Raw genomic sequence first — 71,593 nt, 5'->3', positions numbered from 1 at the left:
CTGTGATTCTGTGATTCTGTGAAGACATCCCCATCCTAGAGGTCCTGGGACTGTGCGCACCCTGACCGGCACCGTTACAAGACACCTTTTGGATGCAGGTACCCCCTGGGTATCTGCCCACCCAGAGATGTCCCTCCTGTGTCCCCAGAGCAGGACATGACCCTCAGGCAGAGGATCTTCAGTAGGGGGAACGCGTGGGGCCGGCTGCGTGTTTGGCCCGTGTATCGCGTTGCCCTCCAGCGTTAGCAGACAAGAATATTTTGTTCTGTCTGAAGCTTCTCCCACTCACCAGCCCCGAGTGTTTTCTCTCCCTAACGAGATGTGAAGGCGGGCAGGCCCTTTGCTGGTGCACGGAGCTATTTTTGGCTGCAGAAGGACTGACTGTAGCTCCTTCTAATTGCATAAGCATTTGTATAATTCATTGGCCCTGGATTTCCTCACTGGGAGCACGGGCGTACGGAATAGAAGAGGACTTGTGCGTCTCCCCTCCATCCTTTCTCTTCTCTCCAGCGACTGTTCTGCGGGCGATGGGTTTAGTGCCAGGTCAAATCCTCTCCGTCGGCAGGAAACGCTCTGTTTTATCCCTTTCCTGGTTTCTTGAGGAGTTCAGGGCAAACCCGGGAGGATCTGAGAAAGCATTTCCTCCCGCAGATTGCAAAGCACATGCCTGGGAGCACCGTATCAGTAGATAAAAGCCAAACAGCCAGAAAGACTCCCAAGGAAGGGCTTATAAAATGACACGGGCGGGTTAGGCGCTGGGAATGACTCACACATCCGAAGCTTTGGGATCTCCAAACCTTTTGCAAACAACAGTGAAAAACAAACCTGTAGCCAGCCCTCCCCTTTCAGTGACCCAGGGGCTGGGGACACGTGGTACCTGCCAATGCAGAGGAAGGGTGGCTCCAGGGAGACCTTACTGTGGCCTTACAATACTTGAAGGGGCTTAGAAGAAAGATGGGGACAGACTTTTTAGTAGGGCCTGCAGGACAAGGGGCAATGGTTTTAAACTAAAAGAGGGTAGATTTAGACTAGACATAAGGAAGAAATTTTTTGCTATGAGGGTGGTGAGACACTGGCACAGGTTGCCCAGAGAGGTGGTAGATGCCCCATCCCTGGAAACATTCAAGGCCAGGTTGGACGGGGCTCTGAGCAACCTGATCGAGTTGAAGATGTCCCTGCTCATTGCAGGGGAAGTTGGACTAGATGGCCTTTAAGGTCCCTTCCCACCCAAACCATTCTGTGATTCTATGATTCTGTGAGTGCTAGGGAAGCTCTTGAGGAGGAAAATGTAAATCTGCCCCTGGGGAACGTGAGAAAGCATTAGGAAGACATTTCTTCTCAACAAGGGTCATTAGACATTGGAAGGGGCTGCCCAGGGAGGTGGTGGAGTCACCATCTCTGGAGGTGTTTAAGAAAAGACTGGACATGGCACTTAGTGCCATGGTCTAGTTGCCATGGTGGTGTCAGGGCAATGGTTGGACTCGATGATCCCAGAGGTCTCTTCCAACCTGGTTGAATCTGTGATTCTGTGATTCTGTGAAATATGAATGCTCTTTGCAAGCTGGAGTCTGGTTCCTGATGACCATCTCCTGTGAGTGGTGGTGCCTGGGAGGGCTCTGATCTCAAAGAGCATCCCTATGCTCCCAGCCAGGCTATTTTCACTCCTCTCCATTGAAACTGGCCAACAGCTTGTGAAGTTAAAAGCAGAGGAGTGGGGTGAGCAGGAGGGGAGCAGCAGGCACAGACACAGCCCTTGTTTCCTTAGGAACCTGGCAAAAAAAAAAATAAAAAAAAATAAAAAAAAGGATCAGTGATCACAGTGTGCTCCCAGCCCTGCTCTTAGCACCCAGGCTGACCCCCAATCGCTCTGCCTGCAGCCTCTGCCAGCAATATGGAGAGGCCACAGACCCACGTGGGCTGGAGGCACATCTGGAGCTAAAACGAGCACCACGGCTGCTGCCACTGGGATATTTTCAGTCGTGTGACAAGCCGAGACCTTCTCTGCAGCACCTGAGCACGGCAGGGTATTGTGCTTAATTAGCGAGGGGGCTCTGCTGCCTTCCCTTCCCCCCATCACCTGTGCCTGGGACGCGGCTGCGGCAAAGCAGACGTTAACAAAAGCCCAGATTTAACACCTCTGAAGTGATGGGAAGGCCTAAAACGATCTGCAACAGACTAAAATTAAACTGAAATAGGGCTTTGGGCAGGCTTTGGGACTGAACTGAGACAAAATCTGTGCAAGCTCTGACCTGCTTCATGCCGAAAAAGCCCTATTAGATCAAAGTGTTCGACTTGGTTTAAAAAATAAGTTTTCCAACTCCCAGAGCATTATATTTTTTAGGCATCTGAGGCAAATAATTGCTGTGGAAGAAGAGACTTGCTACCTTCATGAAGGGGAAGAAGCTACCTGCCTGTCTTCCCAGCTGCCTCCTTCCAGCAATGCACTGTTTTATGCTGGGGAGACCCCACCATCCTTAAAACCCCTTCACTAAACGTAGTAATTAGTGGCCTGATTAAACCTGGACCTTGGTCATTTGGGTCCCTGCTTTCTCCCATTTGAAACGTTAATGCTCTATTTTCTATTTTTTTTTTAAATGCACACACTGTTGCTGGAAACAGCCCCCAAAGCTTGTAATTAGCTTCCTGGATGATGGGTCCACATTCATGGACTGGAAGGAGGTTTATTAATTGCCTGCACCATAGTTGGAGATGAACAGGTCCCCTCCAAGCTGTGCCAGGCACTAGAAAACACCAACTTTGTAAATACCTAGGAAGGTATTAGAGGGCTTGCAGGGAATTGCAGCTTTAACCCTCTTTTTGCCATCCCTGGACTGATTTCATCCACCTTCTGGGAGATCTTGGCACATTTAGGGGCTACAGTCCATTTTTTGGCCAGCCAAGCTCATCCGTCCGTCTTGCAGCAGCGTCTGCAGTGCTGAGTCTCAACAACACGCCAAGGAGAGGGGTCATGCTCTGAAAAGCATCTCCCCTGCAGTGAAGGATTGCGTTGTGCTACCAAAGAGCTTACACCCAGCCCGCGAAGTGCCGGGGGGAGCAGGACAGAGATCTAATTATCCCTTCATGTGATGGCAGCGAGTTGGAGCCCTGCATCATTTCTGGTCCAGCTGTTACTCACCAGGAGTGACATCCCACTGCAGATGTGTGATTGCCAGGGCTGAGCCACGGTTCACCCGCGTTAGCACCCAAGCACAGCACCAAAGGCTAAAGGAACCGGTTGAGCGAAGAGCTGTTGTTTCGTCTGCTGAAGCTAACTGGGATTGAGGTGCTGAGAGAGGATTCACAGAAATGGTCCTGGCAGCAAATCTGGGGGCGATGCTGACCTCCAAGAGCTGGAGATGCTGCAGGCAGAGGCTGTGTACCCCAGTTGTTGTCTTCTCCCTCCACCTGCAGAGTCTCTGCTCTGCTCTATGGAGGGCAGTGGGGACAGCAAGGAGGATATGCCATCCCCTTGTCCAGAGGGGAAGGTGGGTATCTCTGGGAATGTCTCTTTTACTGGTATTTCTATCACCAATTTAACCCTGCCTCCACCCATCTCATGCCTTGCAGCTCATCCCAAAGCTCCCCACCTTCTCTTTCTTATCTGATACGAGTTAGATCTTCCTGGAATGTGTCTTAAGGAAACTCACCTCCCATCTCAGGCTGGTTCTTGCACTGTTATGGGAGGAAGGAAGAGCAGATGCTCAGATAGAGCAAAAGCCAGGAGCAGGGAATTGCAGAGATCTCTGCTGCCAGTTTTCCCGTGCTTGCAGCCAGGGTAAGTCCTGTCCCTGTGGCAGCTTGCTCCATTGGCATTGGTATAGCTGATGAGCAAGAGATGCTCCCCCAGAACACAGAATCATAGAATCATAGAATCATAGAATCGCAGAATGGTTTGGGTTGGAAGGGACCTTAAAGGTCATCTAGTCCAACCCCCCTACCACGGGCAGGGACACCTTCCACCAGACCAGGTTGCTCCAAGCCCCATCCAACCCGGCCTTGAACACTGCCAGGGAGGGGGCAGCCACAGCTTCTCTGGGCAACCTGGGCTGGTTGGGTGGTAGTGGGGGGATGTTGAGGCATAGCGGGTGTTGAACTCAGCTTAGCTGAGGGGGCTAAAACCAGAGCTGAATTTTTGGATGACCCAATAGGAAGTGGATGTAAACAGGCTGTCCTGGAACCTGAAGAAAGCATAGTTAAACCTATAGGTTTGTACAGGAAATTCCTGTATACGGGAAAATACAGGAAATCCCGGAGCAAAGACAATAAAACTCATGGGAGGAGCAAGCAAGGAGACAAATGAGCTGCCACTTTCTCCCTAGGCAGAAGGTTTATGCTCAGGTTTTTTCATTTACAATCTTGTGAGAGCGACACAATATTTCAAGGTCGCTCAGAGGAATTTGTGAGGAAGATGAGAAAATCCTGGAAAGCACAGGAACTGTTTTGCCATGTTTCTGCTTTGCCCTTACTCCAGCGAGTCCCACATATTTTGGGGACACTCGTGTTGGTAGGTGTGGTGGGAGCCTCAAATCGAGTGGAAGGCAATGCAAATTGAATTGACGCACTTTGTGCCCGTGGAGGACTTCTGAAACCAGTGAAACCTCTGTGGGGGAAAAGAAAGGCAAAGATGCAGCTGCTGATGCAGACGAGCTCAGTGAAGATGTCATTTTGATCTGTAGCAGCGCTTACCAAAGTTACAAGAATGTTTGGTGGCATGAGAGAGCAGAGAGGGAGCATAGGATGGGGAGCATGGTGTCCTCTACCCATCAAGAGACACCTTCACCTGGAATGATGCCTCTGCCCGTGGAAATTGGCTTTACAGGGCCTATATAGGACTGGAAAGGGCTCATTCTTGGGTGGGAGAGGTGTTACAGGAAAGGAGGCTGGAGATGGGGTTTTGCTGAGAACTGAGAGAGTGAGATCTGCATGGTTTGGTCCAGATGTTCAGGTAAGACTGAGCATATAACTGGGCTCCTGGATGGGACATCTTGCAGCAACACCCCTGTCATGTGTGTTCATACCGATCCTTGGCTTTGTTAAGGATGAAGAAATGACTTTGGAGGCCTGTTGACTACACACAAGGCAAAGGGCTTTGCTGGTCCACATCTATGGGCAGTTCTGCAAAAAGTGGTGGCCTCTGCTAACTGTGGCCCATCTCATCCCACTGTAGGTCCTGCTAGGGCTTTGAATGCTTTCCACGTCCTGTCCACAAGTATGGAGACAGGCAGACCTCTTCAGCAGCCAGGCAGCATGACAGATGACACAGACCGGGTGTCAACAGGAGACAGTCATCGTTCAGTCGTCTGTTTGGTCTCCCCGTAGAATGAGCAAATACGTGGAAATCCTCTGTGATGGATGGCAGTCATGAAGAGAAAAGAAAAGAGATGGTGAAAGACACTCTAACAAACTTTCTAGGTCTGAGCTGGAGAACAGTCAGCAATAATCCATCCAGGCATGTTCTGATCCGGTTGTCTTATTAATGTCTTAACCTTTGCTGATTAACTGCGGTTCATTTTCCTGCCTCGTCTGTGGACAGGTCTAACAGTACATTAGCAAACTCTCTGGCTTAATTAATCCCCTCCCTGTTTAAAGAGAGCAAAACAAGCAAGGCTTGGCTGTCTCACCAGTCTCAGGGGAAATGTGGTCAGAGCATCACGCAAGAGGACGGGAGGGAAATCCTTCCATGGAAAATCCCTCTTTCCACAAGGTGCAAAGACAATGGATGGAGGTGTGGTTGCATCCAAAAGACCACAGCATGATTCATGTCTAAACAGAGGCTTTATACATATTTCACACAGCAAGGATGTACCTGCAGAGAGGACAAGACTGTATCAGATGCTGAAGCCTTTTTTTTTTGGGAAGCCGAGTGGTCCTTGTTGTCAGAAGAAAAGCAGCGATCCCAGCTCTGGGTCCCCTCTCCCTCCTCCCATCCCTGCTCTCCCTTCCAATGTGCTGCGAATTACCATCTGCAGCCCGGGACAGCCTGGCCTCAGATGAACACCAGGGAAAGACTCTTACATAAACCTCTTCATCCATAATGGATGAACATCATCAAAATTCAACAGCAGCCTCCGGAGCCTTTCCAGTGCCTCGCCTACAAATTTCTCCAAGAGGTTAGAAAGCCCCGATTTAGCACTGCACGTTGATTAGAGAGAAACCCGGGAGTTTTGGCTCCCTCGTGCCTAGGGAGTCTCCATCCTCAAAGGGTCTTTTAATGTGATCAAATCCTTTTTAAATATGAAAATGATGCCCTGGCTTGGGCATGCAAAACTCCAGCTCAGGGCTCATTGAGCCCTGGAGATGCTGGGTGGGAGATCGCAGCTGGGAATGATGATGTAAATAAAACCACCAGTGACAGGAGTTACTGGCACTTTCCCCTGTGTGCCCAGCTGCTCTCTGGTCACATGGAGGTGGTTTCAGGCCTGAAATGTCCCTTTATGCTTTAGGCTGAGGTTTAGGGGTGGAGGAAGATGGGGATGTCAGCACTTCATCTTGAATTGCTCAACTTTGATTGAAATCCCTGATTTCTCCCATCTTCAAATCTCTCTCTGCTGGTCTAGGTTTGTAGGTAGAGGTACTGTCTTTTGTTAAACTAACTGTGAAAGAAATCAGACAGGCTTCTGGGTCTATGTTGGGGTTTGAAATAGAAACAGCAGATCTCCAAACTGAGACCGTTTGCCTGGCGAGAGGTTTGCATCTCTGTAGGAGCAGGTAATTGGTACCAATGGAAGAGGGCACAGGGGGAACAGGGAAAAGAAAAAGGGTAATAGATAAAAGAAAAAGGATAATAGATGGGAGGGATATTATAGTGAAGGATAAACAGATGAGTTTGTGGCTTTTGGGATCCAGAAGTTATGAATTTTAGCTCCTGAGTTCCTGGGCTTTGGAGGTGTGTTGGCTCATTGGTCCAAGCACTGGGAGGGCCAAATGTTTCCCTTTAAAACCCGTCAAGGGGAGACATGTCTCTGCTGGCTCTGCAAGAGGTGGAGCAGAGGTCCAAGTCCATGTTGTCCCCTCGGCACTGGGGGCTGAGTCCATATTATGGCTGGCTGTGGGATGGGACACCATGGGACATCCATGCAGCAGGAGGTGTTGCCTGGCCATGTGCAGAGTAGCCTGTTTCTCCATCCCTCTACAGACTGGGTACATGGCTGGGGTCTGGCAGGTCAGGAGAGCAAAAGGTGAAAAATCAACTGAAGATGCTGTAATGAGCATGCTGGTCATCTCCTGCAGGTGGATGGATACAACCTGCCCAGTTGTGAGTGGTGAACTTGGACTGAAGTAATGGAGACAAAAAGGGCCTCCTGGGCTGCATTCGGTGCTGTTCCTCAAGATTTTTGTATCCAAGGATCCCCTCTGTCTTCTCACATCAAAATCCACTGGCCATATCGTTCAGTACTATGTCAGCCATTTCCACTTCCCACCACATAGAAATAAGGCTGCACTTCTGCGGGTCCTTGATCTTTCTCCATGTTATTTGTTGGCCGATTGGCCCGAGTAGCAGTTATTTGTCCCTTATTCTAGTTGATTTTTACAGATCTGCAAACAACCCCAAGATGCTATATGGCAGTTCGGTGCCTGCTTAGAAATGCATGATAACGATAATTTCTGTGAATTATCCCACTTCAATATCTGCAGTGATACTGTTGACATTACGTGCCAACGGGGAGGAGAATACAAGTTTTAACACCTAATCTATATGAAAGCTTGTGCGTACCCAGACTCCAAAGACAAACATGGTTTTGCTTCCTGTGATGCTGAAATTAGTTGATTAGACGAAATGAGCCTGTTCTGCTGCACACTATCTTCTATACCAGGTTAAAATTGTCCATTTGTTGGTGTGTGTGGACCTGCTGCAGGTAGGTCTCTTGCTAATTCATGTGCCCAATGGTAGTGCTCAGGTCAGCACTGGGAGCCAGTAAATCCTTGCAGTGGGACCCATCTCACTTAATTTTAGCTGTCCCAATGTTAGATGCATCATCTTGACTTGGCAGTATTAGGTTAATGGTTGGCCTTGATGACCTTACAGGTCTTTTCCAACCTAAATGATTCTGTGATTATGTGATTTTGTCTCAGACAGCTTTCCATGCTCCTTCTGTAGACAGTGGAGAGACCTTGGTACCTTCAGGCGATTCAGCCCTTGCATTTTACCCGCCTGCTGTAGGATGGGATGAATTGCCCCCATCAAAGCCACCTCTCCCTAAAGGCCATAGAGGGAATCCAGGCAACACACTGAAACTCAGCCCTTGTCCTAAATGCTGGAGTTAAGTGTGGTGTCCCCATCAGCATGAACAGCCAGAGCTCAGGCTCTGGTTGCTATCAGCATCCACTGGGCTGGTTTTGACATTTTTCATCCTTTTCATCTGTGCCAGGCACAAAAACAGCTCCTTCAGGAGACGATGTTATTTGCACAGAGGTTTGTTGGTTGCAGACTCACTCTCCAGGACAGTTGACAAATAAATGCACAAGATGGCAAAAGTCCCAACTAGGAATGACATGAGTCAAGTTGTGTCTCGTCTCACTCAAAATGCGGCTGCAATTGCCAGAGTAGCAGCTCAGGTTTGTGGTGGTGCAGAGTCTGACCTGTTCCTTCTAGAGTCAGAGGCAATAGGAAATACTACCAAAAGAGCTAATCTGGTTGTCAGAAACGTTTCATGAATGCCTGTTAATTCACCCATCACTTCAGCTGGAAAGAGCCCTGCAAGAGCTGAAACATTTTGACAGCTGAAGCATTTTAACGCTCTTACATGAAAACGCTTCAATTTTCTCATTTAAAAGTTGCATTTAATTTTTTAAACTTCAGTTTTATTTTAAAAGATCCTCAAAATATCCTTTTGAAGAGACACAAAATAAACCAAAATGATTCTTTAGATCTCAGGTGCTTTTTAAGAGCCTCAGTATCACAAATAAACATTTTTTTTTCAAGTGTGGTTATAGGTACAGCTTTGATAAACACATTTATATCAGAAAATAGCATCCGATCTTGTAGCAGCGTGTTACCCACCTTGCACTGGTGTCTGTAAGACATCAGAAGGTGGTCCATGAACTGATTATAAATAACCCTTCCTCCCCATGTGTTCTCTCCCAGGCAGCTGGTTTGTACTTTGCCAGGCAGGATTGGAAGAAGGGGTCGGTGTCTATTTTAAAGCCAAGTTATAGCAATAAAATTACAGTTTTGCAAACCAATTAAACTGTGTTTACCTGAATGCAAAGTCCCTTTATTTCCCACTCATCCAGCCTCCCAACAAGTGAAATCCAAGCAATCTTTACTCCTTTTCCCAAAGAATAAAGACAAACCATGAACCCCTGAGCTAAGATACCAACACACACGGAAGTTACTATTGATAAGGGCAGAGTTAGACCTCAGGAGGTGTCAGCCATGGATGTGGCTACCCCAGTTTGTGGCCGGGGTTCCCGAGTTGCACACATGCACCATTACAACAAAACACAGTACAATAAATTCACATCCTCCCTTATTTCTTTCTATCCATAAACTTCATCAAAGCCCTTGTAGGTACTTGGTTATACTCAGCAAAGACTTAGTTTCTAATCAAGAGAAGAGATGGACACCAGGAGGGCTTGCTCACCACCCTGGCTTGGGGGCATGTGAAGAAAACTTGGCTTGAAAGACATTTGCCGTTGCTCTGCAAGACCCATGTATTGAACGTGGGCGTGGGCATGGGCAGAGCAGAGACTACCACACACTGGATATTAAAAATTCAGCATGCTGCACCGAGCTTGGGGCTTTTAAAGCCACTTAGATCTTCCTGTGACGCTTTGTCTTCATTTTCTGGGAGCGTGCTGGCCCTGTGGGACCAATGGCAGCTCAGTGTGTGGTGGTGAAGTTAAGCACTGAGGAGTTTGATGACTGCAGAGGCAAACTCTGACTATCTTTCCCGCAAGGATGTGTTTCTCATGGGGCCTCTGCTAAGTTCTGCCTCCTGTGACTGCAGAACTCCCCTCCAAGGGCAAGCCCTTTCTGCAGCTTCAGCTTGCAGCTTTTATTATTTTCTAACAGCTACTCCTGAGACCCGTTCATGATGAAACAAAGCTTGAGAATTGGGCTGAAGGCTGGCGTTCAAGAAAAGGTGCTTAAACAAGGCAGGAACACTTAAGATGCTGGTGGAGGGTAAGGAAGAGGGGCCCAGGGCTCCCGCAGAGGCAGGGATCTGGGTGAAAGATTGGGAGGAGGCTGCATTTGGCCAGGCTAGAGCTAAAATGCAGAAGCTGGTAGGATGCAAATGCAAAGAGAGCAATGCCCGTAAGGTGGTGCTGAATTTGACCATGTGGTCAGTGGTTATGATGGTGGGGATGTGGGTACAGTCCTCTGAGCCACCACAAAGCATGCATGTTACCAAGTCCAGGTGACAGAGAGACTAGGCTTGGGCAGTCAAACAGCCTCAGTAGATCTGGGAAAGAATTTCTGCATCTCAGGTCTCCATCTGTAAAGGATTAAATGCTTGTGCTATTGACACTTCTTAAGAGCCCAGGAGATGAATCCCAGCTGCACCACAAGCTTGAACTGGAAACAATGGTTTGGGCTACTAGAAAAAAAAAACAACAAAGCAGCAAAACCCATTATCACAGAATTACAGAATCAATCAGGTTGGAAGAGACGTCTGGGATCATCGAGTCCAACCATTGCCCTGACACCACCATGTCAACTAGACCATGGCACTAAGTGCCATGTCCAATCTTTTCTTAAACACCTCCAGAGATGGTGACTCCACCACCTCCCTGGGCAGCCCCTTCCAATGTCTAATAACCCTTTCTGAGAAGAAATTCTTCCTAATGTCCAACCTGAACCTCTGCCCAAAACCTGGATGAAGATGACAGTTTGTTAGATGAAAATCCACTGAAGTGCTGGGAAAGAAAAAAATAAATCAAAAAAAAAGTGCTCCAGGGCCTTTAAGATGCGTTTTTGCACAATAGCTGCCTTTTGAAATGTAAAAAGGAATAACCAGGTTCTCACCAGGAGTGTGTGTTATATTCACACGATGAGCTGTAGGATTCTCCCTTACCAGTTGTACTGAGATGAAAGCAAAAATGCTCGCAATCTTTTATTCAGGAAGGCAGCAGTAGTTAAGATGATTAACTGCTCCTTGTGAAATACTGTCCAAAGGGCTGTGCTCGTTTTATGTTCCACCCAGAAATGAGCTGGTGAGTTGTTTTCACAGACCTGGTGTGATAAGGATGTCCAAGCCAAGGGGGGGAACCTGAAAGATGTGCTTTGATATTATGTCAAGGGTTTTCATGAATAACGAAGACCCAAAGGGAAGGAGGTTTACATTTAAAATTATGCATCGCTTGTAATGAAGATGTTATATAGTGCAATGGATCATTGATCTGTACAAACAGAGCATCCATCACATCCAAACAGGGGCTGCTGAGTGCTTTGCATTGCTATATTTGGTCCCGTTTCACCTTCTCCCTTGCTTTCTGGCTAGATTCACCGTTGAAAATTGCACAAAATAGGCCAGTCTCAAAACTGCTGTCCCCACGGGTCTGTGGTTTTTAAATCTGTGCAGTGGGAGTCACTGAGGTAAACTCCTTTAGTGTAGAGTATCTGGAAATGTAGGAGAAGTAGGGCAATCCAAATCCTTGGGGGAAACAGCAATAATTAAGAATTTGTTCCAAACTTTGTCCTGAGTCCATCGTAAGGTGTGAAAAAGACCAAGAGTAAAACAATGAAGTAATTAAACCCTAAAATAGCGCTCAGCAACACCCATGGGTATCGGCCTTGTCTCTGAAGGAGGTTTTCATGAGCATGTTGTGTGCGTGTCTGCGTGTTTGTAGGACTCGCCTCGCTTAACACTAGATGCCTGGGGGGTAGATGCATCTGTTTGAGCTTCTGACCCTGAGCTCCCTTTTTGGTCAGTGGAGTGAAAAAGTCGCTGAAAGGACAGTTTGTTGGACTTACCCTAGACGTGTGTCTGGCTGTGCCCAGGAAATGTGGATTTGTCTTTGTTGGCTGTGGAGTGAGGCAGTGGTGGCCAGCTGAAATGGAGACACACGTGCAGAAAATGCTTGCAATGGGGCAGGGGGATCCTGCCCCTCAGCAGCAGCCTCTTTGCATGTGTTCCCAAACAGATCTTGAGCCTCACATTTGATGGAAGGGAAGTTGTCTCAAAGACATTTGTTTTGCACGTGCTTCATGAAAAATATGACCAAAGAGAAACCTCAGTCATGCTTCCACTGAGGAGAGGATGTAGACTGAGCTCAGCCATCCCAGACCTCCAGTTAATTCCCCTTGGGAGCACAGAAACACTTCACCCAGATTGCTCATCTATTTCAACAAGCAAAAGCAACCACCCATGAATGGAAATCTAGAGGAAAACCAGGGTTTTTTTCATGGTGCACACAGAATGATGTATTTTCAACCTAGGAACCAAGGAAGTATTTGCTATCATAGTTGCATTGTGGCTGAAGAGCCCAGCTGGTGTGAACTTGTCCAAGAGAAAAAAACGTTGAAGAAGTGGGAACCCTGGCTCCAGACTGAGGGAAGGACTGTGGTTTGGTTCCATCTCTGTAAAAGCAAAACAACAGTAGAGGGGTGAAAACACAGCCACAGTGGTATTTGGTTATCTGAATATAGGTGTTATCATGCTGTTTGAGATGACCTGGGCTACCTGAACCATCTGTCTGGGGCTGGCAGCTTCAACAGAGGATTTGTGGAAAACTCTCACCCTTATCGAGCAGTTGCTGGAGGTCAGCTGGGATAACCTAGAGTGTTTCCCACGACTCTGCTTTTAGAGAGCTGAACCCACTCTCAGTGACTACTTATCATTGAAGTTAACTTTCATGCTTATTTTCATGATTAGGGAGTGTAAGGCTTTGTAGGAACTTGAGATAGCACGATGTGATTGGCAGGGCGTGGGAGATGTGAATCTATAAATCTGTGCCTAGACATAATTGCTCAAGAGTTTTTTTCCTTAGTTCCATCTCAATGAACATATTTAAGCATTTCTGGGTGGGCCCCTTGAGGACTTGAGAAGATCACTTGCTGTGTGCTGTGGGAAACCAGCACACAGAGACCAGGGGTAGTGCTGGAAATACAGATTCTTATCTGGGGAAAAGTGTTGTGGTTTAACCTCAGCCAGCAACTCAGCCCCACCCAGACGCTCGCTCCTCCCTGGTGGGATGGGGGAGAGAATCGGAAGGGTAAAAGTGAGAAAACTCATGGGCTGAGTTAAAGGCAGTTTAATAGGTGAAGCAAAAGCCGCGCACACAAGCAAAGCAAAACAAGGAATCCATTCACTGCTTCCCATGGGCAGGCAGGTGTTCAGCCATCCCCAGGAGATCAGGGCTCCATCACACATTAATGGTTACTTGGGAAGACAAATGCCATCACTTCGAATGTCCTTCCCTTCCTTCTTCTTCCCCCAGCTTTGTATGCTGAGCATGATTCCATATGGTGTGGGATATCCCTTTGGTCAGTTGGGGTCAGCTGTCCCAGCTGTGTCCCCTCCAACTTCTCGTGCACCCCCAGCCTCCTCGCTGGTGGGGTGGGGTGAGGAGCAGAAAAGTCCTTGACTCTGAGTAAGCACTGCTCAGCAGTAACTAAAACAACTCTCTATTATCAACACTGTTTCAGCACAAATCCAAAGCACAGCCCCATACCAGCTACTGTGAAGAAAATTGACTCCACCCCAGCCAAAACCAGCACAGACAGAAACAAAGTCCTGCAGCAGAATGAGCCGTACTGGGGCATAATAGGTATGGCTGCATCTTTTGAAGGGAGCCTAAATGGAGGTGTTTGAGGTGAAGGACACCCAGGTCAAAGGAGACAAACCCCTCTGGAGGGTTACTCTTCCCCTTCCTTCTCAGGGTTTATCTGTGGATGGTGTGAACATCCCCTGGAGCTGTCCACTGCTGCTGTGCTGGAGATGATGGACAGCTCCCTCTGGGACCCATAGAATCACAGGATCACAGAATCAATCAGGTTGGAAGAGCCCTCTGGGACCATCGAGTCCAACCATTGCCCTGACACCACCATGTCAACTAGACCATGGCACTAAGTGCCATGTCCAGGCTTTTTTTAAACACCTCCAGAAATGGTGACTCTACCACCTCCCTGGGCAGCCCCTTCCAATGGCTAACGACCCCTTCTGAGAAGAAATGCTTCCTCATGTCCAACCTGAACCTCCCCTGACGAAGCTTGAGGCTATGTGCTCTTTTCCTATCACTAGTATGCACCGTGCTTGCAGCCTGTCCCTGGGTACCAGCTGGTTCCCTGTACCAGCTCATGCCCTTGGCAGTGACATGCCAACATTTACATGGGTCAAACTCCTCTGTGAACACAGCACCTCACCATCACCAGCCCCTACCAAATTGTTCTTCACGAGGGAGCTCTATCTGTAAAACAAATACCTGGGGAGAAGCAGGCAGGTCTCGGCTCAGTCCCTCTTTGGGGAACACTGCAGACCCTGCAAACTTATGAAACCTCTTGATCTCATGTGGCAGATGCAAAAAGAATTCTTGAAGATGTGCAAAATTGTAAAGTAAAACCATGCTAATGCCAAATTGGGCCATGCTGATGGTCAGAGCTGTCCACGATCTGGCAGTGACCAGCAGCAGATGACTGAGGAAGAACATCAACATGTGGTATGAATAGTGGAGTTGTTCCTCAAAAGCCCTTCAAGCTTTGGCTAATTAAGTTAAGGGTGTCCTAAGGAAGGCAAACTGGAGCAAAGTTAAGGAAACAAAAATGCTTTTGTCCGTGTATGAATCCCACCTGCCCCACCCCATCCTCATCCTGTCCCCAGCACATGGCAGTGCAAGACCCAACAAGTAGTACTGCCAAAATGCAGCAACAGGGGACTCTCAAGAGGCTTCTTCCATAAGCAGGAAGCTGTCATGAAGATGTCCCTCCTCACTGGATTGTAGGTTGGTTTTCAGTGTCCAAGGATGTGTTTGAACACTGAGGTTGATACCAGATGGTTTAGTAAAAGTAGGCCTCAGAGCAGGCCCTAAAAGGCCTACTCTGTGTAAACTTTAGTCAGAATCAACTTTCCTTTCAGTAATTTTCCTTTCAGCTAAAATAACTGCACTTTCTGAAACTAACGGCATGTTTTGCAGACAGTGTCTACTTCTGGGACTGATAACACTTAAAGTTATAGCTATCACTGACTCTTGCTTGCGCTTATTCTTAGAGGATCCAAGGTCTCTGTTAAATTCCTCACTAATTACAAAGAAGGGCCAACGATAAACAAGACTGTGAACAACATTTTCGTAGTGTCTAAAATGACTTGATTCATAGCTGTGACACCAGGAGTAGAGATAAATCCTGTAAGAACCAGAACAGTATCTTCTCCTTGGAGCCACCTGCATGTGTCCACAAAAAGGTCTCAACCACGCTTGCGTGGAAGCAGGGTCATACAGCAGACAGTATAACTATGGGGGGATTACATCCCCCAGAGCCCACCCAAGACCCCTTCCCCAATTTAGTACACATGCGCAAAGACATTACATGATGTATTAGCATATGCATAAGGTTTCTTGGAATAGGTGGGCTTGTCTCGGCACTTATATGAATATTCATTTTTCTATAATGTATATAATAAGTGTGCTTTTGTGCCTCGATGGACACGTTAGGTGGAGCGATCCCTTACGTCCCTTGGCTGAATAAGGTAATGCCTGCTTGGTAATGCTAAAACCCGGCCTTAAGGAGTTTTATTCCCAATTTCAGTGACAGGGTGAAGACATGACCTGTGGAACAAGCCACTGTTCTTGAGCTCTCGCTGTTGGATAGAGACTTTGAATATTTGGCAAAGCTGACGTGGTTAGTCCCAAAAACATGAAGAAATATCTTACCATCTGTTTTCAGCTTCCTTATCTGGGCTGGGGACATAGCCTCGTCCCTGCACAGCCATGGCAGAGCTGTAAATAAATCTTTCTAGACAAACAAAAAAAGGTTCCCTCCCCTATTTTTGCCTTCCTCCCTGTAGCATTAGTTGTCTGAGACGTGGATTGCTGCGTTGCTGCTGCTGTTGTTTCTGTTGTATTTTTGTTTGCAGACCCCACCCCTCAGAGGCCAACTTTGCACTGTAACAAGCAAAATCCAGCTGACAGGTAAAGACAGGCCTGCAGAGGCGAGCTGGGTCATACGGGCTCATATGACTCTGATTTTGAGAGGCAAAAAAATCTCCCTCTTCCACTCCTTTCCCATCTCAGTCTTGCAACAAAACACACTCCACGACATCAAAACAGTCCCAAAAAGTCTCTTGTCAGAGCCACTCACGGTAATAACGGATGTATTTCCCATTGGGGGGGCCAAGCCTGTCTCAGCAGAGATACTCTGAAAGGGCAGAGCTCTACGGGCAGCGCCGCAAAGTGCCAGGAGATGTCTGAAGTGGCAGGAAGCGTCTGCTGCTGGAGATTTGTCTGGGTGCCTGGTGATTAACGATGAAATGGGAGGAGAGATGAGGTCTCTGGAAAAACATCAGGCAGCCTCGTAAATGCAGAGAGGGGACAAAGGTGTGGCATGGTAAAACTGTGTGTATAGCTAACAGGGTAGCCCTCTGTGTCCATATTTTGGATGCCTACCTCTCTGGGTCTGAGAGCTGAGTGACCCTGATTTCCAGGTTTTTCCAGGTAAGGATTGAACTGAACACCCAACTTCCTCCCCCTCCTCTTCTCTCCCTGCAGATAATTTCAAACATTTTGGATCCTGAGTGCCAGCTATGGCTGAAATATGAAAGTCCAGTTCAAACAGTAGTCCTTTAGCCAAGCCCTGTTGTCCCTGGTGAAGATTGCTAGCCACTAAAGAGATGCAATCATGCTAGCACCAGAGAAACATCTCATATACCATCACAGTGATCTTTTCTAGCCTAAACTTCATCTGTCTTCCCACAAACTCCAAGTTTATGGCATTTCACCCAGCAGTTTTAACACATGCTGTTATTATTTTAATGCAAACCATGCATCTCACGTGTTTGTGATTTCCACAAGAAACAGGGACATTTCTTGGGCATTGGTTGAGTTGGATGAGCAATTGCGAACATTGTGCCTACAAAGAAAAGCAAGTCTGTGGCAGAAATAAGGCTGTGATGGATGTGGTGTGAATGCTCATGTCTCAGAGAATGGAGGTACCGTTTGGGGTAAGACAGCTGAAGGAACAGGGACCACCAAGCAGAGAGCAGCAATTGGAGAGGAGAGAGATCAGGGAGGGTGGTGGAGCTGGGCTGGGTATGGCTGTGAAGGGAGCTGTGCATGCAGAAGAGAGCTCCGGGTTGGAAACCAGAGGCCAGGAGGAGAGTCAGCTTCAGCAGGACCCAGAAGATAGAGAGGAGGGAAAAATGGGGGGAAAATGGAGGCTTGGAGCATCGATAGCAAAACCTGACTTTGTCCCAGCTCCGTCACAAACAAGGAAACTATTTCATCCATGTTTTGCTTGTGTGCAAATTTCTGAAAGACCTCTTTTAATAGCTAATTTATCCCACTCCAGAAGACACAGCAAGATCCTGAATATTGGCTACGTGCTTGATCAAGAGGGGCTACCACCCGTGGCCAAGCTTGCAAGAGGGCTTGCAAAACTTTTCTTCGCAATATGCTTTGAGATCCCTGGATGGAAAAGGCCAGGCTGAGGGAGATGCTAAATGTACCTGGCCAGCCGCTGATGTGGAGTATGAACTCAACTCCTGCTGTTGTGGCTGATTTGTTAGCTGAGATTTCAACCCCAAAGCTTGGCTTTTTGCAGTCCAGTAAAGAGAAGAGTTCACTTTTGGCCACAACTTGTGGCCACGCTCTGTAAAGCAGCAGAAGCTTAAACTAAGAATTTGGGCTTAAAAATTTTATAAATAGCTGCTCTCAGATGCAGAGAAGTAGCTGAAATCTTGCTCAAGCAGCTCCAAAAATACATGTCGTCTTGCTCCTTCAGCTCAAGACAAAATCAACAACGGGTATGGGTGAGTAAATTAATTTTTACCACTCACAAAGCCCATGTGAGGGATGATTATGCATACAAGAGCAGAACCACTAGCAAGATAAAGAAAGGGTCTTGCCAGGCTTTTGGCCAGGCTTCCCATGCTGCCAATGTTTTCCTTGGCTTTTCTGCTGGAGTTAAACTGCTCCAGGGAAAGGCTTTGCTGGCAGCTTTCCCAAACCAGTCCCACTGGGACAGTTGCGTGCTGTTGCCCATCACTGCCACATGCAATGCCCATCTCTTGGGTTCAGGGAGGCAGTGGTTGGGTGATCCTCAGGTCACCTTCTTCCAGGTGCTGGTCCATCGCTGAGCCCTGAAGTCACCACGACTTCTCATCTCAGCAACAGAAAGGTTCAAATCAGCCTGCAGCCGTGGGTGAAAGCCTTCACAGACCCTAACATGTGGCTCTGTCTGCCGCTCTTCAAAAGCCCATGAAGGCATGGTTATCCCAGGCAGACCCTACTGATCTCTCTCTAAGCCTCCTCTCTTCACCATTGGCAGCACTCTCCTCTTTCAAAAAGGGAAGGAAATGAGAAAATGCAGAAAGTTAACAGCTTTCGGAGCAGCAAGCCAGCTGGATGTGGGTTGGCATGGCTCTGCACCATGATCAGAGCAGTAAGGACCCTCTTCTGCATCCTCATAGGGTCTATACTACCCAGATCACCCCAGACCTGGACCCTGACCCAATGCTCCTACATACACTGCTTTTCATCTGCCAAAGCACAGGCATCTGTCCTGCACTGCAGTTTCTCCAAGCTGGCAGGGCTGTGGGACATCTCTAGTGGCTGATGGATATTCACGCCTGACACGATGGAGGTGCCCATGAGGCCACAGCAGCCTTGTCCCAACATGACGAGGGGGACCATCCCTGCCCAGCCATGCTGCAGAACCCTTTAGCAAAGCAATGACTTGCTGAATTGTGCAGTGTCTTCCCAGTGCCATCAACAGCTCAGCAGGATGCAGTAATTTTCCCTTTCTGCCCAGCATCACACATCGGAGCCCAGGTTTCCAAAGCACTGAGCATCTGCTGAGCCTATTAGCATCAGTGGGAGCTGCTGGCACTTGGCCCCATCAAAAATTGTGCCCATTTAACATGACTCAGCTGAAATACAAAATTAGCCAGAAAGGTAGGGCTGAGTTGGATGATTTGAGCTGTTCTGCCTTGATATTAATTCTGGCCATGCATGTCCTTGCAACTTCACAAATGCTATTTTACAGATTGCGGCAGGCAGAGACACATACGCATCTCATTTTCACAGTAGTACAACAGGCAAAGGGAAAAGCTGGGTCATACTGTCCCCCAAAAGAAAAGGTTGGCTTCCAGATGACTCAGGAATGTCCTAGAGATCAGCTTTATCTATTTATATATTTATTCCGGCTGAATCACTGCTAATAGCAAAGGGTTGCATAATTGCAAGGAGGATGCTTTTGTGATGTCTCTGGCCAGAGAAAATATATCTATTTTGGCTTGTGTCTATGAATAGGTACCCTGCGCTTACTCTCTGCATTTGCAAACCACAGATACTACTGAAAATAAGATATGATTGGCAGGTACAACCTGATTAGCATATACCAATTGCTGTGGCCTTTCTCCAAGCAATCATTTGTACAAATTGTTTCCTCCGTCTCCTATCTGAAAAGAAACAGAGCTATTAGGTAAGCTGAGACTCTAAAAGAGTCAGTGCAAGGCTAATGCTCACGCCATCTCATTTCACACCCTTATGAATGTTCAGCTTTTTCTGAACCGTGTCTTTTTTCCCTTCCTTAAGAAAAAGGCCAAAAACCATGGGCTTTGGGGGGAGGTGTTTTTTCCCTGAAGAAAATCCTTGCTTTCTAATTTTTTTCACAGCTTTTTTTTTTTTTCTTACAGCAACTGTTCCTAAAATATTTTTTTATTGTAGTTTTCAAACAGATGAAAAATTTCTGTAACAGTTTAGATTATATATTTTTGTTTAAATCACATCAGAATGGAAAAAGAGTCTTGCAAGAGAAAGAAAACCTCGCCTGATGAAAAGTGCTTCAAAGTAGGCTGGGATTATATCCCTCCCTCCATATTTAAGGCAGAAATAGGTCTCATGGCATTTTTGGACTGAGTATATTACTGCGTACTCCTCTTAAGATGTTTGATGGCACCAATCATGGAGGTTCAAGCCATGAGTCAAATACGCCAAACAGCTGGGACTGGCTCCAAAGACATGCAGCTCCTCCCAGACACAGGAATAATTTGGCTTTTTTACTTTGCTTTGTGCACATTGGAGCTGGAGATGGTGTTGCACCCTTTGCTGTGATCAGGAACACTCAGCTGTTGTTATTTTCATGGTAGTGAAGGTTCCCATGACTCCAGGAGCCAGAGACTTAAGACCTTCAAGACCTTCCAGGTCTCTGTAGGCAATAGGAGGGCAGCTGGAGAGTCAATGGGTCACTCAATCCTTTTGAGTGAGGACATCACTCCAGAAATTTTATTCTACCCAATTTAATTACAATAACAGTAGCACTTTGCAGAACAGCCCATCCAAATTTCATAGGCTTTTGAATCGGTAATTAGGCATCTTAACGCCTGTTATGAATACCAGGCTGAGTTCTGGCTGCAACCTGAATTAAAAACATCTCCCAGCAGGATAAATAAATAATTCCCTTTTAAGTTTGAGGCCATTTTGTGCTTCAGACCCTGCTGGGCTGCAGGAGGGCTGGTGTGTGGGAGAGGTGTGATAGCTCTGCCTCGATGAGATAAGTGGTGGAGAGGCAGTATGCATCCTCCCATGCAGTCTTAACCACCACCCTTTCTGGCCAGAATTGCTTTGCTTTTTCTATGCTGCCTCAGAGATATTTTTTTCTCTCCTGGTTTATTCTCTGGGGGCTGAAATAAATACAGTGTGAGTGGGTGAGTGGGTGAGAGGAGGAGGCAATGTTGGGAAGCCAAGCTGAGCATGTCACTTGGTACAGGAACGTTGCGTGGTGCTGCCTGCCCAAAAATCATGGGTCATTCTCTAACCCCAACACTATGTGGGAAGGGGTGGGTCATGGATCTGCTCCTTGGCTTCCTGGCCAAAATCAGTGCAGAGCTGATGCCGAAATTGCACATGGACATTGTGGGTCCTGCTGACCATGACATTTTTGCCAATAACCCAGCCAACAATACAAAACCATTGACAGCGGTGTTTCCAGCTGAGAAAAAGATTACTGGTGTAATGTGTAATGAGGCAGGGAACATAATATCAGTGAGTCACAGAGGTGAAGGTATTTCAGACTTTGATTTGGAAAGAAAAGAAGAGGTTTTAGAGTCCGTGATTGAAAATAAGCTTGGAACCAATGTACAAATGTCATTTCAGGTCAAGCTGGGTGATGGGGGCAAAGCAGGACCCCAAACTGAGGTTGAAGGAGCAGCGCTGAGAAATTCAAGTTAGTAAGACCATGAACAGGTTTTCAAAATGCTTTACTGCATGTTGGAAAATCTCTGAAAATGGGTACCTGGATGACAGTTCCAGACTTCACTGGACAAATCAGAGCTTTGGAAAGGTAATTGTGAATATAGGAATATGGGGATAGGTAAAATAAGTGGCAGAGCCCACGTGGAGATGAAGGGATGTATGGTCCCAATAAACACTCAGTTTTGTCTGTGTTTCTGAAACCTGGGGAAAATGTGGGTAAAGAAATGGGAATTAGTAATCTGAGGGTGAAAAGTCAGCTCTGCTTGGGATAGATAACCCTGTTCTTCACTACTGAAACACCAAAAATCTGAGGCAGCGTGTGAAACTGAATTAAATTCAAACACAGGGATGGAGTATGACAGGAGAACAGCAAGTAGCATCTCTGTCTAAGGGATGGAAAAATATGATCCATGCAGCTACAGGCCTGCTGGTCTCACCTTAGTCTGTCATGGAGAGCAGTGTCCAGACTGGAAGAGGTGATGGTGTTGGGAAGAGGACTGGAGAATTGACCTCAGATGAAGAAGAAACTCAGCCCCAGCTTTGCTCCAGCACAAGATGGGTTGAATGTGAGGAGGAAGATTTCCATCACACATTGCTGACAGTGCTGGGACACCTTTTAGAGACAACATCCAGTTATCCTAGTCCGTCCCTCCCTGTCTTCCACCAGGAAACACAAGGGTCCTCCTGATGCCTATGGAAAGCTCATTCCCAATCATAAAATGGTGACTGATTAATGCTGGAACTCTTGAGCAAGGCACACAAAACAGGAATGTAAATCAGTTTTTTCACAGCTGCTAGGTGCACCCTTCCCAACAACCCCTCTTCATTAAAGTCATAATCAGTGGGCAAAAATGCACCTTTTCCTGCAGCCAAGTGGTGCAGTGAAAAATTAGTACAGGTCCAACGTAACAAACACAATCCACAAGTTGTGACTGGGTTCCCTTTTAATCTCTGCTGGTGGGACCCACAGATCAAACAGTCAAATCTTCGAACCATACACATTTCAGCTCCTGGCTCCATCAGTGTCAGACTCCAGGACAAGGATGGTTGAGAAGTGCTGAGACACGAGCTTCCCAGTGTCCTGGAAGCATGAGCAAAGCATGAACCCTTGCTCACCCAACCCATCCCTTCAACACCTTGCCTGTGTGCAGACCATCCATTGCCACCTAGCTATAAAGCTGAGCAAATCTCTGAAGGAAGGCATTGCCCATCCTTGACATGCTGATTAATCATGGAGCACGGTATCTGTGACCTTATTGCAGTCTACAACTACCTGAAGGGAGGTTGTAGTGAAGTGGGAGTCGGCCTCTTCTCCCAGGCAACCAGCGATAGGACAAGAGGACACAGCCTCAGGCTTCGCCAGGGGAGGTTCAGATTGGACATTAGGAAGCATTTCTTCTCAGCAAGGGTCATTAGACACTGGAAGGGGCCGCCCAGGGAGGTGGTGGAGTCACTATTTCTGGATGTGTTTAAGAAAAGACTGGACATGACACTTAGTGCCATGGTCTAGTTGCCATGGTGGTGTCAGGGCAACGGTTGGACTCAATGATCCCAGAGGTCTCTTCCAACCTGGTTGATTCTGTGATTCTGTGATTCTGTGTGTGTTTTGCTGGCTATGGGATCGGTGGGAGCAGGACTTTTCCTCCCCAGCAGCCAGAGGGATTGGCAAAGGCTGGGAGCATGCACATCAATGCTGTGTGCCAGGACCTAAAGGGACCACTATCATGTTAAGCCTTTCTTGTAGGCTGAAAGTGCACGCTTATTCCCCTGCAATATTTAATACCTTGCTGTGGATCCTGAGGAGTATCTGCCCGCTTGATTGTTATAATTAATAATAACACCATGCTGCAGAGAAAAAGACTTGTCAATGCTTTCAATTGTTAATGACTCAGACCTTAAGGTTTAATTCATCTGATTCCCTCCTTGTTAATTAAAGACACTTGGTCTCTCATTGTGTCAGCCAGATTAAGGAGTTGCAGAACAGCTGTTAATGCCATGGCAGGGAAATTGCATAAAAGTTCTCTCAGCCCTGGACACCCTGGGAATAGGGATCGCTGCGGACAGTAGTTTGCTTCACCTGACAGCAAAGATGGAAAATGTGCAACGTGGTGATAAACTCATTTCCCGAGCTTCTTAAGTCCTTTTCTTTACAACCCAGAGATTATGGCTATAGCTTGATTTCTGCTCTGATTCCTTGATAGCCAGGAATTATTCATTTTGCAGCTGTCAGACTGTATTTGCCACATGCGGCGCTTTTCTATTTCGTCTGTCTCAGATATCCTGGGGTTTTATACCTGGGTTTATATTGTTTGTGGCTGTCTTAGAAATACAACGGAGCCAAAAATAATTGTGTTTGTTACAACTCATGTTGAAGTTTTTCTGCCAGGAGGTAGCAGAGTTCAGGACCTTGTGGGATTCTTTTCAGGAAGAAAAAGGGTCAAGCGACAAAAATCTATACATTTTGAAGCATGGGTCATTTATTTGCAGCAGTGAGGGATCAGATCATAACTTCCCAGATCTAGGAACAATCATTCCTGGGATCCACCCAAACAGCAAAATTAATTTTCATTAATTTATTTTGCAAGATTAGGGTGGAAAACAAGGTCACCTTGAGTTGACTGCAACTTCTCTGCCCCAATTCAGTATAACCTTATATATTTTCAGTTGTCCCAACTTTATAGTGACTTCGTGGAGGAGCCAAGATGCTGTTGAGTAATGGGAAGTTTAGTCAATCCCCTCCGGGGAATACATGTAAATAAGGAAGGTTTCACATAGGGATGAAATGACAGCACGTTCCTTGGGCAGCGAACAGAAAAGAAAAAAAATCCCAATCAAATAATTTTTCTCTGCTTGAAAAAAAATGGTACTTTTATGTTAGGCTGAAAATATCCTCCTGGTGCCTTCATATCTCCAAAGTAGCTTGGAAATTAAAGCAGCTTTGCAGAAAGGGCTTCTGAGGAGAATTTGTAGCGGTCTGAATTATCTCCCTCAGACCTGCCTGGATTCAGGCAAAATTTGGATTTTTTTTGCTGAAGAAGTTAAATTCTGCTCAGGGGTTTGAACCTGCCTCCCTCTCCTGAGACCCCTGCTGCTGTGGGAGAACCACATGCCCTTTCCTCTTTAAAAGCAAAAAAAAACACAGAGACAAAAATCGATTCATCCTTTGATACTTGGAGGATAAAGAGAAATTTAAAAATCTCTGCATGTTTCACAAGATGCCACTTCTCCAGTGTCACCTCCCTCCCTGCAGCAACTGCTGCTTATGACGAACTCAAAAGAGCAAGAACCAGGTTTTATCAGTGGTTAATCCTGTTAGAGCGGGCACAAGCTGGGGGATAAACTGGGTTTCTCTCCTCTGCCAGCCACTGTGCCTGCCAAGTCCCAGCACACTGTCACCTCTAAGGCCCTTTTCCTTGTCAATGGTCAATGTTTGCACTGGTTTGACCTGGTCTGAGCGCACACATCTGGAGTGTTGCTTATACCTACAACCAGACGGTGCCTACGAGTCCACAGTTTGCTTTGCTTTGGGTTCATTATTCCACATAAATGGCTTTGGCTCGGAGAAGAACTTTCTTACCAAGAGCTCAGCCATGATTTGATGCTATATACCACATTTTGAGTTCATGCCAGCCTTCAAAAATGTATGTTTTGAGTGAAATCTCACGAGTACAATAGTCCTATTCAAGGTGTCTTTCAGTCCAGCATTTTGCAAGTCATGTGCAAGGCAAATAAGGAGATCCTTGAATCGAAATGGTGGTGAACATACCCCAGGGTGAGATCTGGAGAGAGCATGGAGTTCAACAGAGCTGCTGTGGGGGAACAGTAGGTAATTGGGAAAGTCAGGGTCCTGTTGAAGAGCTTTTTAAATTGACCATAAGTCACAAAGAAGCCCTTTCTCTGGAGGCATAGAAATCCAGGAAGAAAATGAGAAGGATTTTATTTTCTTTAAGCTGCCTTTCCAGGATGATGACCTACTTGACCTCAACATGCCAAAAGAGGAGAAAAACCTGAGAAAGCCTCCTCAGGCTAAACCTCCTCCAGACTTAAGGGTTGGTGTTTTTTTAAGATGAAGGTAGAGATGTGTTATCCTGTACTGAGTGTTTGGGACACTCGTGTGCAAGGGAGGGCTTTGATGCCTGCTCATGTATGAGCTGTCTGCAGCTAAATGGGGGCTCCAGCCCTTTGAACCCCCAGTCCCACCACATCCCCACATCCACCACATGCCAACAGATGATGCTTCTCAGGGAGGCTATTACAACGTACCCACATGTGGCATGGGACAACAGATGGAAACCCACCTACAACCCCAGACCCAACGGTGAGCTCAAGCAGCTTCTCTCTTCAAACTCATCAGTGCCTGCACCTGAAATGTGCTGCTTGTCAATTCGTGCCCCAACCGGCATCGCCCTACGCACACGGTTCGTTGCTAGCACTCCTGTGTTTTTAGTGTGCCATGAAAGGCAGATGTTACAATCAAACAGCCCCACTAAAGCCCCCAAGACTTGAGTATCTGCAGTCATTATAGCACTGGGAATGCATTTTGCACAGCTGTTTTAGTTTGTTATAGGGTGGAAAAGAGATTGAGGAGAAAGGAGGATTTCTTTAAGGGTTTTTGAGTGCAAGGGAAAGGTGTGCAGAATTAAAGAGACGAGCAAGGTACATTCGCGTGTGTGAGACAGGGCTTCAGGAGGGAGCTGCAGTCATCACTCGGGCATTGTAATGTGATGGGGGTGTTGATCCCATCAGCTCTTCTGATGGAAAAAAAGCCACCATACCTGCCCTTAAACACCGTAGCTTCTTTCTCCATTGCTCTGGGAATGCCCATGACAGGACATGAGTCGCCTTGCAAAATGGCCATGCTGTCCAGCATGGACATCTGGGAGGGGGAAGGAGGTTGTGAAGCCTCTGTGAGAACTGCATGGACTCAGGCCAGTGAGAAGAGGAACTGGGACATGACAATTTGGTGCTGAGCTGGTCCACCTGCCTTGGACCAAGGACAGGTGAGCAGGGATGCAGCCTTGGGAGTGATTCAGGTCCCATGTGGGGATGCTAAAGGTACAGAGCAGGACAGTTCAGATCCCGTGTCAGGTTGCCAGAGGAGGCAATGCTAATGAGAAAAGGGAAAAGATTCAGTTTCTTAAATGAGTTCAGTAAGATCTAGCTTGCTTTGCCACCACGGTCCCGGGCTCCCAGCGATGAGGGAATCCCCAGGGCACGAGATGCTGATGGAAAAAGGCCAGGAGAAGTCTCACCAGTGTTATGCAATTCTCCCCAGGCCTCTTCTGCATTTGGCTTGATCCCTCTGCTGTAAATATTCCCAGGGAAGGGAAGAGCATCATTCTTTAGGACAAACTCTCCCCTTGCAAGACAGCAAAGCGCTGCAGGGCAGGGAATCTGTCGGAGGAGCCGGGTGCTGTTGTGCCTGCAAAGAGCTCACAGTGCCTCGGGCATGCAAAGGAGAGACAACTCTTCTACCATCGGTTTTGGGAACTGCTGAGCATCCCTTCCCCTTCGCTGCTCTTGGGAGGGTCAGCAGCAGCACAGGGTGGAGATGGCAATTTTTCTCTGCAAGTTCAGAGCAAGGTTTTGCTGTGGAAGGATGAAAAGCAAAAATTTCCGTTGTGGAATGAATGTCCCAGGGAGAGGCCAGCTTGGAAATGCCTTTGAACTATTTCATTTGGATAGTGTCGAGCTACCACTAGCAGATGTACTCTAATATAATAATACTGGCATCAAATGAGCGTGATAAAACCCAGAAGCAAGTAACTTCCAAGCAGGGGTTGTCTTTCATTTCATTTTATAGAGCTGAACATTTCCAGGGGAAAGCCATCCTTTTTGATTACCCTCCCCACAGCATTTCCTCTGAAACAAACCCAAACCATTTCCAAAGGGAAGCCACTTCAGGAAAAAATATTTTCAAGCAGCTTTAGCTAGGAAGCCTGATGAGCCAACTCAGCTCCATCATGTGCAGTCCCCGGCCCTCAAACACATCACGAGGTCCCAGCGCTGGGTAATTAGGAGGACATATGCTGGAATCAAGCCCAGTGAAAGCAAACATGTGCTCCTTAAGTGTATTGACATCCATTATGGTAAGACTCTCTTTTCTTGACTCTCGGTCCTTTTTTTCCACATTTCTGCTCCCCAGCTTTATGGCCTGGAGGCAGGAAGGGGTTGCTGAGGCAGCTGTAGTTTTTTCACCAAGTTGAAAGAAGGTGAGCTGTTATTTTACACATGAAGATGCACATACTTGCTCTGTGGTCCAGGAAAAGAAGAGAGTTGTATGAAGATAAAAGGGGAAATAAACCCTGCCAGCAATGCAGCCACCGTGACAGGAGAAGATTGTCTCAACCATTGAACAGAAGCAACCAAAGGCAAGACCTAGAGAAAATGGGATCATTGGGCATTTCAGCAATTCCTGGACCGCTAGATCAGGTAGCTGGTAGAGTGGCCCTCTGGTTCACCATTCCTCTCCTAAGTTACCAGCAGTGCTGATGTACGTTTTAAATTCCCTAGACATCTGCTGGTAACACAATCCAGAAGGACTGTTACAAAATCCTCCTTCGCAATCTCCAGGCCAAATGGCGGAGACATTTGGGCTGGCGTCTGTTGACTGCTTGTCCTGCAGGGTGGAGGCGAGTGACCCATTCTCTGCTATGAGATACAGAGGGCTGCCACGGGCTTCACACTGGACCAGTTTTGGACACAGTTTGGTATTCAGACTTGTGTCCTTTCCATTGAAATGGACCTCAAGAAATTGGACCATGTGTCCAAACAGGAAGAAGACTAATACATCTAGAGACCACAAAGCACGAGGAAGGTTACAATGAACTGGGCTAACTTATTTAGAAAGGACAGGACTAGGAGGTAAGGAAAAGATCAGCTTCCCTGTAGCTGAAGCGTTGTGACACGTAGGACTGACTGAATGCTCTTGACATCCACTAAGAAAGGGCAGGACAGGACAAAAAAGAAAGGAAAAAAAAGAAGAAAAGAAAAAGAAGATTTTAGTTTGGTAGGTAGGAAGCACTAAAAGCTGGGGAAATGCTTGGAACTTGATGTGAATATTTGGGGCCCTCTCTGGGAGCAGGGATCAGAAATGTTTGGAAAAAACCTACAAAGGAGGGTCTAAGAATTGGTCCTGCTTCTGAGCAGATGCTACAGACCTTTCTTGCAGCTCTACATATCTCTTGTGGTGGAGACTATTATCTTACAAGCTTCTCTTATGGTCACCTGTCTTCAGTAAAGTAGGTGCCTTTCTTTCTTCTGCCCCATTTCAATCCCAGCCATATGCAGTTCATATAAGCCCATGGGATCATCTTGCTGGGACATCCTGTAGACCCACGACAGTGGTTCTGCTCTCAGGATGGTGTTGATCTCCCCAGTCTTTTACCACTTGCTGGGAAAGCATTTACTCATATGTCTGCCCCTGCCCATCCGTTTAACTTCAGGAGGAGACTTCAAACTTTTCCATGGCACTTTCAACAGGTGCATCCTGTTAGTGACCAAACCTTTCTCATGATGCTATTTTTGAGTGATCACGCTGTGGAGTCAAAATTACAGGACAAACTCCACTGACTCTCTGCTCACAGAGGAGCAGCTCCATCCCAGAAAGAAACCAGAGTGAACAGATGCCTCTTTTGGGCTGTCCAGATGGCTTAGTAGCTGCAAAAAGCATAAGAAGAATCACAGCCTACAGCAGCTTTCAAGTGGCCAAACTGATCTGGAGTGAACAACGACCTTCATAAACCCACTTAATGAAAAATACATCCTTGCAGCAGCGTGAAGAGGAGGAGGAATCTCTGAATCTCTTCTGCCACAGATATTTCAGCTGTGCAAACATTTAAAAGTGACACCAGTGTGCAGTTACCTCTCACCACTGGAAAATCCACTTTTCCACCTCAATTTTTTGCCTTCTAGGCAGCTTGCCAATGGGCACCTGGCAGCCAGCTTGCAGGGTGCTGTTCCTAATCACATTAGAGGAAAAGCACTTGCCTGGGACAGAGGCAGACTTTGCAAATAAAGGAGAATGTGGGCTGATCTCGCTAAAGGAGGTGAGTAAAAGTCCTACCAGAAGTTAGACGAGTGAAACTTATTACTGCAGAAGTGGCATTGGTGTCCAAATGCTTATTAGATGGAGTAAAAAGAGGGTCTGGAGACATTCAAAGAGACAATGGATGAATGGGACCTCTGGAAGCCTTGAATCCAACCTCCTGCTCAAAGCAGGACCATCCCCAATACTGGATCAGGTTGATAAGGGCTTTGCCTGTCTCAGTATTAAAAACCTCCAAGGATGGAGATCCCACCATCTTTCTTTTCCAAGTCTGCTCCACAACCATTGCTCTGTCTCACTGTTTCTCCCATTAGGTGAGAAGTTCTTGGAGCCTGGATTTTTTTCTGTCTTTGCAGCATTGCTGCAGAGGAGCTCTGGTCTTCGCTGGCTTGTTCGGGGTCTGGTGCTAGCACACAGCATAGCACGGTGTGGTCATTATCAGTGCATTTGGAGGTTTTGATTCAGAGGCGTGATGTGTCATAAAATAATCCAAAAGGCATTTAAAAATACACATAAACAGAGATTTGGGATCTCCTAGTTTGTGTGGTTAAATGTCTTCCACATAAAATATTCCTCATTAAAAAATAATTTCAAGTTGTTTTCTCTGGAAGCTTTTGAGTATGAGCTTTCTTTGATGTAAACCAGCATTTTCCATGGGAAAAATCCAAGCATTTCAGTGAAAGTTATCCAGCCTGTGTTGAATCTCATCTGAATGGTTCATGTGCAATAAAGTGCACGCTCATCTGCAGTGAAATGCATGTAACTGAATTAACTTTTGCAGAAGAGGAAGGACTGGTTAACTACACTGAAATTAAGTTAACTTCTGTGAAGGACTCTTGTCCATCAGAGTGGAGGTGCAGAGTAAAGTTGCTCCCTGGAAAATATCCAATGTTTTTTTGTTGGGCTCCTAATCCAGACAAGGACAGGGCTCCTGATGGTGAGTTAGGATTCTTATGACTGAAATGAATGAAGAGGTGCATGAAATGGAAAAGAGAAGATGACTGTCTTTTTCAGAGAGGAGGGAAGAAACTCTGAAGGTTTGGGCTTGCATGGCTTGCCCATTGGAGGTGAAGACACTGGATGAGTCTTATCTGATGTGAGCAGATTCGTCCTACTGCCACACTTGACAGGCAGATGGAAAAACCTTAGTCTGGTCACTCCTGTTTTAAATTATTCATCCTCCATCTGCTGACTGGAGCACAGACATGCTTACAGTAACTGCTGAGCTTCTTAAAATAACCTCCCTCCTGCAATGGCTACTTATGGAGAGGTTTTACACGTCCCTGACTTGCCTAGTCCAAGCTCTCTCAGCTTCTGTCTCTTGCTGATGTCACTGCAGGTGAAGGTTTGATGTCACCTGGAGGAAATTGAGTGGTACAGGTTTGGCCAGCTCCAGGCACAGGCCAGGAAGGCCAAGATGCCATCATGCCAATGAAAACTGCTCCCTCTTTCAATCCTCTTTCAACCCATTGTTAGGAATTTTGCATCCTTTGCTTTGTCTGCTCCAGGAGACCTCATCTGCATGGAGAGTGTCTACACACGACACCTGAAAACCTCCCTGAGGGACCAGAACCCAAGCTTGAGCCCTGGATTGACTTTAATTTTGGCAAGGTCTAACCCCTGGACCACAGCACTCCTTACGACAGGTCTTGGCACCCTCAGGAGACCACTGCAGCCAAGCCTGGCTTCCCAACAGTTCAGAGCAGTCACAGATGAAGGTGCAAGCGTGTTGGCCCAGCATCTCCCTGGAGCAGAGCCAGGGGCTGGTTAGATGGGGAGTCACGCTGCCATGCTCAGGTCACTTTCAGACAGCACTTGCATCCCTGCCAGACGTGCTCCACCACGCTGAACATGTTGAATTCTTTGCCTCTTCCCTTGGACTCTAAATCAATTCTGTCAGCTCCTTAATTATTTTAATTTTTCTTCATTCTCCAAATCCCTCAAATATATTTTATATATAGGGTACAGGCTTAAAAAAGAAAGCTACCGCTGTGCCCTTGCCTCTGAAATATTACCAGAGGAATGTATGTATTTCATCTCTGCCTTTCATTTTTCCAGACATTTTTTTTGCTTTGAAGAAGCTTGAAACAGTAAGAGGCTGATGGCTACACTCCAACTCTATTGATTAACAGTGAGTGGTCAAACTCTTCAGTGCCTGAGAATATATCCAGAAATGGGAGCAGGTGAATTATTGCATTTTCCTGCAGAGGGAAGGAAGAGGGGGAGGATAAGACCTGCAATAGGGAGTTCAAAAGACCAGCCTACTCCATGTCCAAATCCCCATTGTCATGAAGTCCTAATCTGGGGGAGAACCAATGATTATTTTAGTGCACCAGCACAACATAGGGCTAAATCATTTACAAATACTGTGACTCAAAATTGTTTCTACTTTAAGAAGAGGAGAGCAGAGAAGGCAAGCAAGTGGGAACACTTCCACAGTTTTATGCAAGAGGTCAGTGCTGAGTATAGAAGTCTCTTCACAGCCATTACGCTCCTCACCAATGGTCCCATTATCAGGGCATTTTAGGAGAAAAGGCAAAGAGTTCTCAAGACAAAGGAGGCATTGCAGGCTGCAAGATTTGAAGAAGCACAAGGGCTGCAAAGAGGTTGTCCTGCCAGACAACAGGACAGAGGCCCGGTGTCTTTGACTTTCTCACAGGAGGATTCCTCCTTACAATCCTGGAAGCTCCTGGAACTGCTGGGCTACTCCCTAATAAGACCACAGGGTCATAGGATCATAGGATTGTAGGGTATTTCAGGTTGGAAGGGACCTCAGGAGGTCTCCAGTCCAACCTCCTGCTCGAGGTAGGGTCAGCTGTGTGGTTGCACCAGGTTGCTCAGGGCTTTATCCAGTCTGGTTTTGAAAATGTCCAGGGTTGGAGATGGCACAAGTTCTCTGGGCAACATGTTCCACTTCTTGACTGGCCTCATGTAGGAAAGGTTTCTGCTCCGATATCAAGTTTTAACCTTTCTTTTTTTGGCTCAAAGGAATCACTGATGCGTATGAATACAAAGGAGAAGTCATCAAAGTTGGACTTTTCAGAGTAGGGCAAACTGGGTAATGTTGTACTCTGTCCAAAAAAGAGACAGGGTTGGAATGGGATCACAGTCTGTGGATTCCTCCAAACTTGAGGCAAGGAAGGGATGTAAACAGAGTGGAGACCTCACTCTCAAGTTTCACCACCATGTCCCCCTCCAATCCCTCCATCTCATTCATCATCTGGGAGAGGTTCAAGTTTGCATCAAACATCAGAGAATCCATTTTGCCTTCAAAAAGACGGGGAATATTTTTGAAATCTTGACTTCTTCTGGGGTGGGAAAGCATTTTCTTCTTCTTACTTGAATTCAAGACCTGTTCCGACCCTGAAAAACAGGTGAAGGCAGATGCCATGGGTGTTGACGAGCAATAGATCACTCCAGCCTGCAAGATGAGGCTGTGAGAAGTCAGAAGAGTTTGCAGCTTCTCTGCTGTACCCGATGCAATGGTTGGTGCTGGGTAGCATTTCTGAACTGTCTTTCAACTGGATGTCCAAGTGAAGTTTTCGTTTGTCTGGTAGGTGCTGAAACATCGGCCTCCAAGGCCATCCAGCATGTTACAAAACTGCCATTTCCAATCCTCCTGCAGTTAATAGTGAGTGATGCTTGCTTTTTTGATATATATCATGAAACTCAGATCCTGACAGGATTAATGCACTGTAAAAAGACTCAAGACCTTCAGTGAGGCAGGGTGCTCTTTGAAGACATCAACTTTATGAGCCCATGTGTGGCCAGTTTTGGAAGAATCAGAAATCATTCAAGGAAAAGATGTTTAGTGACGAAAAATACTAACAGCAACAAAAATAATAAGAAACTGTAGAAAGTAAGCTACGAAGACATTTTTTTCAGCTGCAGATATGCTTAAGTCAATGGCTGGATGAGAGGTACTGGTATTAACACATATTTGAAAGCCAAGAAGTCCAAGGGAAAACAAATCTTTGGGAACAATAAACTAATTTATCTTTTTATAAGATGAGATTTAAATTATATTAACCCCATTAAATTCAAGAGAATTTTCCGAGGGGGTTTCATTTGTTCTACAGAGATCTAAACTACCATTTCAAGGTATGACATTTCCCAAAGCCTTTTTGCAGTAGGAACAATGCACCTTCTTGGAGAGTGGGGATCTGAGCATCATTCTGACCCCTATCTCACCTTCTTCCTCCTCAACTCTGTATTTGCACATCTTCTCTCTTTTTTTTTTCTGCACATTTGAATTTAATAACTATTATTTTAAGAATTGTCAGAGGACTGTCTATTGAATAACTGTAGTTTAAGTAGCTTTCCTAGTAGCAAAACAGTTTAATTTTGTTAATATTGATAGCTATAGAAATCAATATCTGCCATAGCTCTACATCATGTGACTCCACTCCTCAGGAGAGCCTCTGCTTGTTTCCCACATGCACCAGTATTGCAGTGAGATGAGGAACTTTTAAATACTCCCCCGGGTGTGGGGTAACTCTCTTCACTTCTTTCCATCGATTTCAACATGAGCTGCTCAAGCCCCCATGAAGCCTTTGGGAATTCCTCATGATAGACCTAGGACTCAGTTCATATTAAAACAGATTAAGGGTGAGCAATAAGTAGCAATAAACTATAGCCATGCAGCTTTAACATCAGCAGTTGAGAAGCAGCCCAGAGTACAATTTCATTGATTTTAGTGGAATTATGTCATGCATTAATTTGAGCCAAAAACACGATATATATTTCAGTGCTCCTGAAAACCCTTTTGGAATTTATTCTCCAGTGGAGGTTCCATTAAAATGAAAGGATGACAATTTTAACCATTGATCAGAATATATTGTAACACATCTGAGCAGAGATTATAGAATACCTCACAGGAGACTGACCTTTTGATATGTGGCAGAAAGATTGCTGGGAACAAGGGAACAATTCAAGAGTTATTTGCTGAGAGCACCCAGAGGCATTAAAATCACGGCATTATCGCAGGCTTGGGCTGTTGCCGTGCCCTTTATATACAGCTGAGAAAGACTTGCAAAAGAAGCTCCTCTCAAGAAACAGATACAATATTTTTGCAGCTGGTGACAAGAGAGCTTTGACAAATTTTAGATCAGTTCACATGGAGGGAACAAAGGCTGCCGAAGTGAGTCAAGTTCACTCTTCAGTAGTCATGACAACACTTTCAGGAACTCACAGTTTAGGGAAGAAGTAAGGGAAATAAATACCAATTGGCAACACAAAGCGATCCATTATTGCTCGTACATTATCTCTAACCATCTGGACAGCTCTGAAATTAAGAAACCAATGCTTTGTGGCATCCTGGAGGCCAGGCAGGATGTGGTATATCACAACTGGTATCAAAGCTGAGGCAAAGGTAACATCGTTGTGCTGCAGGCGGTCCAGAGGGTCCCATGGTCAGAGCCCAGGATGCTACAGACTCATCATGCATGCTCTTGGAAAGCAGTGGAAGAAGTTAGGACCAGCTTCCTCCAGCTCTTCACTTGGGCCTTTCTGGGACATATTGTGACTCCCTGGACTGCATCAGAGGAACAAAGTGGCCTCAGGGCAAAGTTCAGGGGGTAAGTTTGAGCTGCTGCAGGATGTGGCTTAAACAGGGCAGTCAAGCCTTCATCCTGAAGAGGATGGCAGGATATCCAGCATGCTCCATCCTGCTGGCCCTTGTCCAGCCACGGCATGGTTACAAACAGCCAGAGGACAGGAATATCATAAATGGCTGCAACTACTTGCTAAATGGAAGTGTATCTTTGCAAGTGCTTGCCTTGCAAGTCACATCTGCTCTTTGAAAGTCTATTTCCCTTCTTTCCATTCCCCCAGGAAGTCTGCTATCGCTTTATTAGTTTTTTCTTTCTTTTTTTTTTCGTTCTTAATCTTTTTGGATGTAATAGCTGCCCTCCAGCTATATCTCTTCTTTGCTTCTCATCCAGGCAGCTTCTGCCACTGCTAATACCCATCTGGACTATGGGAAACAGAACCCTCACTGGACAGTAATGGGCCAGTGGAAGCTTGAGTCTCCATGGCAGGGGAAAAGGGATTAGGAACGATAGTTGCTGTGCCCAGGCTCCCTTTGCAACCCCCAAATGGGCTCAACAGGGCAGGAGACAGGCTAGTGTCCCCTGTGCTCTCCTGGAAATGTGTTTTATCCCAGCCAAAGGGGCAGGCACAGTAAAGCCATTATTCTCTTCTGGCCAGTTTCATTAAAGAAAAAAAGAGCGTGACAAGTGTGGGATTGCTGTGGACTGCAGTGCAGCACTGACCTGCTCCTTAGGAGTGGAGCTGAAGGCATCCATATCTGTTCCCAGAGCCTCCAGAGAGCCTCCTCAGATGGCAAGGTTCAAGGAGAGCTGGAGGCTGGGCCCTGTTCCACAGAGGTAAGAGATTTCAACCCTCACGAACAAGATTCATCTGTTAGATGAAAATACAGACATCCAGTAAGTGATTTAGCACATCCTGAGAGAGTTTCAGGTGTGTAGGGTACCACCACATCTGCAATGGGTTTGCAGATATGATACTACCTCTGGGAGGAAGGTAAAGCAGGCGTTAGCCTAGAGCATCTCAAATGCTTCTTCTTCCTACACATTTGCACAGTCCCAGGACTGGCTGCTCAGCCTGCAAGCATGGGTACCCACACCTTCTGTCCCTGGTCTCCTGCCAGGCCAACACTGCACATTTCTCCATGCCAATCCACTGTCATAAGCCTTTGCATTTACTCCAAAAAGCCATACTGGGGTCCTGGCTTTTGGGAGTAGAATGGACTGTCAACTCATGTAGGTAAATGTCTCCTTTACTGCTAGCCTCCTTCTCATCACCACATCAAGAACTGAGGGAAGGATTATTGCCTTCAGCTGTGCAGGAATCCGTGCTTTCAACAAGGAGTTTTGTTCCAGATAGGGTCAACTTTCCAAACTTACCCATGAACAAAAATGCACGTTTTCCATCAGACCAATGAAAAATTCTTCCACTTCACTCAAATTAAAGGTTTCACTTCAATTTCAGTCTTTTTATAATTTAGTCTTTATCATTTAGAATGAAAACACCATAAGAGCGCTGGTTTGCGGTTCTGTTGGGTTTAATATAATAATATGCAGCAATAAGAAAATAGCCTATTAAAGGAAAGGCATAGTTATAGGCATTATAATGTCTCTATTGACATCATAAAGGTCCAACACCTTCAGACCCACACTGTTTTCCAAGAAGTGGTGATTAATAGCTATTATGAGCACCACCAGAGAGTACGGCCATATCATACAGGGAAATAAGGAGGGGGAGAGCATGTGAGTTTCAGGGCTGGTGCAGTCACAAGCACTCTCTGGGTAGCCTTCGGGTTCATTATCCCATCCACCAGCATTTGGAAGGTCTTCTAATGAGTCAAGCTCAGATCAACCTGAGTTATTGGAGCTGCAAATGCTTAAAGTTGAGTCACTTTGACATTATAAAAAGCTTTCACCATGTGCCCTGGAGTACTGAGAGGCTGGTGCGATAGCCTGACCCTCTCTCCAGCTCCACTGGTGGCACAGCCCTGACCTGCAGTGACCATCAGAGGCACCTCAGCAGCTAGCTCACAAGTAGGCGTCAACATGTAGACCCCCCCTAAATGGAGGTTTTTCATCTTGAGGTATCTGTCACTCACTCACATCTTGGCAAGCCTGAGAAAGAGAGGGGCTTAAGTCCTGTGGAGCAATTACCCAGAGTCCAGCTTCACCAGGCTGTGCTTAAGGACTTCAGGCACTGGGGCTACAGGAGAGATTTTGCACCCAGAGAACCCTGAGGTTGTTTTACCCGGAAAGCAGCATAACTGGCATTAGCTCAGGGCTGCCTGAGGTAACCCAGCTGTCCTCTAGCTCAACTCCACCATCCCTGGGAACAATCCTAGTCCTGTATGTTAAACAACAGGGGGGAAAAAAGCACATTCTCTTTTCCTATCAGTACCATTGCCATTTGGCTGCTTGCTTGGAGCTGCACAGCACATGGAGGTGGAGATAGACTGGGTCAGCTTCATGGGACTGCTTGTTTATTAAGCACCATCTAATGAAGAGAAGCCTTAATTTCTTTGAAACTGACTTTTCAAGGCAATGAACCATTTCCCACATTAGACCTTTTCACACCTTTCCTTGACTTCCCACGTGCTTAGACCACTGACAAAACTTGTTGAGGTAAGCATTCACCCATATGCTGGTTTGGAAGAGGGGGCATTTGTGGAGCCTTGACCTTTCTGATGCTTTTATTTAGGGCAAAACATTTAGAAGTGGGGCTAGCAGCCTAAAACCTGCCAAACTTCTCTGACAATCTAAATAGAATAAGGAAAGAACTGCTTTTCTCTACTTGGAGGAACAGCAATAATAAAGACTAGACCAAAGGAGAAGTTAGCTCTGGTTATGCCTTTGCTGTAGGAAGATGAGGTGGTGAGTCCACAGGTTTGATTTGCACCATGTCAGAAACCTGCAGAACGGAGTCGCACAAAGCCAAGCCCCACGCATGTGACTTCCATGCGTGGGTCTCACTCAGCATGTTTGACAGTACATAAAACATTTCCACCTAGAGCAAGTGGTGGACAGGAAGACTTTTAGCCACAACTACTCATTATTTCATCTGCCTTCATCAAATCCCCTTGCCCAGCAGTTGTGGCTTTCAGCCTCAGATGTCTCCGATGCTTTTGGGTAACTTTTTTTTTGCTAGAAAAATAACACAACAGTGAGGCTCTGGGAACATATTGCAGGGCACTTCTTGGCTTCAGAAACTGTGACCCATCTACAGACTGCAGATAGGAAACCAGCTCTTTAAAGAAAATACTCCCAGTCCCTGAAATCCCTCCCTGCGCCCAGGGCTTTGCAAACCTTGACTTGCTTTTGGCATCTCTCTCCAGATTGTGTCGCTCGCCAGCTTAGTTAAGACGCTGATTTGAATATTGTTTTATCACACTGTGCTTCACAGACAGCATTGAGTCAGCTTAAAACCAGTGCAGTGTGTACTGACTCCCAGTTAATTATAGTCATAAAACATAATTTACTCCAGTGAAAGGAAATACTTTGAATCCGGAGGGCTCTTCGCTGCAGACGCCAGTTCCTGCGAAGGGTTTTGTTTTCCTCCGTTATCACATGGGGCAAGGTGCTAAAGAGCAAGTTTTCTGACTGTGGGATTACAAATCATTGAAGACCGTGGCCAGACTACACCCGGTGCATGGGTGGTCACAGCGAGGATGTTTTGCAGACAATTTTTTCCAAAAAGCATTACTACAACCCTCAGGAAAGAAAGAAGGAAAGAAGGAAAGAAGGAAAGAAAGGAAGGAAGGAAGGAAGGAAGGAAGGAAGGAAGGAAGGAAGGAAGGAAGGAAGGAAGAGAAAGGAAGGAAGGAAGGAAGGAAGGAAGGAAGGAAGGAAGGAAGGAAGGAAGGAAGGAAGGAAGGAAACTGCACCCTTAGTATATAACAGCCTGTCTCTTGCTTGGGATTTCTTTGGGGAGCACCAAGCTCCCCAGGTACTCGTCCTCCCTTCAGCGGGGTCTGGCTTGGTCCCTAGAGGAATCCATTCACTGGGCTGGTGTTTCCTCACATTTCAGCTCTCCAGGCAGCAGACTAGTTGTGGTGTTAGTGCCCTAATCAAGAACTCATTTTCCCAAAGGCCAGGCGCTTGCAGTGTGCCCCCCTCTCAAACAATGCACAGTGCAAGGAGCTGCATCCTGGTCATTGTCCCTGCCTCGATGTCGCAGGAAAAGTTATCTCCATCGTAGGGACTGGATTGCCTCTTAAACCCATCTACTAAATCTATCTCATTAAATAAATCAATCTCATTAAAACACCTGATGGTCCAATAGGTGAAGGTAGAGACAAGGGGAGGTCGGGGCCCTCCTCACTGTAGATGTAGCTCTTGGACACATCCCAAGTACAGGACTCAGAGTTATTCTGGGAGCATTTGCATGTATGAGAGTATTCCTCCCATTGTCCAGGAGAGGATTTCTGGCCAGAAACCAGGTCTGAGGTTTACACAAGAGGTTCAGGGTTGCACAGCTCAGTGTTTTCTTACCAAGAGGTTGCCTTGAACGAGTGCCCAGATACAGAGAGGCAGCCAGGGGAGGAGCATGGCTGAGGACATATGGTGGAGCTGCAGCAGCAGCAACCCACCCTCTTCTTCAAGCTGTCATGAGGGTTTAAAATAGGTGGGAGAAGAGTGGGCACAAGCTGGAATATCTAAGGAAGGTCCGATGGGAAGAGCTATTGCTGATGAGCACTGGTAGGGCTAATCTTGGAAGGGGGCAATTTGTTCCCAGCAGTGTTTGAGACATCTGGGAAGGGCAAGAGCAATGTGGAAATGCTTTGCTGATAGAATAGCACATAACCAAATCCCCTGCCCTCACCTCTTTCCTTGCTCCTCAATTCTGAATGAAAAAGCATCTTGTCCACCTGTTTTTTAGCAGATCTGGCATGAAATTTAGGTGCTTTCAGGTTTCTTCCCACCAGGGTACCCCCAAAGCAGTGGGGAGGGAGGCAAGTGGAGGATATGCTTTAATTTGTTTGGCCCCATGCTCTCCTTGACATTGTGACAGTGAACTTGATCCTATCTAAACATTTCTCTGGGTTCCCTCCCCAGTTTTGGTCCAGCACTGATGAAGGGGCAGTGAACAGAAAAGCAGCTCTCCTGGGTCTGTCTGGTAGATGGATACTGGGTAGAAATGAAAGGCTGGTCTGAACTCCCAGCCTCCTCGTTGCCTCCCTTCAAAGCACTGTCTGTGCTGAAGAGTGGAGGTGACACGCCTTGGCTAGACCCGAAGGAAGGCATGGAAGGTGCTTGGTGAGTCTCTGATGTCCTGATGCAGCTGTGCATGCCTTGCTCCTGCCTCCAGATACCCTCCTCCCCTCTACTCCTCATGATTAGATTATTAATCACATGGAAAGGAAATAGTCAGGTATATATATATCATCAGAGAGTGTGCAATATAACTGCCCAAATCTGACTTCTCTCAAGAGTCAGGCTACCTGGGGAAACTGAGGCACTGGGTGCATTAGGGACATGACCCCAAATCCCAGCAAACCCTCAAGAGGTCCCAAAGAGAAACCAGCACTTGCTCCAGCAAGCACTGCCAGCCAGACACGCTCCTTTAGGTTTTAGTTAAGTGCTAAATAACCAGATGCATGGTCCTCTTCTTCCTCACCGACATATGCCCGAGTCCCACAGCATCTCTCAGAGGAGACACCCTGTGTCAGCACTGCTTGGCATGTCCCCTGGCTGTCTTCGGTCAGCCTCGCTGGGGACATGAGGAGCAGGAGCAGCAGGGCAATAAAAGCACTTAGAAGAGCAATGCCCATCACATTTGGTATTTTATCAGGCTTCCACTTCTCTTTTTTAATGTACTGTTAGGAGGTGGGAAGCATTGTCCACGTTTGGACCCCAAAGTGAAAGAAAAGTCACCCACAAGCCTTGGAGGCACAGGCAGATACATGCAGAGACAAACCAGGAAAAAAACAAAAATGCCCTTAAAATGTTATTTGTTTCTCTTGCAGTTGCTTATTTACTGCAGAGGAGTTTGAAGTTCTCCATTTCCTGGGTGCGTTACAGGAGCAATAGAGTTGAGATACAAGCTTTTAATGAAGTTTATGTAAATTTGGGTATGTTTATATTTAGCAAAACAGATTTGGGAGTTCTAATAAAGCAGCAGATAAGGTGTAGAAAAGAGCTGGTGCAGTTTTCCAGCAGTTATTTTTTAGCTTCCTCCCACCATTCCCAACAAAAAGAATCTGTTTCTGTTGCCAGTTTCCCTTCAAAACAAGTGCTTTTGAAAACCCTTTTGTCCCTAAACGCTGCTGAAGCATCTCACCAAGTTGCAGTTCAGTTGTGCCCCATCTCCTTTCTTCTGTGAGCAACCAGGGGCGATTCAGCCCATATTTGCTTTCTCTTAAAACAAGTTAAATTTTCCCAACTCCACCGACCGATCTTTGTTCACTAACATGGGAGCATTGAGACAGGCCAAAGCAAGGCCAGGCTTTTCGTTATTTATAGTCAGACTGAAGCTGAAGCAGCCTTTTCCTTCAGAAGAAAGGTGAGGCTTGGCGCACCCACCCAGACGTGCTGGGCTCTGATGCAGAGGTCTGCACCGTGGATGCTGAGGATGCAGGATGAGCCTCAGCCCTGGGGATGTGGGTGGAGGAGGAGGCAGAGCTGGCACTGCCCGGTGATGGATGGTGACTGATCCTGTGCTTGTGGCTAAGAGGAGAAGAGCAGGGGCCACCAACAGAGACCTGTGACCATCATCCCTTCTGATGCACTGCCTGTCCCCTGAGAAAGCAGCAAGTGCGTCTTCAAAGACCATGGTGGAAGGGTACATAGAGAAGGGGGAAATTCATGACTGCCAAGTGAGCACAAGGAGTGTGATGGGTCTCCAGGTCCTCATCTATTGCGTGGGGAGGCTGGCTAATGAACCATGACTATCAACCTAGGAGCAGACATGCAGTGCATTGCCCCCTGCCCAGATACACATCGCTGTGACCCAGCTGTAGGGTACTGACAAGTGCTTTGATTTTGCAAAGTGAGTGTGCTTGAAAGGGGAGGGAAGAAGGAGGAGCAAAGTGAGACCCCACGACCTGCAATCACCTGAAGGCTGAGCCTAGAGCTGTCCATCTGCATCCCAGAAACACCACTGAGGGGTCAGAGGGATGTCGCAGGGATAATGGGTTTTGTCCTGCCTCTTATCTCAGCCAGCCAAGGTCTCCACAGCCACACTTGGGTCTACCTGGACACCCCCTTACAGATGGGAAAAGCCAAGGAGTAGAGACAAGTGACTCAACAAGTCCTTGGAAGAAGGTGCTTGGGACCCCCACCTCTCCTGACACCCTGCTGTAGCCTCTTTAAAACATGTTCTGCTCAACCCAGGATTGTTTATACTAATAAATGAACCGTATTTGTTCACGTTGAACAGAGCTGCCAGTCACACACATGAACCCAATGAGATTTACAGGCTCATGCCTGTATTGGCTGGATGACTGATGCTCTCTGGGCTGCATCCAGCCCATCTGAGCTGTTTATCCAGCCCTGTTGGTTCCCTCCCTGCCATTGAGGTCCCTCACTGTGACCATAAAACTGCTCTATTTGGTGAAGAAGAGCAGTCTTTGATATCAGAGATTTCTATATTTGTCAGAGCTCAACATGAAACGGAAGGTAATGCAAATTATTACAAGCTATTAGGCAAAAGGTGCTACAGGAATACCAAGAAATTTTCCTATTTGTGCCACCTTCACAGAATCACAGAATCAACCAGGTTGGAAGACCCCTCTGGGATCATCGAGTCCAACCATTGCCCTGACACCACCATGGCAACTAGACCATGGCACTAAGTGCCATGTCCAGGCTTTTCTTAAACACCTCCAGAGATGGTGACTCCACCACCTCCCTGGGCAGCCCCTTCCAATGGCTAATGACCCTTGCTGAGAAGAAATGCTTCCTAATGTCCAACCTGAACCTCCCCTGGCAAAGCTTGAGGCTGTGTCCTCTTGTCCTATCGCTGGTTGCCCGGGAGAAGAGGCCGACTCCCACTTCACTACAACCTCCCTTCAGGTAGTTGTAGACTCCAATAAGGTCACCTCTAAGCCTCCTCTTCTCCAGGCTTCACGCTTTGCATTTCATTACCAAAAGGGATAAGGTCCAAATTTAGGACTGGCGTGGTCAAAGCTTAGGTTTGAGATGGGGCTTCTCCACAACCCCAAACAAAAAAAAGCAACGTAGTTCAGGTGGTGATAACAAAACAGCAAACCCCCACTGTTCCCTGGCTGCCTCTTACATCATAGCAAGGCCAAATTCCTGCCAGATGAGTAGGTAGCCAACAGATGGGGGTCTCACTTGTCTGTGTGATTTAATGGGCAGCAGACACACTGCATGAGAAAACCACAGCTACTCTTCAACTCAGTCTGGGTCTCAAGTTTTCCTCAGGGACCCCATTCCTACAATACAGAGTCCTGAAAAACATGAAAAACCCCATATATTGGGAAGCACTCATCATATTTATTTTTTTTGTAGGAACCAGCCATCTGTTTTACCAACATCCACCAGTGCTTTAACGCTCACCAGGGAGAAATCTTGCAGAAGCTGTGCGTTAGTAAATCAACACTGCCGAGCTGAGCGTTGTATCCAGATTTTGGCTGCAAGGCTCTGATGGGAAGAGCAAGGAAATGTGATCCACCAAGGTCCATTAATTAGGCAGGCATGCTGACCAGGGAGTTTTGCTTCTGGCAGGACTTTGGGTCATGCCATAGCTGTTGGGGGCATCTGAGACCATCTCCTCCCAGGGAGGACTTCATAGACCAAGTTCAGTGCTGCAGAAGTGGCCCATTAATGTTTTTTACATGGTCACCTCCTCTTTGCCTCTGTTTTCCTCCAGCTCATCTGGGGTGAACCAACGGTCCAGCTGGATCGGTCACTCTGATGGGGTCTCTGACATCCAGGAGCATCTTCAGGGCATCTTCCTTGCCAGGGACATGGACTCATGGTATTTGCAGGCATCCCAGTTTCTGACCAGTGTCTCCCTAGGGAGGAAGGGACAGCCCAAAGGAGTCAGGTGGAGCTGGGTGAGCATCTGGAGGGGAGGTCTTGGAAACGGTGTGGGGTTCTTGCTTAGTCAAAGATATCTTTGGAGGATATAGGCTTTTCCAGACCATCAGCACTGAAACGCAGTCTCAGGCACCTGAGTGATCCCATTGCACATGGTGACACAGGGATGGGAAACCAAAAGCCTCCAAGGACTGATGGATTCACTGCTGCAGCTTCTTTCCAACCTGAAATGAATCTAAACATCCCTAACTTAAGGTGCTGGAGGAGGAGGACATTTCTGGGAAAAAAATGTTCAGTCCAAGAACCAGTTCTGATTGCTAAATTAGCAGATTTAGACACATGGAAAAAAAAAAAGGCAAAAAGACTGAGTGAAAAGCTAAAAATACAGCCTGAAACATGGAGTCTGCCTAGGAGCTGCATTTTCACCCTTCTTTATCATGGGCTTTATCATGGGCTCCTCTAAACCAAGAAAGAAGGGCACTGCAACCACAGACCAGACCCACAAGGTTAATACCTACATAAAATATGTAAGACAGCAGGAGGTAAGACAGCCCAGAGCTCTCCCCTTAGGTATCACAGCCAAGCTTTTACAAAATCACAAGCATGAGCAAGCTGTATCTGGGACAACGTGTGATTAGAAAATGCAAGAGGGGCTGAGCAGACCTCTCATGGCTGCCCAGGGCCAGCTCTTGTGCCTGCCAAATTAAAGGGGCTGCTTGAGGCACCCCAAGAAAATGTTATCCTTGCCCTAGGGCAAGAACCAGAGGCACAGAAGATGCTGCTCAGAAAGGAGATGTTTTCCTGCTCTTCTGTTGGTCACCAGCCTCAGCACGAGTTGATTATCCAACTAATTGCTGACCAGATATCAGTGTGATGCTGAGCTCCTAAAGTGCATGAGGGCTTCTTCAGATGAGGGTTAGAGGTGTCCTAGCTGCTGCCCTTTGCCAGCAAGTTGTGGCTGTCCAGGAGGGAAGAAGATGGGGGAACCAGTGAGTGTATTGACCAGGGGATGCTGCTGATTACTACATTTAGCTCCTGACATGTTGGTGAGTCTGGTTAATCCAAGTTTACATTTTAAAAAGAAAGTAGGAACTTCCAGGCAAGAAGATTTATATGCAAGGACTTAACTGTTAAATTTATTCATGGCTAAACTGAGGAGCCCAGAGTTATTAAAGCATGAAATTGTGCCAGTCAATTAAAGCGTCAATCATAGCCAGCCTCATTTAGGAGAGCTGCTTTAATCCCAAGAAAGGAACATTTTTTTTGGCCTAGTGAGAGAGCACGTTGACTTGAAGTTGGGTTTAGCGAAATAGCTGTTCCTCAGTTACTCTTCAAAGATTTGCTGGTGTTTTTTTATCGTTTTCTGCTGTGCTCCTTCCAAGGTGACTTGTGTTATGGTCAAGTAGAGACACAGATGTCATTTGAGCTGGAGATGGAGTAACTCTAGTGGGCTACACAGCAAACAAACAAAAAAACAAGAATACTGATCAAAGAGACACTTAAACTGGCAAATATCAGAGTTCTGGGATATCTTTTGCTTTTAAGCATATAATGGATTCTTCTTTTGTTTTTAAATCTCGGCAATTAGATTATTCTTCTTGTCACTTTATGCAATATGTGTTTGTTTTATTTGCTTTTAAAGCCTTTTTTCCCTCTGGGCTGAAATCCCGGAATGCTTACTTCATTAATGGTGTGTTTTTAACAAATGATGCCTGTCCTTTGGCCCTAGGTATAGCACAGCTGTATAGAGCAAGTCACATACCTGATTGTAATGAATGCGTTGTCAGGAGAAACATCTCCAGAGGTGGTTTACCTGGAGATGAATGTAAGCCTGGGTGCTGAATATGATCTTTTATTCCTTTTCCACCAAAGCTCATGAAACAGAGACAAAACAGTCTCAGGAAACAGGAGCTCAGGGAGTCCAAAGACTTGGCCAGGCTTGCACTGTAAGTCATAGGTGGAGCTTGGTAGAGAGCCCAGGTGTCCTGCTGACTCATTTGGACACTCCATTCCCATTGATGGCCAGCAGCAAGTATTTCACTTGACCTAGAGGTATTTTGGAGGTGGGGGCAGTTTTGGGTACGCTTCCCAGCAAAGAAGTAGTGGTGTGAGAGTCGGCAAGGTTGGTCAGTGGAGGAGGTGGTGGCTGACCTGCCTTTGCACTCCCATTCACCTCCTTGAAGAAGGGCCCATCCAGTGGCAATCCCGGCTGTGATGTGAGCCAAGAGAAAGGGAAAGCTTTGAGTGATTTTAAGAATGCAACTCAGGCTGCAAGGCAGCTCCAGACCTCTATCTGTATGCATTATATCGCACAAGCTCTCTGGTTATTCTTGCACCAGCACAGCTTCCCATGGTGAAAGCCCTGGGTGCACCCTTATTTTGTGGTAGGATGGACTGGCTTATACTTAGCATGGGGCCAGCACACATGTATAACCAAGTATTGGATATGCATTAAAGGCTGTTACTTCACATCTGGGGGATTCAGGAACTGGCATGAAGCAGGGACATTTAACATCGGGAATCTGGGTTTGGTCCAGGAACTGGCATGAAGCAGGGACATTTAACATCGGGAGTCTGGGTTTGGTCCCTCCGCAGTGGAGCACAGTTGGACAGGCTTTTCTGTGCCCATTGGCCTCAGGGCCAGGGGCTACTTTGGGACAAGTTTGATTTCATAGCATACATGGGGACTTTAGACCTTTTCTGGAGGTTACAAACACTTTGCTCTCAACCAGACGCCTCCTTAGAGAGCCCATGGCCAACACGCACATCTCTTGCATGTCTCTGAGCCTGCAGCTGTGCTTTGTGCAGGAAGGAAGGTTTTTTTTTTTTATCCTCTCCTATGGGCTATGCAAAGCTTCCTTCTTGGGAGCTCTCCCGTTCTGGGAGCACGCAGAGCCCAGCTGTAAGGTAGCACCAATGGCAATAGTATTTAGGACTACATACACAGTAAATTTAGGTAGCTTGACTTGAAATTTAAGTTCCTGGGGCCAAGGAGGTCAAGGCAGTTGCTTCAATATCTGCTGTAGGAACAGGGCATGTGGGTGCGCCAGTCCCACCTACTCTACTGGGTGCAGAGGTAGATGATAACCTCTCTTTCCAGTTTGTTCCAGGGCCCTGAACACCAGTTGTCCACACTGATACATGCATTTCCTCCTATCTCCTTCCTTGGGAAATGGTTCATTCCCTTTAAGAAACATCTCTGACATGGGTCTAGGGATGGTCCACGCCAGGGACCAGACTTTGTAGGCACTATGGGTGAGGTTGCATCAGGTTGGGCTCCCACTGCTGCCTCAGTAAGCCTTGCAACTGAGACACCCCTGCATGTCTTGGTGCTACACTGCAAGACTCAACGCACATGCACACACAAGCAGGCGATTAGGGTTGTGCTATTAAAACATCACTCTGTCTGTGGGACAGTCCTTATGTTGTTCTGGATCCTCTAAAGATTGCAAAAAATTCTGTGTACATTGAAGAATTTATAAGTATAAATATATACCCATATGTATTTGTGTTTGTTACAGCCACAGCGTTGCTATATGAGCCCCAGAGAAGACAGAGGCCAACAGTTGTGTAGGGTGGACACAGCCACCCTGACCCAGAAGAAATAAGCCTTGAGCCCTGTGGACATGAGCCCGTCTGTGCTGCTTAGATGGGGCGGCTTGAGACAGAATCACAGAATCAATCAGGTTGGAAGAGACCTCTGGGATCATCGAGTCCAATCGTTGCCCTGACACCACCATGGCAACTAGACCATGGCACTAAGTGCCATGTCCAGGCTTTTCTTAAACACCTCCAGAGATGGTGACTCCACCACCTCCCTGGGCAGCCCCTTCCAATGGCTAATGACCCTTGCTGAGAAGAAATGCTTCCTAATGTCCAACCTGAACCTCCCCTGGCGAAGCTTGAGGCTGTGTCCTCTTGTCCTAGCGCTAGTTGCCTGGGAGAAGAGGCCGACTCCCACTGCGCTACAACCTCCCTTCAGGTAGTTGTAGACTGCAATAAGGTCACCTCTGAGCCTCCTCTTCTCCAGGCTAAACACCCCCAGCTCCCTCAGCCGTTCCTCGTAGGTCAGACCCTCCAGACCCTTCACCAGCTTGGTCGCCCTCCTCTGGACTCGCTCCAACACCTCAAAATCTTTCTTGAAGTGCGGGGCCCAGAACTGGACACAGGATTCAAGGTGCGGCCTCACCAGTGCCGAGTACAGAGGGACGATCACTTCCCTAGACCGGCTGGCTACACTATTCCTAATAGAGGCCAGGATGCTATTGGCCTTCTTGGCCACCTGGGCACACTGCTGGCTCATGTTTAGCCGGCACTCATGTTTAGATGCATTCCAGGAGCAGGGTTTAACAGTATAGATGTAGCCTGAGTTTTCCCACCTGGGTAGTTCCATTCCCTTGCCCAGCCACAGTGAGCCATCAGGGACAATCAGGTTTTGTGTGTGAGCACTGGTTGGAAGCTCACATGAAAACATAGATACAAGTCCTCACCTCTCTCTCTTTTTTTTTTTTCCCCCCCCACCATGTGCCTTGTGCCTTGCTTGATATCTTGGGAAGGGCACATATACTAGTGTCTGTGCTCTTCTGGTCACCTGTGTCCAGCACATGGGTCCAAACTGGAACAGACTAAGGGGAGAGGAACAAAGAGTTTGTCTTAGAAGAAGAGACAAAAGATTTTTGGCTCATCCCACCTAGACAGTGAAAGCTAAGCCATCATATAATTGCGCTCTATAAATATCCTGAGCAAGGAATGCAAAAGGTAAGCGCTGGAAACAAAGAGCCATTTCATGGAAAGGTCTTGCTGCCAAACTGGAAACTGCCCAGACCTTGCGGTGAAGGGATCCAGGCTGGGAAGGAGAGGGGAGATCATGGGTATCACAGCTCTGAGGGTCTGAAAAGCTCCTGAAAGGGCAAAAAAAAGGGGGGAAAGCTTGGGGGAGCTTGTTCTTCAGCTTGGCCTTAATACTTCTGAGAAAGGGGTTGTATAACAAGGTGTCTGTGAGGACCCAGGAGATCCCTTCAGTCCTCCACCCCTGCCTCCGTAATGAAGATAATTAATAGCACTTCCCACCTTGAAGGGGGATGAGAGACTAAACACATTGCAGAGGGAAAAGCACTGAGATGCGACAGTGATTGGAGCATTATATATACCTGAGACAGTTGCATCTAGCTGTAATCAGCAGTATTAAAAACAAGCCTATTTAATTACTAGGCTGCAGACTATTTTTTCCTGTTCCCACCTGCTGTGAGATATTGTGAGGAAAAAATAGCACGTGTGCAAGGAGAGCCTTAATAAAAACTTTGGAGAAATGTGTTTCTCATCCTCATAGGTATCAAGGTAACTTTTCACAGAATCACAGAATGTTAGGGATTGGAAGGGACCTCGAAAGATCATCTAGTCCAATCCCCCTGCCGGGGCAGGATTGCCTAGACCATATCACACAGGAACGCCTCCAGGCGGGTCTTTGAATGTCTCCAGAGAAGGAGACTCCACAACCTCTCTGGGCAGCCTGTGCCAGTGTTCAGTCACCCTCACCGTAAAGATGTTTTTCCTCAAATTTAAGTGGAACCTCCTGTGCTCCAGCTTGCACCCATTGCCCCTTGTCCTGTCAAGGGATGTCACTGAGAAGAGCCTGGCTCCATCCTCTTGACACTTGCCCTTTACATATTTATAAACATTAATGAGGTCACCCCTCAGTCTCCTCTTCTCTAAGCTAAAGAGACCCAGCTCCCTCAGCCTCTCCTCATAAGGGAGATGTTCCACTCCCTTAATCATCTTCGTGGCTCTGCTCTACTTTTCTTAGTACTGAGAAGAAATTTTCCAAGGCTGACTAGTTTATTGTCCAGATCCTAAACTGGAATATTTCTGTCTTAGTTTTGGCAGTAAGAGCAAAAGTACGAAGCATAAGATGTCCACATTGTTTATCATTTTGCTGATGGATGTTTTGACAGCCAAGAGACTTGTCACTATGATCTCTTTTTTTATTTTTTTTTTTTCCCCCTTTCACTTATTTTTATAGGACATTGAGGGAGTGGGGAGATAACTGAACTTCCCATCAGCTGGTGGCATTGTGTCAGTCAGAGATTTTCTTGTTGTTGTTGTTATTACATCCCAAATAATGTCTTCTCAGCTTTCTAAAAACTGTGGTATTTTTGAAGTGTCACCATCTCAGTCCTTGTGGCATGCAAAATGTTGTGTATATGTATTTTTAATCACTGACTTAAAGTTCACCCCCAATTTAGGCTGAACTCATTTGAATGTGGTGGGATCCTCCTGGGTCAGCTTTGACCCTGATTTGCCAGGTTAGTGAGTCTGAGTGAGCTAAATTTGCCAGCAATGAGACTTAAAAACCAAGGAGCCATGTCTTTTGGGTCAGTGCATCGTCGATGGGAAAGCTGACATCCCAGAGTCCCTCTGGGTACTTTTACATGGCCAGCTAAGCATTTGTGCATCCATCACGTTCAAATTAAACCACAAGACTGCTCTAAATGGCCAGGACAAGACTCCACCTGTGTATCTCCCAATACATGTGGAGGTGCACCCATAGGAGACCCAGCTATAGACACTATAATCTACTGCATCAGCTTCATCCCAGTTCTGACCCATTGAGAGTTTCCAGCAAGCACTGAAGTACTCACAATTTTTCCATGGAGTTCAGGACCCATCTTATTTCTTTCTACATTTCTGTGCTAGAAATTGCAAGATTTCTGACCCATTCAGATGGGTGGTCTGATTTTAATGGCATTACTGACACAGACCATGGCAGTCCCTGTATACGTGGGATTTCTGAGCCATGACCAACCAGTTATGCCCAGTGTTTTGACCCAGCTTTCTGAGACATAGCTGTGGCAGAGTTGTACATAGGAATGATAGAATTCATCCACTCAAATGCAGATACCTCCAATGTAAACATCTGCTCTGAGCAAGTCCCTGTGGTACCAAGAAAGAAACAGTTTAGGGTGGAGTTTGCCTCATCCACAGGAGACATCTACACTTGATCAAGAAAATCACTCACTAACAGTGTTTATTTCTCCCCAGCAATGGCAATGGGAGCATTGTGTGACTGCCTCAAACATAAGGAGGGATCCAAAATTAGGTGACATGGGTTCACCTGTTTCCATGGTCCGTGGAGAATTTTAAATTGAACCTCAATGAAGAGAAGTGTTTTGGTGACTCTGAGTACCAGAGAAGCCAGTGGAGATAAGCTGTATGTCTTGATACTGCAAGGATTTGGGAATCCATTGCTGGTAGAGCCTGTAAAAGGTAGAAGAAACTAGTTTTCTAGCCAGTCAGGTTCGTATTGTTTTGAAGTATTTCCTGAAAGAAATTCAAGGAAACTTCTAGCCTTTTATATCTAGACACCATCCCCTATGAAGTTTAGATCCTAAAATGCTCTCCTGGGAATAGGCTGTAGGAAGAGATGGCTCCATCACGCTGTGCTGTGACCCAGAAGAAGGAAGGGAATATGGGCTCTTCAAAGAACTGCAGCTCATGCCCTTTAGCTCCTTTTCACTCTGCTGCGTTATTACCGCCATGCTAACAAAGCCTATTTTGATTGCCTGGACTGAGTATCTAAATTCTGCAATAAGAGAGTGAACTCAGCCACATGAGCTGCGAGTTGAAGAGCAGGTTGTGCCTGATATCTGGGCAAGTCATGGTATGAGAGGAGCTAACACAGATTTACAACGTGTGCATGCCAATTCTTACACGGGGAGGTTGCCAGAAGAATATCTCCCCCGGCATGAAATGCCCTAAATATTGTCTTGCAAAATCATCCATCAGAGCACGGGCTGTTTTGGGTAGCGACCCACGTAGGGCAGTGGCCATGCCCAGGAGTTTAGAATTGAGCAGAGTCACTTTTTTGTGACAAAGTATTATTGGAGTAGGGGAAGGCACAATTCCCCTTCCTCTTGCCTCCTCCTCTTGCAGCTCTGTTTGGTGATTTAGGAGACTGGGTGAGGGAGTTCAAACTTAATAATGGGGTTATGTTGATATATTGATTTACTCTACATCTGGTGGTTGTTCTTCTCTGGGCTCAGTGGTATTACTAGTAGTTCATCTTTGTTGATATGTCTTTCCTTGAAGCTTTTTAAAAAAATATATTATTGAGTTTCATAATATATATGTGCCATATAAAAAACAGAGGTGGAAAGGCGCTCCATCATGCTGATTTCAAAAAACAGCACACATCCTGAATTGTTATTTGCTTGATTTTCTTTCCCTGATCTTTGGTTCTTGCGGCATTTTCTCACAGTGATATTTTTGCTGTCTCTGTTACATCTCCATTACTCCCACTAACATTTTTCCAACCACAAATGCAACCCCAGATTCATTCTGAATAAGGTGTTACAGGGTGTTGCTTATTAGAAAACAACCTGATGTTGTAAACTAGTAGAGCAGGAAAGTCTGGATTAATTTTGGAGGGTCTTTGGGCTAAAATCTGATAGTGCCAGGGCATTTCTGATTAGGACCAGTTTTCAGAACTGTATTAGGTGCCCAAGAGAGAGGAATGTTTTTTCTTTCCAGCACTCTTTAATGTTTTTTAGTATTCCTGTTGTTAAACTAAGGACTCATCATCATTAGACACTTCTAGTCAGTTTTCATTTAATTGCCAGCGGAAAAACCATAAAGAAGTAAGTGAGGAAGAACAGCAAGACAAACTTCAGGAAATCTGTCTTTGAATGGGATTTGTAAGTAACCATGATTTTGTCATCCAGACACGTAGATGGGTGGTGGGCAACACAGTCTATACCTACTGGGGACAGATGCTTCCTTGGTGACCACACCAGAACCACTTTTCTTTCTCCCAGAGCAGCATGAACAGCTCCTTACAGAGACAGATATTGCCGGTAACAACCTACTTCCCAGCTACCTTGGAGGCAATTTCATCCCTTGGTTTGATCCTGCAATCCCCAGCCCCATGCTAATTGCTCTTAATTTAAATGACATTTATTTATTCATATCGCTGCTGTGCAGCCCTGTGACGCCTTGGCAGCCTTGAAGACTCAGAGGGTCTCTGCGTTCATCTTCTCCCAACAGTCTTCCACCATACCAGGAGGACATTATGTCCTAGCCTGGCTCCAAGAGCTGAGACAGACCCAAATCTGAGCCAAAATGCTGTTTTAGTTGTTTCCCCATGGACTTTTGTGCTGGCAGGGCCACAGAGGCCATGCGCAGGTGGGGCAGGAGGGTGGGTGAGATGACAGTGGTCCCCAGGGTGCTGGGTACTTGGGCTGCACCCCAGGAACAACGTGTCTGCAGGCACCGTTGAACACATCAGGCTGTTTTCATGCTGGATTTGTTCTTGCTAAAGGCTGTTGGCATTTTGATGTCTTTTGAAGATATTACAGAGAAGTGAGTCCTGAGAATTGACAGCACTAAACTCTGATTAATGTCTCCGAGGAGCTAGATAGTCAACCAGAACCATTTTCTTTAAGCTGCATCAATTTCCATATGTAGCTCAGATATTTTTTGACAATGCTGTAGAAATATGGTGCTCGGAAAGAACGTGGTTTGCTATGAGGAATGTTTTTCCTTCAGCCTTTAAGAAGAGATGAAAAAGATCTCCCAAAGCTCTGTTTAAAGATCCCAGGATATTCATTTCTGTAGTAATTACGAGGTGACTGTCCCACACACTCCCACGTAACTCACACCTGAGGGTTCAGGTCCTCAGCTAGGAGGTCTGCACACAGTCTTGAGATGGCAATGTGAAGTTAAAGACTGGTGGAAACCACATGTAACCCACATGGAGCTTTGCTAGGACACTGAAGAACCACCCTCAAAACCTGTTATTGCTTCTTGTTCTGGGAGAGCATCTTCTCGAGATGTGGCTGCAGCTCATCTGGGTATGCTCGCACCAGGCACACGATGTAAGCTGCTGCCCGAAGCTTTAGTCTGTGAGTTAAATGACCGAGGCATTTCACAATCTAAAAATGTACATTTGGCATTCAGATTGTCTGCATTCAAACAGAAAAATCACAGGCTTCGAGCACAGTCCTCGTGAGCTGCGCTAATGATTTACAAGCACACGGCTGTGTTGTCACGTACTGTCACCAAGCGTCTGGCATTTGGCCACCCCCTTCCTCCCTCTTTTCCTAATTGCTGTGTTAACAGACCGATGACCATGTTTGAAGGGTCAGAAATGTGAAGCTAAGAGTGGCAGAGAGGCTGAAAAAGTGGATCCAAATAATGCAGATTTATACGACCTTTCTCGTAACTCGGAGTTAATTTTCCTCGTCTTTTGCATGGGCTGGAACAAGTGTTGAAGGTTTCCAGCCTATAAAGATTTTGCTTTTTTTTAATTGCTAGAGCAGCTAATTGGCAAGTTGTGCAGCAGCAGACGAGTCCTGCTGCCGCTGTCCAAGGTCCATGTGCTTGGCAGGGGGAGCAGGAAAATGTACAATGCATGTAGGCTGCCTAGATCTGAGCCTGAGCGTGTCTGAAATAGCCTGGGATGTGGCTGCCTTGGAGCAGGGGGGTGGGTTCAGGGCTTAGACTCAGCATTTTGATGCTGAAACACAGCAGGGTTAGCATATAAATCCCAGGGGCTGACCTAGGTGTAGTGGTATGAATATATCCTGACTCTGTCAGTGACCATGCCTCCAAGGTGGCTCTTCTTGCTACCTGCCCATCCAAGCGATGCTTTTCAAAGGCCATGGGGCTCAACCAAGTCTATGAATGTCGTCATCCATCAGGTTGGATGTCAGACCCTCTGTTAAGGAGGGTCTGCTCCTCTTCCACCTAGACTGGGATGCCATGCCATGCTGCACTTCCACCTTCTCCACATCACCTGCCCAGGGACCCTATTCATGTCCATCACCAGCAAACCCTACCCTAGTCCAATTGTCACTACCAATGAGCTGTTCCTTACACCCCGGGGTCAGCTGCTTTCATGAGATATCTTGGGTTCATGTGCTGCTTCACAGAGCCACAAGACCTTCCCAGGGGTTATTATTCCACAGGAGGTGCTGCCTTTTCCTTTTTTTTTTAAGAGAGCTGTGATACTCTTGTCACAGGGAAGCAGATATCTCTAATAGCAAATGTGGAAACAACCCAGACGGGATTATTTTTTTGTGTGTGTTCGAAATGGGTTCCCACTTTGATGACCAAGTGGCCAAGTGCAAGGTTCACCCAGGCAGAAGTATTGATGCAACCTAAGACAGCTAAAGAAAACTGTCTCTTTATGAGAAATATTCAGATCTTCACAGAATAAGACAACATCTATTTCAACTCCCACTTTCTTCTTCATTTCTTCTGAAATTATGTGTTCTATGTGAAATATCTTGTAGTCATTAAAAGAAAAAGTGGAACTGTCTGAGCAGAGCAGGGTCTGCTTCCTTCCCTGTGTACCAGTGCTGAGAAGGGCTGCAAATAGCCACTTGTTGCCTTAATTACATGCCACAAGATGACTTTAGCTGTGGTTTGCCCACTCATTTGGTGTTATTGGGGCTTTGCTTAAGCTCTATCTCGGAGTGATGCACAAGATGGAGAAAAGGAATAGAGTCAGTCGGCTTAAGATCTTGCATGGTGAAAAAGAAATGTGTCGAGATTAAAATGGCAATAAAACAAACAAAGGAAAACCATTTCTTACATAAGAACACAGGTGGAAAGTGTCATGTGGCTGACTTTCAGTTTTATTAGACATGCAACTGATATGCTACTAGAAGGTTCAAAATAGAAGGAGCTTTTTCACATGGCAGGTAGGAGATCTGTAGATTGTCTTGCCAAAAAATATAGATGATAAATATTTACACAAGTTTGAGTGGGAGACTAGAAAATCATCCAAATAATAGAATACTGAAGTTGGAAAGGAAACCTGGAAGTTTCTGAACCAATGTCATGCTCAAAGCAAAGATAGCTTCAGAGGTAGATCAGGTTGCTCAAGGCCTGATCCAGCTGAGGTTTGAATATCCCCAGAGAAGGAGATTCCCCCACCTCTCTGGGTGAGTCTGCCTCCATCTTCCCTGTAATCCCCCTCAAGGCACTGGTTGGCCACCATTAGCTCTCTCCTTCGCCTTCTCCTTGCCAAGCTCAGCAGTGCCCTGGGCACCAGGTCCTGCTCTGCCAGGTGCCCCAGCCTGGGCTGTTACATGGGTTTATCCAGTCCTGGACACAAGATTTGGCATTTGCCTGTGGAAAAGCAGGAGGTGACACTGAGGCTTGCACAGAAACCATGTCTAGGAAGGGAATTTCCTGAACTAAAAATGGTTGGATGCTTTGAAAGTAGCAGAGGGTGGGAAGGCATATGGTCCAGACTGTCCTTGTTCTAATATTCTTCCCAAGGCATCTCCTTATGTCCACTGTTGGGGAAGGACTCATGGGCTAGATGATAGACTTTAATTCAAAGGGAAGAATATGGCAGAGGTCTGCAAAACCATAACTGGCCTGGAGAGGGTGAATAGGGATGATCACTCATTCTCCTTCCTAATGCAAGGATTAGCCAGTGCCTAATGAGCTGAGTAGAATACAGGTTCGAAATAAGTGAAGGGAGAGAGTTCTTCACCTGAAAAGTAGTTAAAGTGTGGAACTCACTGCCTCAGGATGGCAGAGTGGGAAAAACATAAATAGGTTAGAAGAAAAGCACCTGTTGGAGGTTATTAAACACTACAAGAGCATTTCTGGCTCAGCAAGTTGCCGAAACTCTAACTGCTGGGACAAGGGAGGACACTACAACAGGTTTGCTGGTCTGTCTCGCTGAGAATACACCACTGGTCTCTGCTCGAGGTAGGATCCTGGGCTAGATCATCTTCCAGTCTGGCATGGTGCAGCTGTCAGGATTACATTATCATTGGGAGATGGTAGAGATGACAGGACCCGAGTGGAGATGAAGAACACAGTGGGTTTGCTGAGTTGTCTGTGCAAATCTCCAATACTCTCTCAGCCAAACCCATCCACAAAGTGCTGACTTCAGAGAGCGGGGAGATGTCACACTCTTTGGGAAGAGACGCAGGCTTTGACCGCCTTGGGCTCTTTGTTACATCGCTAGCTGATCTTGCCTGGCTTTGCTCAACGTTGTTATCAAAAACTTCTAAACCCCAGCTGGGGCGGCCGTAGGGGTTTGTCAAAACTGCCTTTTCACCCCAGATCGCTTCTGCCTTTGTTTCTGTATATATTTCCCTTGCACATGGAGTGGAATAAAAAAGTGACTCGAGACCTACTCATTTTATGCCTGGATTACTTTGATTTTCGCTGCCCGAGGCTGCTCAGTCTTTTCCACTGCATTGCTGCTAGTCTACTGGGACTCTCTCATTGCCCACGAAAGTTTCTCTTGTCCTCCTAAATTGACACTTTTCTCCGTGAGCTCAGATTTTTGCCTAAACATGGACTCTTACAGAGCTAATTTCTCTTAAATCTTACATAGTTTGGTTAGGCGTGCGCACTAAAGTCAGTTTCAAAATGGCTCAGATTTAGCCATTGGAAGGGGCTGCCCAGGGAGGTGGTGGAGTCACCATCTCTGGAGGTGTTTAAGAAAAGCCTGGACATGGCACTTAGTGCCATGGTCTAGTTGACATGGTGGTGTCAGGGCAATGGTTGGACTCGATGATCCCAGAGGGCTCTTCCAACCTGATTGATTCTGTGATTTATTTTAAGCCTTTTTTTTTTTTTTTTTTTGCAGGTGCCAAATGCATTAATTCCTGTCTGATTAAAAAAAAAAAAACTACGACAGAGTATTTTCAGCATGATTTAGCAGCTCATCTACAAGGATCTTGACTGGCTTAACTAAATGGTTGGTGCTCACTCGTGTGTGGAAGCGGCCTTGGTGTCTTTGGATGAACATTATTTAGGTTAAAAGTAACCTACACACAATTTAATCTTGGAGAGTTAAAAAGCAAGAGTTTAAGCTGATGTCTCACAGTTTAATAACTACTGGAAAAATCGTGCAAGCTACCTTATTATTTTTTGAGCAAGATGTTTTGTTTCAGTGAAGCTGTTATGTTTAAATGGTTTTAGATGCAAGCTTTTGGAAGTGTTTCTGGGAACAAAGCTTTTCTTTTAACACAACTACAGCTTAAAATGAAAATATAAGGCAAAAAAAAAGGAGAGATGATCAGATATGTCTTGAGTGAAACAAAACATTCAATTCCAAGTCAAAGAAAACATTGATTTTTAAAGCAAATGAACCATTTTGCTTGATTCCTTGCTTAGAAGAAATCTGGGTTTCAGATCATCCAGAATCATTATTTCCCCTACTTTTTTTTCTTCTGGAAGAACCATCAAACCAGAAAAAACAGTATTCATATGACTTCATTTAAAAGGCTCACACACTCTTTCATAGCTCTTCTGCAGAATACTTTTAAGCTGTGCTAGAAATACCATCAGAATAAGGATGTTAAGTGGAATTAAACAAGATTATGAATTTTGAAGGCAGTTTAAGAACGCTGTAATACAGAAAATAAGGAGAACTGTGCTACTATGACCTTAGACATATAAATACACCGTAGCAGAACAAACAAGACTATTTGTTATGTGCTGAATATGAAATGAGCTGTCTCGGGGCTCTCACATCCTGACGAGGCAGTCTGAATTAGCAGCTGGTTGGTTTTAATCCAGACAGCTCTGTCAAAAGGGCACCGTTAGCTCCGTGGCAGGGAAGGAGCTGGGGGAACCCAGGGAGGAAATCGGACCCTGCAGCAAATTCATGTCCCCGTGACATGCCAGGGCCAGTGACCAGCTGCTGCTGAAATGTTGTGACAGAGGAGATGATGGCCCAAAGGGTTTTCTGGGAGGAAAGGTGTTGTTTGTGATAAGCAGGTCCTGAGATGGGCAGTCAGACTGTGCCCTGGAGATGTGGTGCGTGGGGACTTATTGTACGAGCTCAGAAGCAGAAACATCATGAGAAGCTGCATGCAAGCTGGGGAAGGGTGATGAGTAGCAAGTGCACCAAGGTGAACATACACCATCAAGGGAAAGCAGAGTGGTTGTGGCAAGGTTTAGCACCAGTTCATGTGGCAGCAGTGTGAAAGCAAGAGAGTGAGGGTATGCTCATGCCTTCTCCTGCCTCATTGCATTGGTGGTGTCTCTGGTTTGCAGGATGCAAGACCACAGGGCATCTCAGGGACACCATTCAGATTTCCCTGGGCAATAGCATACGTCTTTGGCAGAATGGTAGAGGACAGGTCCTTACTGCTGGCATGTACCCTAGGCAGTTCAGCAAGGCTGGATTTTTTTGTTGGTCCTGGACAGGAATGTATGAGTGTAGAGATGCACAGCAGCAGCCTCTGAGCAGCAGGGCTAGGGTCTGAAGGTGCCTGCCAGGCCAGGCTGCAAGGCGTGCAATGCTGTGCCTTCAGCAGGCAGCCTGGTCCAGGCAGCCTTGCACAAACTTAACACCGACACCCAACTGTAGGTAGCAAACTGTAGGAGACAGATAGATAGGAAGCTGTTAGCAGCCTTAGCAGAATCACTCAGTACTCTCCAGAGAGCTCCTCTGTGGGATAGTAGGTGAAGCAGGGCTCCAGCTAAACCGTTATGATCCCCCTTGACTAGGTCCTCCTTCAAACCTCTTTGGTGTCTGATCTTTAAGCATTTCCCACTGGAGACCCATAAAATGCTGCAACAACCTCCCCTGCTCCTATGTGCAATTCTGGCTCTAGCTGTGAGGACATGAGCTTGGAGAACATCTGGACACATTGCTGTTCCTGTGCCCAACCTCTCAGTTCTTTGGGATGTTCCCAGCGGGCTTGAGCCAGTTTCCCTGCTGTGAATCACCAGTCTAAATTAGAGACCTTGTTGGATATCTCTAGAAAAAACAAGTGTAAAAAGAAACAGTACAGAAACGTCTATTAAAAAGAGAAGTGAGAGCACAAATGATTTTGTGGGAGAAATTTTGATTACTAAGCCAAACCATGCCAGTAGTCAGCAAAGACATCCAACAGCCAACTGAGCTATGTGTGGAGGCATCATACTGCATGACGTTGCAAGAGATGGGACTACCACCGCTCATGCCCTCTTGCCTGATAAAGAAAACCTGTAGTGGAGGAAGGGATATAAACCCCTTTTCCCAGCCTCTGAACAGTCTGGCTTTGGCAAGAAAACCCAGACAGGTGACGTTCAAACAACTGACCCCCATGGAACAGACATCATCTACAAATTGGCATGAGTTTATGGGGCTGCAAAGCAAAGCTGATGCAGCAAGGTTGGTCTGGAGAAAAGAGGACTGCAGGAAGACAAGTCCCACCTCCACAGAAAAAATAAATAGCTTTAAAGTGAGAGTGACCAACGAATCTACACCAAAATAAGAAACCAGACTTTTTTTTTTAGAAAATAGAGGATACATCATCCAGTGTATTTTTTCAAGCTTGCTGCACTGAAGCACTGTAAAGCTGTCAGAGAAATTACATACTTTTGTCTGTCGTCAACCAAAGCGTACTTTTATGGAGTCAATTAGCCACAAATTATGAACACACATCACTTGTCTGAGAAAGAATTACAGTACAACCCAATAAACACAACTGTCTTTGCTCACTGGTCATTGCCCTGATGAGGAGGCCATAGGACTTTCCTATCCAACCATAAAGGAAACTTCACGTTCATTTGTGTTTCACCCTGCGAGTGTGCCTCTTTCAAGTGCTACAGTGTGAGGTGAAACGGGGTCATTGGTATTACTGCTCTGACGTGCAAACCCGGCCATGAGCTCAGTGTGTAAAATGCAATTACGTTGGTGGAAAGAGTTCATGTAAGCTGGGATGGCATGAGTGCTTGGATCTACAACGGAGCCTATAGCTGCTGTCATGTTCAATAGAGAAGTGCAGCCAGTGTCAGCTTTACATAGTATATTGTGTGCCCTCCACAGACCTTAGAGCCCTTTTTGAAGGTGGAGAGCCACAGTCTTATAAAGTTTTTAGGTGTTTGGGTTTTTTTTTTTGGTTGGGAGGATTGCGTTTTCTTTTTCTTTTAACAGAGGGGGAAACTGAGGCACGGAAAGGTGGTGTGACTTGCCCACAGTCAGTGGTAGACCTTGAACCCCCTGATCTTGCTCATAGCTTCTCAGCTCCCACGTGGGACATGGTGAGAAGGAAGGGCTGCCCACTTTTTCCCGAGGCAAGGAGAACCGCAGCTCCTCCTGGGGCGAGGGGAAGGGATGTCACTCTCAGCGGCGATGTCTAACAGGGGGACAATGGCACGCATGGTTTCTGCCAGCCCCGAGAGGCAAGAGAAGCAAGGAACCTGAAATGGAGAGGCAGGAGTTCGTTGGTCAGGCACTGAGTGAGAGGATGCAGCTCTACAGGATGCATTCGTGCCTCTCTGTGGCTTTCAGGGCCTCGTGCATGCTGGCAGCGGAGAGCCTCCTGTTGATGTTCCTGTACCTGCACCTCAGGAGGTTCCAGAAAGTAGTCCTCAAGTCTCGGTTAAAGAAAGCATAAATCAAGGGGTTGATGAGAGAGTTGGTGTATCCCAGCCAGAGCAGAGTCCTCTCCAGCCGCAGGGGCATGCAGCTGCAGCGGATGCCGCAGATGAAAGGCCGAGCCGTTGACATCAGGAAGAAGGGAAGCCAGCAAAACGTGAATGCCCCCACGATAATACCGAGGGTCCTGGCTGCTTTCTGCTCCCGTTTGAAGATGGAAATATTCTTTCGGTCTTGCCGGAGCAGTTTGGAGAGCGTGGCGCATTCCTCCACTGCTTTGGTATGCTTGGAGCTGTGGTGGCTCCGGCTGGAGGACTCCAGGCAGTAGACGCCCTCCTTGTAGTGTTTGGGGAAGTTCATGAAGCGGTGCTTCTCAGCGCTGACCTTGGCGGCTTTGTAGATCCGGCTGTACATGACGAGCATGACCGCCATGGGTATGTAGAAGGCAACCCCCGTGGAGTAGACTGTGTACCCAAAGTCCTGGCTGATGAGACAGACTCTTTCCACAGTGACGTTCTTGGCCCAGCCAAAAAGAGGAGGAAGGGTGATGGAAGCAGACAGGAGCCAAACGATGAAGACCATCTTGGCCATCAGCTTCCCATTTTGTCTCACGGGGTACGTCAGCGGCCGAGTGATCCCCAGGTACCTGGAAAAGAGAAGAGTTGCAAAGGGTTAGGAGGGTTGCAAGGTGTGAGTGCTGTTGGGTGGTTTTTATTCCTAATCAGCTGTTAATGCTCTGTCACAGGAGAATTTTGGCCCTGGGTGAGGACAAGAAATGAATTACCCAAATGAAAGTGTTCCTGGAGATAAGCAGCTGCGGTATCTTCTGTGAAATATACTTCACACCCCTTCAGCTCTCTTGCCTAAACACCCTGTTTTGACTATTCCCCACCGCTTTCTTGCAACCACCCCATGCTTGACATGAGATGTCATTTAACTGCTGGGTGCAGTCTGAGCTCCACATGGTTTCTTGGGGAATAAAAATGCTTTAAAAAGCGTAGTTTTCCTCCAGAACTAGTTTGTACAGAGACTATGCAACAACTTCCAGCCATGGCATGTAACTCATTCCAGACTGTCGCCCTCCCAGGGAGAAGGTGGATGATCTGCAGAGTAATACTTGCACCAGGAGTGACTCCAGATGAAATGAATAGACTCATACCAGTGTTTAATGGAAAGTGAGATGGACAACACCCTTCTCTTATTTGGCCAGGCAACTTGGGAACTTGGGGAAGAAATACAACCTGCAGCTGAGATGTCCCTGAGGCAGTGTGCGAGCAAGGAGCAATCTTGCCTTTGGGAAGACTTAAGGATGTGTCTGGATGGGCACAGGAAGCAAAGCCAGTGACTGGGTGATGGACTGTGGTGCAAAACTGGCAGCTGTTGACTCACACCTTCTTTCAGCCGATGGACTGTGTTTGCATCTTGCAGCACTGGCGCCCATGGGAGATACCACTGTCAGCAGCACACCCCATCACTCCCCTCTCCATCAAGCCTGCAATATTAGGACAAACCTACAAGTTCATGCAACATCTACTGGAGGTGACCCCTGGAAACCAAGACAGGAGCGAGACAAACAGCTGGAACAGTCTACTCCCTTGCATGGCCCATAGCTCCTGAAGCGATGGTGTCCAGCCCTCCCTGGGGAGTAAAATGAGAGAAGCTCCGAGTACGAGATCCCAAAAGCATGTGGTGACCCACAGATTCACAAATCCTGATGCCTGCAGTTAGGAGTTACCTTGTTATCTTGACTGAAAGGAGCTGGAGACTGCATCACCCATCAGCTCCTGGTTAGACTATAGGGTGTAATTTTGAACCATCCCGAGCCTTGACTGAGAGGGTTCACGCAAATAAGAAATTGTGTCAACTGTTAGCTGGCAAACTGCAATTGTAAGCTAATAAATCAGTAGGGAGTGGGCCACTGTCAGCCGATGTTCCCACTGAAATACAACTGCCTCTGATTCAGTCTCCATCAGTCCAGCAAAAGCCTCCAGCTGTCAAATGGATTTTTTTTCTGTTACAGCCTTTTTGATACAAACCTGCCTGTTGTCAGGAATTTCCAGGCATTTTTAGACGGGATCACATCACCTCTTAATTGTTTTGGATAAGCTGCATCAGTCCAGAGCGGCAGTGAGAACAGTAGCCATATGGATACTTTTTGCTGACAGCCTTTCTAGGGAAGAATGGGTTTTTCTGTCAAAAGAATAATTTCTGCAGAGAATTTTACCTCTGTTGTATCATTATTTTTTTCTGACAATCAGTTTCATTTTAGGTGTTAGGAGACTTTTTCTTCACTGGTTATTTCCCTTTTCCAGATCCTCCCCCAAGATTGCAAGAAGATGGAAAAAAAATTAAAAAAAAAAAAAAAATCCAATTCCTCCTCCTCTCCTGACTGCTAAATAAATTCAAAGCCCAAAGTATTCTCCCCTGAATCCCTGATAAAATGAATTTGAATTCATTCGCTGAGTTATTCTTTTCATGTTTTCCTCTATATTTTCTTCAGCTGGCCTTACTCACAAAACCCAAGCAAAACCCTCCATGACCACCTATGCTGCTTTCACGCCCAGCAGTAGGACAGGCTGAAGGATGACATTCGTGGATGCAAAGGCAATGCAACCTCTTGGGACAGGGCTTTTAACCCCACCACCCTGTGGGGCCCTATCTATGAAGGAGGAGACTTGATGAGATGGAGATGGACAATAGAGTCACCATTTGGAGTCACCATCTCTGGATGTGTTTAAGGAAAGACTGGACATGGCACTTAGTGCCATGGTCTAGTTGACATGGTGGTGTCAGGGCAACGGTTGGACTTGATGATCCCAGAGGGCTCTTCCAACCTGGTTGATTCTGTGATTCTGTGAACAGAGCTGGTTTTGGTGCCATCCTTCCAAAACAGACCGTTGACTCCTTCCTACCTGGGCTGAGCACAGTGAGAACAAACTGAAACATGGGAAGTTCCATCTCAATATGAGGAAAAACTTCTTTACTTTGAGGGTGGCAGAGCCCTGGCACAGGCTGCCCAGGGAGGGTGGGGAGTCTCCTCTGGAGATATTCAAAACCCACCTGGACACGACCCTGTGCAACGTGCTCTGGGTGACCCTGCTTTGGCAGGGGGTTGGACTAGATGATCTCCAGAGGTCCCTTCCAACCCCAACCAGTCTGGGGTTCTGTAAGAATTGATGAGCCTGGCTGGACTACCAGGACACTCAGAGTGATGGGTGGGAGCAGTTTGGAGGGATGCTGCCCAATACCCCTCCTGCTGTAGGAAGGGCCTTTGGAAGGACAGCAGACTTGATGTCCCCCAGGCTGGGAGAAAACCATGCCCTGCTGTTGCATCTCCAAATTCAGCACCCAAAAAAAATCACTTCTCTATATATCCAAGCCAAGAACTTTGCAGACTAATATATGCTGCGTTGTGTGATATCCTTTATTGTGCTATTACTGGGTTTTCTTTAGAAGCCGATCCCTCAGGATTTGCTGAAGCTTCAAGGAATTTACACGCTAGCCAAGCAAAACGCACAGTGACAAGGTTTAAAAATCAGGCAAAGCTGACACATTTCATCTGCGAGTGCCTTGTGCAGTCGCTGCTGGAGGAAATGGTGCCGTTTTGAGGTCCTTGCTTATAATTTTGATGAGACCTCAAAATAGGCCAGCCTTTACAGCAGTGCGGGAGGCGAGATTGCACAGACACGCAATGAAATTCAAATCACATTCTCTTGCTTTGATTATTTTTTATTTTGTGTGTGTGTCTTGTTGTTAATCAGGTTTAGCAGTAATCAGGTAACAAAAGCCAGTTCCCAGAGCAGCGATTTACCCCTGCAGAGCTGGTTGTGTATCCACTCCTTCCTTGTGCAATAAACTCCTTCAATGTCCTTGCTCCCACGGATGCCTGGGCGGCCTGAGCCCTGACCTGCCCCAGGCTAGGCTCCACCATCAGCCCCATGGATGAGCCAATTCAGCGCATTTCTTCTACGCTCAATGGTAATAATTGAATCCTTATGCCAGGGGTTAAATAATAAAGCAAAACAAAACCTCTCCGAGGTGCCCCTATCTCCATTCAGCAGCTGGTGAACTGGGAAAGGACAAACCTCAGCACACACAGGTTGACTGAGCCCAAATGAACTCAGAATTGGGGTTTCCTGGACCCCACTGTTTTACCACAATCCCATACCTCCTCTTGGACAAATTAAACTCCGTACCTTGCTTCCAGGCTGACACCGTGCCTGCCCCATCCTGCTGAAGGAGAGGAAACCTCCAGGCAGAGGATGCAAAGAGCAGCTGGAGGCTACAGCTGCCTGTGGCTTCATCTGCCCCTGCCCTAAGCCAGGGCTGGTGGGAGCATCCCAGGGATGCATTCCAGCTCACCGGAGACACCACACAGGGACCTACCAGGCCTGGGACACCTTTGGATGAAGGACATAGGAAAGGCCATCCAGCAAAATGCTGTGCAGGTTTTATCCCACCAACTCTTTTGGGAGGCATCCTTTTTCATAGAATCATAGAATGGTTTGGGTTGGAAGGGACCTTAAAGATCATCTAGTTCCAACCCCCCTGCCACGGGCAGGGACACCTTCCACTAGACCAGGTTGCTCCAAGCCCCATCCAACCTGGCCTTGAACACTGCCAGGGAGGGAGCAGTCACAGCTTCTCTGGGCAACCTGGGCCAGGGTCTCACCACCCTCACAAGAAAGAATTTCTTCCTAAGATCTAATCTAAATCTCCCCTCACTAAGTATGATGCCAATTTGGAACATTTAATCTGATTTCAGGTAAAAAACACTTTTTTTTTTTTTTTAGGGAGAGCCCCATAGGAGCTGCCTGGGAAACAGATGAAGACTTGTTCCTCCACTAGGAAAACCTGAAGTGGTATGTGGGGTTTGGGGAGCTTCTTTTGTCAGCTGCTTGGCATTTTTACAGGGACCTTCAACAAAAGCTGAACAGCCAAAAAAGGTTTTTGTTGTTGTTGTTTTGTTTATGGTTTGTGGCAATAAAGAATCTATAACATTGACAGGCTTTTATATAAGAAAAATATAAGAGAAAGATGGATGTTTTCAGCATTTTTCTTTTTTGATTTAAAAGAAAATCAATCAAACCCCGCTTCAGACAGGATTAGTTCTACCACCTTCAATCAAGAGGCTTTTAGAAAGTGCTCTGCATTAATAATCAATAATAGCAGCCTACATTTTAGTAGTACCTGTCATCTTGGGCAAACCAAGCATCTTTTATGTCTGAGGTAACCAAAAGATGAGGACGCTTCAGCCATCAATAAAATCACAACCTCCTCTTCAGCAGAAACAGGCACCTGCCGAACAGTGCTGACCAAGTTGGCATTCAGGACAGAACTAGAGGAGATACTTATATTTCTGAGAAGCACCAGTGCTGTTCCTCTTCTTTCTTGCAGGGCAGGAGGAACATCTTCCCATCGTCACTGGTGGAAATTTCAGTTAACACCCCACTGAGATGACCAACTATTTCATCTCTTTTGGAGTAGGTGTTTCAGGCTCTCTGCAAACTCAGGTATCCTTTTGCTTTAGCTTTGCAGCTGGCTCTGCTTTGTATCAGCACAGAACCTGAAAAGTGTGCTTGGAGATGTTTCCACCAGGAGCTAAACCAAAAATCCTGCCCATCCCAAGGCTGGGGGAGAGGTGGCCATCCCGATGTGATCCTGGATCCGTGTGCTCTCTCAACCCATCTCCATCAGCTGCCATGTGGGAGCAAAGAGGATGATAGGTTGACGTGGAGCAATGATGACTTACAGGATGCTCAAGATATGGCTGTGGGGCAATCCACACAGCCCACAGCCCGATCCTGGCGAACCCTCAGGGCAGAAAGCAGCAGGACAGTGCCCCAGTCACCTACTCCTCCTTCGTGCATCAGAGGACATCCCAATCATTCCTATTCCCTCCTCGAGCCCCAGTACAGACTGAGGCTGCCAGCCCCCATGCACTCGCAACATGCCCTTCCTCCCACCCAGAGCAGAGGTGGGCTCTCCTTCTGCTCAATTTACAACGTTTGCTCTTTTTCTCTTCTGCCTGGCTCAAAATGCATGTCAGGCAATCACCCTCTTACTGCTCAACTTCCCCATCAGGCATTTGGTGGGAAGGGATGAAGGTCTGGGAGCAAATGGTGATGCTGCAGCCCAGCCAAGCTCCCAGCATGGCATGGTCCCTGTGAAAATGCACCCAAAGAACAAACCTGTGCCAGAAGACTCTGGCTCTGTGGCAGCCTCTTGGATCACAGTTTTTTTTTCTCCATCACCCTGCTGAGAGGTCTGAAGCACAGAAAGTCAAGCCATTGTGTAAAAGCACCCAGCAACCTGCTCCCTCTGTCCTTTCTTTTGCTGCAGCTCCCCTTTCCTCACCAACAGCCGAAAAAGACAACCTGGAAATGTTGCAGCAGAGCTGAGTAGGTGCTTGTGAGCTGCGTGAGATGAGGCACAGGACCGTGTGCCTGTGGGGTGGGATGGTTTTCCCTCTCTGCATCTCGGCGCTGGCAGCACGAGTTTTGCAGCAAGGGCCTGAAGTTGCCCTGCTCCTGGGCTCCTCGGAGCCCCATCAAGCTCATCTGGATGAGCTGGGCAGAGATGGTCCCCCAGGGAGGTAGGGGTTGCTGGAGACACAACCCATGAGTGCCTCCAGCATCACCCAGTTAAAAGAGATCTTCCTTGGCTGTATGACCAGTGGGTGCAACTCAGAGCAGCCTTAGGGCTGCTCCTATTTAAGCCGGGGATTACAGTTACGCAGGTGCAACTCCTGTCCACCCTGCTTCCCCACTGCCTTCCCTACGGCGCTCAGCACCGCCCAGGATTTGGCCTCAGCACGTGTAGACTCCCCCACACCAGTGTCCACACTTCCCCAGAAACCTCCTGCCCAGTCCCATTCCAGCAGGGAAGGATGGACCAATGTCAACCGGAGGCACCTGCCTGCACGGCGTCCTCGGACTGTGGTCTGCTCACGGGAGCGGTGGCATTGGGTGAGAGAGACGTGATGAACACGTGGAATAAATTGCAATGATTTTTATGAAAGGGCTGTCCTGTTGCAGTCTACAACTACCTGAAGGGAGGTTGTAGCAGAGTGGGATTCGGCCTCTTCTCCCAGGCAACCAGCGATAGGACAAGAGGACACAGCCTCAAGCTTCGCCAGGGTAGGTTCAGGTTGGACATTAGGAAGCATTTCTTCTCAGCAAGGGTCATTAGCCATTGGAAGGGGCTGCCCAGGGAGGTGGTGGAGTCACCATCTCTGGAGGTGTTTATGAAAAGACTGGACATGGCACTTAGTGCCATGGTCTAGTTGCCATGGTGGTGTCAGGGCAATGGTTGGACTTGATGATCCCAGAGGTCTCTTCCAACCTGATTGATTCTGTGATTCTGTGATTTGTGTGCATGTTTGGAAGAGTGTTTCTCCAAGGGATGGGACGGGATGGGATCGGGGGGGAAAGAAAAGGAAGGGAAGGGAACGGGGAAAGGAAAAAGGAAAGGAAAAAGGAAAGGAAAAAGGAAAGGAAGAAGGAAAGGAAGAAGGAAAGGAAGAAGGAAAGGAAGAAGGAAAGGAAAAAGGAAAGGAAAAAGGAAAGGAAAAAGGAAAGGAAAAAGGAAAGGAAAAAGGAAAGGAAAAAGGAAAGGAAAAAGGAAAGGAAAAAAGGAAAGGAAAAAAGGAAAGGAAAAAAGGAAAGGAAATTTTTAAAGCAAAGCCAATCTGATCAGTGTGTAGCTGCTTCCCTGCTCCTCACTCACCGAGAGGAAGCATTGACACATTTCTTTACTGCATTTATTCTCCCCCCTCTAACAGAGACAGACTTCTGCCAGCTCTGAATACACCTGCTTTTTTAGGAACAGGCTTTTTATGAAAACAGAGAAGGTTCAGCAGCAGAGCTGGACCTCGCCGTGTGGCCTGGGAGTGATTTTCCTTTCTAACCAGCAGCGCTGAGCTGATGGGGGCCGTGGAGCAGAGGGCAGCTCGTAGGGGAGCAGGAGTTGCTGTTGGCTTGCTGGAGGGGTAACACCAACCACCATCAGCAGAATTTCCTCTGTCCTTTCTGCTTGGCCACCCGATTTCACACCTGGGGAGGGCGCAAGGGCGACCAGGGAGGTTGTATGGCTGAAGGCACGCATCTCGTCCGCTGTCTCACTTCCCCGACCTGCTCATCACGAGCCAGCCCATCTCAGCAGTGCCAGCATAAACCCAAACCAACCCCCTGAGAAAGCCAGTGCCCGCGTCAGCTCTGGATCCGGCCCACCGGCTGCTCAGCGCCATGTCCCTAATGACGCAGGCTGCTATAATTAGACCCGTGGGGGTGCTGACTTGCCCGAGTCTTGCCAGTTTGCCAGATGGGCTTAGCCTTTCCCTCCCGACCCCAGGCGTGGGAGTTGAAGCCAGCAAACCCTCACAAATGCCTGCACTGGGCTAAAACAGGGATTTTAGAGACTTGGGATGGGGTGGGGGGAGTCGCTGACATCCTCAGCCAGGGCAGAAGTCCAGGCAGCAGCAGAGCATCCCTTAGGACTAGGCTCCAGAAGCTCCATAACCTGGATTTGCAGAGTGCATGTGGGGTTTTTTTTTGTTTTGTTGAATAATTTTATGGTCCAGCCTCCTTCCACGGAGAAGGTCAGGTCACAGGTCTATCCTCTAGTCTCTGTTCCTCAAGCCAAGGAAGAACAATGTGAAACAGCTGCCTAGAGGAGAAGGACTAAGCAAGTAACTTAGAGAAGTTACTTGAGAAAGCACCTTAAGCCCAGCTCCTCCAAAGGGACTGAGGCACCTAATTCATACAGAAAGCCCTCAGCCACCCCGTGCACCTGGGAAATACATGCAGAAGCATTTATCCAACAAAGAACGTGATTCTGGTGGCCCTGAACCTTCAGAAACACCCTTATATTTGAGCCCACCTGAATACACAGCAGATATCTTGTCCCCCCCCTTACCTGTCCACGCTGATGATGCACAAGGTCATGATGGAGGCAGTGCAACACATGACGTCCATGGCGATAAACACATTGCAAAAAACCTTCCCAAAGAGCCACTCTCCCCCCACCAGGTCTGTGATGGTCACGAAGGGCATGACAGCGAAGGCCACCGACAGGTCAGCGGCCGCAAGGGACACCACCAGGTAGTTGGAGGGCTGCCGGAGCTTCTTGACGATGCACACGGAGATGATGACCAGGCTGTTGCCAGCGATGGTCATGAGGATGATGATGGAGAGCACCGCTCCGATGACAATCTTCTCAGTGTCCCCATAGAGCAGGATCTCCTCGCCGCAGTCCGTCGCGTTGGTGAGGTTGGAGGACAGCAGGTCTGGCTCGGCTGGGACGGAGGGTTCCTCAGTCATGAATGGATTCGGGAGCGATTCCTGAGCCGGGTGCTGCTGCTCTGCCTTCTCCACAAAGAGAAGATGGTGCTCCAGGAACCGCCTGGGGCTGGCCCTCAGGAACATGCTCTGAGCTCACCTCAGCGGGCAACGGCATGCATTTTCTCCCAGCAATGACACCTCCAGTGACAAACCAGAACATTTAATCACAAACAGGCTAAGAAAATAAAATATCCACCACCCCCCCACCCCAGCCCATGCCTCCCAAAGCTGCGGCTGGATCTCACGTGCTCAGCAAGAAGCTGGTTCCCAAGTCATACACTTTGCCGGAGGATGCTTGGGGAAAGCTCGTTCTCCACTTTTAAAGGAGCACGAGCTGCCCAGTCTGCCTGCAACGGCTGCCTGATGGGCTGCGTGCTTTTCCAGCAGGACAGATAATGGCAGTCGGTCGTAACTGCCTGGGTTATCGGGCGTTACTGCCGAGCTGCGCTGCTGGTCTTGCACTTCTCCCGTGCATCCATACATTTAAATCCCATGCAACTACACGCATATTCCCACATGTGGATGTAGAAGAGTGCGTGATAACACAAGGCACAGCCACAAACGTGTGCACAGACACCACCGGCTGTGTCTCCTGCATGTGTTAACACGCAAACTTCAAAGCCATGACTGCAAATCCATGTGCGTGGCGTGTAACGGCGACACGTGACCGTGCATACATGCAGGAGCATGGCATGGAGCTGCAGCTCGCAGTGGGAGTGTACCCATCACATGTGACACCCCTGGGGTACCCCAGCCCCTGCCCAGAGCTGTCAGCATCACCCCAACACACACAACATCCCCAGGGTACCCCAGCCCCTGCCCGGAGCTGTGAGCATCACCCCAACATGCACAACACCCCCAGGGCACCCCCAGCCCCTGCCTGGAGCTGTGAGCATCACCCCAACACACACAACATCCCCAGGGTCCCTCAGCCCCTGCCCGGAGCTGTGAGCATCACCCCAACATG

General features: G+C 47.1%; 1 protein-coding gene across 1 annotated transcript; it reads right to left on the bottom strand.

Annotated features, from left to right (window-relative positions):
- Positions 1-61,162: 61,162 nt before the first annotated feature.
- On the bottom strand, positions 61,163-70,710 carry LOC137665195 (5-hydroxytryptamine receptor 7-like). The gene is made up of 2 exons (XM_068404041.1): positions 70,202-70,710; positions 61,163-61,931 (listed from the first exon to the last, which is right to left on the bottom strand). Exons 1-2 carry the CDS (start codon positions 70,708-70,710, stop codon positions 61,163-61,165), a joined length of 1,278 nt encoding a protein of 425 aa, XP_068260142.1.
- Positions 70,711-71,593: the final 883 nt, after the last annotated feature.

Source organism: Nyctibius grandis, chromosome 6 (assembly GCF_013368605.1).
Source record: "Nyctibius grandis isolate bNycGra1 chromosome 6, bNycGra1.pri, whole genome shotgun sequence".
In the NCBI taxonomy this organism is placed as follows: Eukaryota; Metazoa; Chordata; class Aves; order Nyctibiiformes; family Nyctibiidae; genus Nyctibius; species Nyctibius grandis.
The sequence above is the reverse complement of the archived record's forward strand: the minus strand, read 5'-3'. Positions and strand labels throughout refer to the sequence as shown.

Excerpts from the sequence above, each read along its gene's own strand:
- LOC137665195 (XM_068404041.1), bottom strand. The coding sequence starts at position 70,710 with ATGTTCCTGAGGGCCAGCCCCAGGCGGTTCCTGGAGCACCATCTTCTC. Across the intron at positions 61,932-70,201 it reads TGCATCATCAGCGTGGACAG|GTACCTGGGGATCACTCGGC; the intron begins GTAAGGGGGGGG and ends TCTCTTTTCCAG.